Below are 72089 nucleotides of genomic sequence, written 5' to 3'. Positions count from 1 at the left end.
GCAGAGAAGAGGGAGGCATCCAACAGCATCTCCATTAAAGACAACAAGACACTAACCGCTTCATCCTCTCCATCCATGTGTTATTCCGGCGAAGATGACTAGAGGGAGTAGTCGAAGCAGTGACAACGACGATGAAGGTGGGGAGCCAATTCCTCTACCAAATCCTATTGTCTTTAGAGATATTGATTATCGTGCGGTGACACCAGCGAGTTCGGTAGGGGGCTGGAGCGTCGATGATCCTATCCTCTCTATTGACACCGGTGATTGGAGAGAAACAAGGAAATCTCTCCTTCCTCTTCATCAAGTATATCTTTTAGGACTTCTTGTAATCCTCTTTCCCTTAGCTTATCTGTAAAAGAGCTCAAAATCTTGTTAACTGAAAGGTTCCTATTTTTGCTGCAATGCCTGTGTATAACTGTGAATCTTCTCGTGAATACATGGAAATTTCAAACAAGTGTTCGGCTTTTGTTCCTTCCAAGTAGGTTAGGGAGCTTTCAAGGTTTCTTATTAGAATGTTCATCACGGTCACCTTAGGCCAGACTCCGAGTTGAAAGCATCTTAGTTCTTAGGCGCTTCGGGGGCACGATAAATTTTTCTACGATTCATAAAGACATTTTTTCCTGGTCGTTAGAAATATAGTGCGCATGATAAGTTTTGTAATCCTAGTATACGTGAAGCCCCCAATTGATTATCGTGGAAGGATTCCTAGATTGGTAGTCATAGAATTCCGAGTGCGCGTATGGGCGTAAGTGCCCAAATAGAGGCTTATCTTAGTTTTTTTAAGGCATTGTCTCAAAATAGGTAAAAAAAAATATATTGATAATATGAAACTAATATTTGCAAAATATATCATAAATACTTACACATAAAACTTGCGTAGCTGGTCGATATTACAAGAATTTTTATGGACTTGACTATCCTCCATAGCTAACCTATACAACACAAATCAGTTGGATTCGACCACCTTATAGAGACCTTCCTACTTTAGAGATAGCTTGTTACTATTTTTCTGACTTTGTACAAGTCATAGAACTAGATCTCCAGGTTTGAAAGATCTTTTGCAGATATTCTAGTCATGGTAGCACCGAAGACTTTGCTGGTACCATGCTGATCTTATCAACACTTGTGTCCTTTTTTCTTTAAGAATATTGAGGTCAACCTGTCTACTCAGGATTTCATCCTTGTCGACGTATAGTTTGACTTGGGAAGATTTGATTTTTAGTTCATAGGGTAGCATTGCTTTGGCCCATAGACTAGGAAGAAAGGTGTTTCACCCGTTACCCTGCTCGACGTCATTCAAAGTGCCTAGAGTACGTTAGGCAACTTGGAAGCCTAGGCCTTAGCGTAGGTAGATAAGCGGTTGAAGACACGGATTTTGATTCCTTAAAGTACTACATCGTTTGTCCACTCGACCTGTCCATTACTTTGTGGATGTACCACGTGGTCTGGGTTCGATCCCCACGGATGGCGCCATCTGTCAACGATTTGTGAACTGTCGATCTAAGGAACTTGTTGAAAAAATTAGGGATGCTTTGAGTAGACTAATTGTAGGAGAACACGCGGGGGTTTTTGTACCGGTTCAGGCCTCCTTGAGAATAATAACCCCACGTCATGATTATCTTGTATTGATCTAAGCTTGTTACAAGGGGGTATATGGCTAGTCTAGATAGATCTAAATCTAGTTGGTGACCTGCTTGCTCGGCTTTAGGTGTCTTCTAGTTTGTCGAAAGGTTTGAGCAACTTCTTTGACATCTATTCGCTTGTCCTCCATAGGTTCCCTAGCTCCGTGTATATATAGGGATATCGTATGTCCTCTGGAGTTCTCCTTCCTGTTCTTAGGGATATACCACCCCGGTTACGAGATGCCTTAGGTACCTATAAGTGATTTTCTTTCATCCAAGGATCTTCTTCCTGAAGATAGAGATATGTCTCGAGAATTACGGGAAACCTTACGGTGTCTAGATATGATAAATATCCTTTATTCATCGTCAAGATCATGGTTCTTGTGAGCGGTTTAAGTTTCTATTCATGGCTATTGACACATTCACTAAGTGGATCAAGGTCAAACTCGTAGGAAAGGTAACCGTAGAAGCGACTAAGAAATTCATGAGGAGCATAATTACTTGATACGACATCCCGCATCGAATAATTACAGACAACAATTGATAGTTTAGAAGTGGGACCTTTACTGTGTTCTGTGAAGAATTTAGCATCAAAACTTGTTTCGCTTTAGTAGCTCCCCCTCAGAGTAACGGTCAGGTTGAGTGCGCCAATGGTATAGTCTTGCAGGGTATCAAAACTCGGGTCTATGATAGGTTGAAAGCCTACTCGAAACACTGTGTGAAGGAACTTTCCTCAATACTATGGGCCGTTCGCACCTCGACTAGTAGAGCCACCGATGAAACTCCTTTCTATATAGCCTACCAAGCAAAGGCAGTACACCCGACTGAGCTTCAATTTGGGTTGCTGTGAGTGGAAAGTGACTTGGAAGAAGGGAAGGAGCAGTTGCGAGCAAACGATATCAACCTTCTCAAGGAATATCACGATTGAGCATTCATACGAGTGGCTAAGTATCAACAAGCGTTGCGTAAATATCACAGTCAGAAGATCAGCCCAGGAAACTCACTGCTGGGGACCTTTTTCTATGTAAGGTGCAGAAACAGGCTAGGCGCCATAAGTTATTACCTAAGTGGGAAGGGCCCTACATAGTAGTTGAAGTCACTCGACCTGGATCAGTGCGATTATCTACTACAAATGGTGAGGTACTCAAAAACTCGGTGATAAGTTTCATTCATAAATAAGGTAAATTGAAGGCAAGTCGATTACATTTAAAGACTAAATATTTTATTACAAACTTGTTGTTCTCCTATCCCACTTGCCCTCGAATGAGTCTAGAAACCTCTTCTACTCCTCCTTGCAATGGCAGCTGATCGCCCCGGGGACCGACCACTAGCCAGCGAAAGGGCCAGCGAAAGTGGCAGAGGCAAAGACCCTGCCTGTGCTTGAGCTGTTGTCCGGCAGCGGCGATGCCGAAGAATCCTCCGCGGGATGCAGAGACGACCTAGCGGTTGTCGATGGAGCTGACGACCATGCTTTCTTCACCACCGGAGGCTCGTGGGCTCCAACACCGAAGACCTCGTCGACGACTTGGTCGATGATTTCATCAAGATCATCACCACCTTCATTCCCCTTTTGCATAGCCCATGTTGCCTACTCCCACACCACTACTTTGTGGCATCGGCATCGAGGAAGAGCTGGAGGTGCTGGGTGAAGGGTTGATGACCTCTGATGGGCATTCGGTATCTTCTTCTCCTAGGTCCCTCACTCGACTCCTTCTCGTCGAAGGAGATGATAATGGTTCCTGAAGGAACCATGGCTAGAGGCTTTGGGGAAAGGGGTACTACTTCTTCATTTTCCTGGAATTGCTTGGGAGACGACAGTGGAGTGGTGATCATAGTCTCAAAATCTACGAGCCTCGATTGCGCGGTGTCCATAGGCTAGTGCGTCAGACAGAAGCCAAAATGTCGCCAAGACATTATGGCGTGTCCAATCCCTGCATCATTATGGAACATCAAATCAGGAGTTGCGATGAAAACAAGAACGAACGGGAGTGGATTTTTACTATTCACCTACCTAGCTGCTCGAATTCACTCAATGACCATGACATAATTGCAGCCATATGCTCGGGGGCTGGTGCCTTCGAGCATGTGGTCGAAAGTCATGAGTTGATGCTTATGCTCTACTCTTCACTTGATCCAGTCATCGAGTAGAGAGTTGGGAGCTACATCATATATGTTCGATGTTTATGCTTTACCTTATGTCCTGATTATCATATCAACTAGGGAGCCGGGGGCTACATCACATAATGTCACCACTTATGCTCCACTTTCTACTCAATCCAGTCATTAGGCGAAAAGTTAGGGGTGACGTCGAGTATTTCTTGATGCTATAGCTCTACTCTCTATCTTGATTATCACATCAAACAGAGAGTCAGGGGCTACTTTGCATGCTCTCGATGCTACGGCTCTACTCTCCACTATACCTAGTCATCGAGCAGAGAGTAACCATGAAAACATAGCGACATGCTCACAGGGGTTCTGCTGGAACCCCGAAGCGACCGGTGTTGCAACCATGGGGAGGAGCGACTGTAGTCATGCCTCGAGGATTTAGGCTTCGGCTGAATCTCATTAACAAGCATCGTCTGTGATTTTGCGTGTATCATCTTGATAGATCAATTCATTGCTTTCGTGAGCTAATTTCCTAACAAGCAGTCCCAGAGCCAAGGTTGGATTGGATCTAGAGACAGTGGGTGGAAGATCACGTGGAGGCACGAGGATTATGCATCTACAAGGTGTCATGCAACGCACGGACGGTGCGAGGCGGATATGGTGCAAAGTGCAGTACGGTGGCAGCTGGTGCGCATAGGCGGTGCGCATATAGCTATGGTGGGTCAATGAGAGTGTTGGCGGTGGCTAGGATTTCTAGCCGAAAGTCATCGTTGAGGACAGCCCAGATGCCATGGTGAAGGAGTCGTGGAGAAGTCGGTTGCAAGGTACGAGTGGCACAGACGTCAGGTGAGGTGGTTCAACGCAGGAGCCATGGCACGCATGCCACCGGTGTGCAGGGCAGCAACTTGGCGACAACAAGCTAGCGGGACGAGGTGAATGGTGGCGTGGCTATGGTGTCGGATCGGCAGCAGTGCGGGGATGCGTTGGCTCACGTAGCCACGTGGGCGGCGAAGGATGTGCCTACGTTAGGTGTGGATGTGGTTACACCAGAGTCTCTCGTGAACTTTGACGCCATCGATATCATGGTCTTCCTGGATCGTGGCGCGCTCATCTCAGTCCTCTTGGTGCAAAGGATCATGCGACAAGGCATCAAGGATGATGGAAGAAGAGCAGATGGGAAACCTATGGAATTGGAGAGGCACTATTAATTATGAATTTGTAATGACAGTAGAGAGTCAAAAGGAGATTTAATCTTAATTTCTCATTGATAGATGTGTGTTTATATACATGATAAAATGGTGTCCGTTCTGGAGACATCCCTCATGAATGGGCTTCTGTTGCTTAACAGACAAGAACAACCAACGAGCAGTTGCTCTCAATGAGCAACTGCCGATGGTTGCCGGCTTGGATCACTTCGATTTCTAACACTCCTCCTTGATCAATGACATTCCATGTATATATCATCTTGAGAGCTCCCCCAAAAACCCTGTGGGAAACATTTGTGAAGAGGAAAAATAATATTATGATATGTCGTTAACTTTAAAACCCAGTTGGAAAATAAGGATAAAATGATATAACATATATTGATTATTGTCTCATTGTAAACTCAATATGTCTTTGATATCTCCCTTAAAAACCCTTGTAGGGAAAATAGGAAATATGACATATATTCTTGTGTAGATATTGGCTCATTAAAACCTTTTATGAGAAACCTCATGAGTAAAACTCATATAGGTAAAAGCATACAATATGATGTATGAATAGGTTAAAATTCACGAGGAGCCTCCACCTGAACCTTACAAATCTCGAAGTCATCACATACCAATTCCTTGAGCATATTTTTTGAATGTAGAAGTTGGTAAGGACTTTGTGAATAAATCTGCGAGGTTATCACAAGATTTAATTTGCATGATGTTTATCTCCCCCACAATGTTGTAACTCATGAGGATAAAACAATTTAGGTGCAATATGCTTAGTGATATTGCTCTTTATGTATGCATCTGAGCAACACAAGTAGCATTATCTTCGTAGATAATGGTGGGTGATACAATAGAACCAATACCACATGATTGATGTATGTGGTTCATTATTCTGTGAAGCAACACGTATTCTTGTGATGCCTCATATAATGCAATTATTTTAGAATGATTGGTGGAGGTAGCCACTAGAGTCTGTATGGAAGACTTTCATGAAATGGTTGTCCCACATGTAAGAACACAAAGCCTACTTGTGATCTGGCATTGTGGGGATATGATAAGTAGCCAGCGTCAATGTATCCAATCATGTTTGAATCCTGGTTTCTCATAAATTGAAAGAATAGGCCCGAATCTTTGGTGCTTTGGAGATATCTTGGGATATTCTTGACTCCCATCCAATGGCATTTAGTTAGAGCAGCGCTGTGTCTAGCTAGTAAGTTGACTGCAAATACGATATCGGGCTTGGTGTAACTTACAAGATATATGAGCACTATAATGGCACTGAGATATGGAACCTCGGTCCCAATATCTCTTTTCCATCATCCTGTGGTCTTAATGGATCTTTCTCCATATCTAGAGATCAAACAACCATATGTGTTTTAGATGGATATGAATTGTGGTTATTAAATTTCTCTAATATTTTCTGGATATAAGTAGCTTGGTGTACTAGAATACCTGAGGGAAGGTGCTTGAGTTGTAAACCCAAAAAAAATTTGGTTTTACCCAAATCCTTCATCTCAAATTCTGTCTTTAGATGATCACGTGCTTCATTGATATCTTGTGTGTTGTCAATGATATTTAGGTCATCAACATACACTAGATAATACAAAATCATGTCAAGGATTTCTTGATGAACATGCGTGGACAATCATCATTGTTGGAGTAACCCTTCTGCAGAAGGAACTCACTAAATTGGTTGTACCACATTCGTCCCGATTGTTTTAAGCCATATAGTGACATATTGAGCTTTACACAATACATGTTGCGATTTGCATTTGGATTCCATCGGGAACCTTCTTGTATATGTCAGAATCAAGTGACCCATATAAATATGTGGTCACTACATCCATCAACTGCATAGATAGATGATTTTGAACCGCCAATGAGATAAGATATCGGAATGTGACTCCACTCATGACTAGAAAATAGGTTTCATTAAAATCAATGTTGGGTCTCTACGTGAACCCTTGTGCTACTAGCCTTATTTTGTATCTCACCACCTTGTTAATATCATTACGTTTCCAGACGAAAACCCATTTGTATCCCACAAGACATTTGGAGATATTGGTATTACTGATATGAATACCTCTCTTTTAGTGAGCGAGACTATCTCTGCTTGGATTGCATCCTTCCATTGAGCCCAGTCCGAGCGCTTTCGACACTCTACTATGGTCTTGGGATCTGGATCATTTTGTTGGTTGTTTGCAATCGTTGTGGGGAAGTATGTGTTGATAATTGTAGTCTTTCAGTCATATGATTCTCCAGAATCTAGTGGTTGGTGGAAATCTCTTGTACCCTTGGTGACTGTTCGTGATTTCCTAATACGATTAAGTCGGGGTATTCTGATGTCCTAGCATCATGAATTGAGAGTGCACTATTGAGCTGGGTTGTGGATGTTGCCCATCCATTAGGTGTATACTACCCATTGGGTGTCTGTCAACTTGAGGTTGATTTGCACTTACTATTTCAAAGGATTTCTTTCTTTGTTTTCTTTGACGCTTGTGATAAGCTGTATCCTCCTTTGTGGCCATACATCTCCACCTCTTATTTTGAACAGGGAGTTGAGTGGTTTTGTTTAGTACCTCCACTCTTTTGGGCACATTTTTTGTAGGATTATAAGATTTGGTGATGCATTTGTAGTTAGTAAATGCGTCCAGCAGGTTATTTGTAATGTGTTGTAAATTAATGATTTCCTGAACTTAGATTTCAGATTCTTGAGTATGTGGATCTGAGGCAGAAATACCTTAGACATTCCAATTGATTTTCTGGCATTCTTTCTAGTACTTGAAATCTCCCTCTAATGCCAGGAAACGGTTCTCATTGAATATATAGTCAGCATAGCGGGTCATGAATATGTCCCTTGTGAGGGGTTCGAGGTATTTCATGATCGATGGAGATTGATACCCCATGTAGATTTCTAATTTCCTATGTGGGACCATAGATGTACATTGTGCTGGTGAGATCAGTATGTATATAGCGCAACCAAATTTACGTAGATGGAAAATGCTTGGTGGATTTCCATGTACTAATTGTAGAGGGGAAGTACTATGATATGCAGTAGGTTGTAATTGAATTAAGTCAGTAGCGTGTAAAACTGCATATCCCCAACACAAGGTTGGTAAATTGCAATTCTATAATAAGGGTCGTGCAATGAGCTTAAGTCTCTTGATAAGAGACTCTACCAAACCATTTTGAGTATGAACATATGGGACAGAATACTGAACTTGAATTCCTAGGGCCATACAATAGTCATTGAAGGCACGTGAGGTGAATTCTGCAGCATTGTCCATTCGATTTGATTGAATTGATGTTCAGGATAATGTGCTCGTAATTTTGAGCTATTATTTTGGCAAATGCATGGTTTCATATGGACAAGAGACACACGTGAGACCATCGTGTAGATGCATATATTAGAACCATGAAATATCTTAATGGTCCAGATAATGATTAGATATGACCACATATATCACCTTGAATGCATTTAAGGAATTTGAGTGGTTCCGCTTGAATTTTAAGGTAAGAGGGCCTTAAAATTAGCTTTCTTGTGGTATACGCAGTGCACATAAAATCTGAAGATTATAGAAATTTAGCTTCACTTAAATCATGACCAATGAAATTGCTAATAATTTTTTGCATCATCTCTATGCCGGGATGACCAAGGTGATCATGCCAAGTTTGGAATGCATTAATATTCTGCAAAATCACCTTGTACGCAACAAGTGCTACGGGTTTGATGTATGTGTAGTATAATCCTAACGATAAAGAGGGATTTTTTTTTTCAAGTACTTGTTTGCCATATCTGTTGTTTTTCATTAAGAGGAGACATTCCTGTTTGTTGTCATCATGGGTTAGTAAAGTATGAGTATCTCTATAACTTAGTAAGGTACAAGTTGAATCGAGATACAATAGAACATCATCAATTATGACTTAACTACCCATAGGGAGAGTAATTATTGCACGATCGGAGCCAATAATTACTGCATCGCGTCCAATGATTGACAAAACATTTCCTTGTCTCTTAGTAAGAGTTTGAAAATATTTTATTTTTCTAAATATAGAATTTATGGTGCAACTGTCCACAAGGCACATTCCCTACTCCATCGGATTGACTCCTGTAGAAATATATATATGATTTAATATGGAATTCTTATCAGATATATAGAATATATACAAACTTTATTGAATTGAATATCAAATGTGCTTATACATTATTATGATATACAATATAATAAAGTGATGATAACATATAATTACAACACTTAATGAGACGTAGATAACATGGTATATAAGAATTGAGAGACTAGTTAAGGTCTCCAAATTTATCGTGCGAAGTAAATTCGACAATCACGTTTTCTGTGCTCATGGGATCTTCTAGCTGTAGAAGAGTCTGGTTATTAATTGGTTCTTGTGTAACTTGTTGTGAACAACTAGCCTCCTTGGTAGTGTCGGTTTGAATATTTAAGTGTGCTTCAAATCTTGGTCCTTAAGTAGGTCGGCTACATCTAATGGATTTTAAATACAGATCAAATAGATAACTTGGGGTGCGGGATTTCTTAGTTGTGTGTTTGTAGTATCCATACAACACTAGATTTATCAAATTTGGGTTTAGAAATACCTTTCCCCTGCTCCGATGCACGTGGCTTCTGGTTCCTATTGCGTTTGTGTTTACCTTTAAATTTCATTAGTTGATATCTAAAAGAGCCATCAAACTTGTTGTTATTCTAGATATTAGCATGTATTTCAAGTAAAGGAGCAGCGCCTATTAAGCACTGATGGTGATTCCTTAGAAGGAGTTCATCATGCTTTTTGACTTGAAATAATACATGGATTAACTCAGAATAAATTTGGTATTCTCATGCATGATATTGTTGCTGTACGATCCTATCAGCGGGAAGCATAGTAGATAAAGTTTTCTCCATCTTTTCCTCATCTGTAGATCCTTTTTTGCAAAAATGCAATTTTGAGCAGATTTATGAACAATATTATTGTATTCCCCGATGACTTAAAGTCTTGAAGTCGAATATGTGTCCATTCATGGTATGCTTTGGGCAGAATGACCACCCTCTGCTGTTCATATCTAGTTTTGAGAGATAGTCATAAAAGGCTCGGATTTTTTTCTTCCATTAGATATTCAGATTTGAGATCCAGATGGATATAATGCCTTATTATGTATAATGCTCCATATTTAACTTGATCTGTTAGCGGTGGATCTTCCTCTTAGGAAGGTTGAGTGTCACTACTATTCCACGGGGCGTAAGACTGATCTTGATGTTTATTGCACATGTTGGATAATTGTGACCGTTAAGCGCGAGTTCGTCGAACTCTTTGTCGATCATCTTGACCGATCGATGGAAAACTTCTTATGCTCCTTCTCTGGATAGCCGGACTCAAAGAGCGTGCTTGATAACGTATTAATTATGAATTTGTAATGATAGTAGAGTCGAAAGGAGATTCAATCTTAATTTCTTATTGATAGATGTGTGTTTATATATATATATATATATGATGAAATAGTGTCCGTTCATTGATATTCCTCCTGAACGGACGTCTATTGCTTAACTGACAAGAACAATGAGCAACTGCCAGACGGTTGCTGGTTTAGATCACTTTGATTTCTAACAGGCACAACATAGGATACTAGGCAGGTTCGGCATGGACTTGCTGGCTTGCGATTTCCTTGGTGGAGGTCACGTACAGGCATATCCGAGTTGGACACCGCGTGGAACGTGGCTGGCATGGAGTCGGCCAGGCTGAGCTGGTTCAATAGGGCGTTCGCCCGTGTGGGCATGCAGGCGCACGGCCTGTGGTGTTGCGCGGGAGCCTGGCAGACAATGTGGCTGAGCGCGGGGAGCTGACGAGGCCCGGTCGGTCGGTCAGGCAGGAGCACGTGGCCATGTGAGGCAGATGGCGCACGGTGCGGCAACCGAGCCAGCCTTGGTTGAGCAGGCCAGTGCGGGCGCCTGAAGGCCAAGTCAGGCGGAGGCACCTGGAGCGCCTAGGCAGCAGTTGAGGATGATGGCCTAGGAGAGCTCTGCAACGTGGAGTCCAGGAGGGGCGGCGTTGTTCGTATGTGGGCTGAGATGGTCCGTTCGGCGAGTTTTTTTTTTTATATTTTTTTTAAAATTTAAATAAATAGATTCCCGGTGAAAAGATTTGCAAAATTTGACGCCCATCACCCTCTCAGAGGGCTGCAGCCCTCTGAGAGGGCGGGTACGGGTGCTAACCGCCCCCTGAGAAGGCGGTAGGCCTTCCCGCCCGGACCCCACAGCTTACCGCCCCCTGAGGGGGCGGATAGAGGTCCTTACCACCCTCTCATGAGGCGGTAAGGGCTCCTCCCGCCCGCCACCCCGCGCCGGCCCCCTGCGCCCTGGAGTCTATAAAAACCCCACAAAATGGAGAAAAAACCATAAAATTCGGAAAAAAAGAAAAGTTGAGAAGAGAGAAGAGAAGAGAGGGGAGGAGAGGGGAGGAAGAGAGATCGGCGAAGCCCTGCTGCATTTGGACTGCGGATTTGGAAAAAAAAATTCAGGTTAATCTTTTTATCCTTTTTATTGTTGTTAATTAGTGCAGTAGTAGTATATGACATAGATTTTAGATATTTAGATCTAGGGTTTAGAAAATTGTAAAATTTAGTTAGAAAATTGCACGATAATAGTTGAATATAGAATATTATTTTTAGTATATTATTTTCAATTTGTTACCTGTAGTATATATTTTTAGTATATTATTTTCAGTATGTTGTTTGTAGTATATAGTTTATAGTATATTACTTGTACATGCGGACGTATGAGTCAACAGTAGATGATAATTTGCGAACCTAGGGTAGCATTTAAAAACTATTTTATCCGATAATCAGAAATATAGTTTGTTGTCTTAACATGTGTTATGTTTGCGGGTGTTTCGTCCACGAGGCCCCGGAGAGCTGCTGACGGTAGACGAGCGCTGGACCCACAGGTACTTAGAAAAGCTGATGGTGTTACATATCATTTCGCTGCTGTTGTTACATATTATTGTCGTAATGATTATTTCTGACACTAATCATATATGCAGCCGGCGTACATCCACCCACAAGCCAATGCATACACGATCTCGAGACATTTGGAGGCCTACCTCCTTTGTTTGCTTGGGTGGGTGATGTTCACTAGTGGCCAAGGCCACCTGGTTACGAGGACCCTTGTGCCGTACGCCCGGTCGATAGTGGACGCGCATGCAGAGGACGTACCACAGTTCAGCTGGGCATCAGCTGTTCTTGCTACGACGTATCGGGCGCTCTGCGACACATGCACGAAGAAGGAGGCGCTAGCCACTTTTGCCGGGTGTCCACTTCTTCTTCAGCTATGGTCGTACGAGCATTTCGCCATAGGTAGGCCGGTGGTGGATCGCTCCCCGTACCCAGAGGAGTGGTACGGCGAGATGGACGAGGACGCGCCGACAATGGCCTCGCTGTGGTGTCGTCGACGGGTACGTAATTTACATTAACAGTTTCGTTCGTACTATGTTACTCTCTAAATATCTGTATTGATGTTTGTTACTCAGCCACACTGGGCCCACGAGCAGCCTCGCAGCGCGTACGAGAATTTTCGTACCCAGTTTGACAGGCTACGTCCTAACGATGTGATATGGGAGCCATACAACGCTCGGTCCGTTCATACACGTGCAGGGTTGGGATTGTCACCCTTGTGCACCCGCGACGAGGAGTACTGGCTCACCAAGGCGCCCCTTGTCTTCGACATCTACGTCGAAGAGTACTCACCGCAGCGCGTCATGCGGCAGTTTGGCCGTCACCAGGCATTCCCGCTCGTCCCCATCCGTACAGTCCCCTTGCACGTCCACAGGTACATTTGATAAATTTTAGTTTGAGCAACCTTCGTTTCAGTTTGACTTACATTTACCGTGGTTTAAATGCAGGTACACGCGGAAAGGCCAGCCAGCTGGCCACCTCTGGGCGGACCGCTTGGCCCCTTACGTGGCAACATGGGCCCAAGCGCTACAAGACGTCGTTGATGAGGTGCGTCCCCATACCGAGGGAAACTTCAGAGAGTACATACGGTGGTACGTACCTCGTACGCGGACTCATGTCACCTACACTCCTGATGATGTCCGGGGCCACGTCGCATCGACAACGGAGACATACCCGGTGCATTGGGACGAGGACGCCGCTTTAGCAGTAAGTCATTTTTTGAAGTCCGTACTCCATATTGAATGAACATAACCGTATACTTTAATTGTTCACTATTGTTCGTATCCGCAGACAGATATCATTTATGATGTAAATAGGGATGCAGCTGCTGCCATGGACCGCGTCCGGCAAGGGCATCACCTAAGTGCGTCGGATGTTGCGAGCTTCATTAGACGGGTTTTCGACAAGATGACGCGCGCCCAGGGACTTGAGTAACGTCCCTGCTAAGTAGCTCCATGTAGCTACCTTGCGCCTCAACCTCCCGGAGATCATCAATCTCTACACATGAAACAATGAAGAAAACATGTTAGCATCGATAAACTGCGACATATGTAACAATTTGTTATGCATGAAGCGAGTGTCGTACCTGAGCCGGGGACACGAGAACTGGAAGGACCTAGGTCCGTGGAGGAAGGGTGCGTTGCCCCGCTGCTGTCGTAGAAGCAGTCACCGCCATTGGTGAAGAGTGGCCTAGATGTTGTGATGTTGTAGCGGGGGTCACCATCGCTAGAGAACGAAAGATGAGGCAGCATGCCACTGTACTGGTGGTGTCCAGCCCTGGTGAAGGACTACCTCGCCGTAGTAGGGGTAGAAGAGGAAGTCAGGGTCAAAGACGTCCTCGACGGCTCGGCAGTGAAGGTCGGGCGTACTGGTGATGGGATTGTAAGCCTGATCTTCTGATAGGTAGCGATAAGTCGGTAGGTGGAGAACTCGACGTTGATGATTCAAAGGCTTCGACCCGAACAGATCGTCTCCCTTGCAATCACTACACCACAACTCCGTTGGTTATCAACCGTGTCGCGCGGTTGACCTCGCCAAGAAGGCTTAATCCCTGCAAGCGTACCGAGAACACAAGCAATAACGTAGAAGATGCAATCTGAAATATTGCGAATAGAATTCAAGCACTTGAAGTTGGGGTTCCACAAACACTTGCGGCGGCCTAGTCGGTCCGGAACAAGAGCGAAAATCTCACAATCTGTGTGTAGATCAATATCTAAGCAAAACCCAACCCTAATTGGGACGGCGGCTACTGTATATAAGAGACTAGGGTTGGCCAAGAACCCCTAGATGCGTCCCTAATGGACTCCAACACGTTACACGGCCCAACAGCCCAAAAGATGGTGGTGCAGCACCCTGATAGATTCTGGACGTCCACTTGTTTCGACGATTCCTGTTGACTCAAAAAGAATTTGGACATGGGACCAGTCCCGTTGGAAAGCCTATCTCCTTAGCTTTCCAACCATGTGTAGAACGTCAAAAACAGAGTCCGTATGCGTCATGGGCGATAATTTTAGTGCAGTCTGGTCCTGGACTCTGAAACGGACTCGAACTTGATTGGACCTCCACCTTGGCTTGGGCGCCCTTGCTGGTCTTCTCCCTTGTTCCTAAGTAATAATACATCACAATTATTCAGTAGCATCCCATCCTTATCAAAATATAAAGGAACACTAAGGAACGAGCTCACCTCATGATTTAGTTGACGTGCACGAGCTCGTGTCAACGGACCTATTGTTGGAGGAATACTCGGTGTGTGTGTATCCGAAAGAGTGAAGTCCTCATCAACTGGTGGGTGCGGTGGCTCGATGAACGTGGCGAACAGGTATGCCGAAATATGAGATGACACTCGTGGTCCTGTAGTAACGTCCAAGGACAAACTGCATCTCATCGATCGAAAGACCTTCGCCACGTTCCGGATAATCCAGCCAAACGCCACTGTTGAGCCACAGCTTCAACGCACATGCCTTGGCATCAATCTGGTGCAGTATGTCCCTCTGCAAAGAAAGCTTCATTTAATTACAATTTTTTTACAATCTATTATAGTAAGTGAGAACTGGCATAATGTTATTCGTACCTCAAGAGAATGCGCTTGGTCCCTGTGCCTTGGGTACGTGTTACGCACATTCACCATGTGCCGTGGAAGCTCGGCCAATGTGTACGTGACCTGGATTTGTGTCCGAGGCATGAACCACAAGAGGTACTCCGTGTACGCCTCCTCAGAGTGTGTTCGATCCTTGTCCACGATGTGCTTGACAACTTGGTCTCATTCGTTAACCCACCGCTGCACATGCGATTCAAGTGCACTTGTGGAATGAGCCCCCCTCCACGTCAACCTGCAAAAACATATATATATATATATATATATATGTGTGTGTGTGTGTGTGTGTGTGTGTGTGTGTGTGTGTGTGTGTGTGAAAACAGGTGTAGACGTGGGTCGTATGGAAATGTAATTATAACGTTACACACTTATGTAAGCACCGAGCTAGTCACCTATAGCAGGAACACCTAGAACTTCCTAAACTGCTACATCACGTGATGCGGTGAGTACTTCTCGACGTAGCTGTCGAAGACGAGGGCGCAAGTCATGAGCCAATACTCCTGATCACGTAAGCAGAGCACCGAAAGTCCTAGCGGAGCGCATCGCTGTACCTCAGCCTTCATGTATAGCCTCTAGAGGACACAGTCCACTGTCAGGTCATCAAACTGGTGAAAAAAGTCCAGATACGCATGGTGTATCTGCATACTGGATCAACTCGGCTGTGAAACCAAACTAAATTAGAGAAACAAAAAATAAAGTGATGAACATATACGTACACAAGTAGTATAGCATTTAACCTACGTCTACACCACAAGGACCCCATGGTCATGCCATTGACGCCGTCTGTAGCAAACTGGTACGTGCTATGGTTGACAATGGGCCTGCCAATGGCAATGTGCTCGTACGACCACATCTGAAGCAGCAGGGGACACCTAGTGAGGATTGTGTTGATGTCGGTCTTCATGTAGCCATCGCACAAGCCGCGGTACGTCACAGCCACCACAGCTGAAGCCCAGCTATACTATAGGACCTCCCCTAGGTCAGCGTCCACAACCTGTCTGGTGTAGGGGATCATGCTCCTTGAAATTGTGTTTCCATGGGTCTTGGTGAACATGACCCACCCGAACAGCAACAGGAGGTACGCCTCCAGGTGGTGGGATATGTCCTCGTCGCCAGCATGTGGGTGGATGTTGTCTGCCTGTAAGAAAAGGAACAAGTACCAATATCTTCATCCGTTAGTAACGTAAAGGAGATGAGAATACAGTGCAAGACATACGTACAACAAACTGAATGAGAAAGGCATTCGTTGGGCCATGCCTCTCGGTCCCTGGAAAAGGCCTGAACGAGGCTACACCGTCCCTCCATAAAATGATAGAGAAGCGGCCACTATCTCGTTGCGCCAGCCCATGCCCACGTCTCTAGCTCTAACAGTGGTACCCGCGCAAGGCAGGCCCCCAAGAGCGAGACATCCTCGAGCGTGGGCGCCATCTTGCCACACGGGAGGTGGATCGTGTGTGTCTCAGGACACCACCTGTCGACGAGGGTCACGAGGAGGGCCCTGTCATAGCTGAACAGCATTGCCGCCTCCGAGGCCCCCGCCAACGCATCCATGTCCACCAGCCGACACAATAGAAGTAGACCAGTAGCACGCAACTTGCAAACATAATACAGTTAGAGACGAATAACGATAAAAATCGATATGAAATGTTAAATTAGAAATGGACAAACCTCGGGATCCAGCACTCTTTAATCCTCATGAGCTCATCCAACACACGAGGTCGTAGTACTGAAAGCTCCTCAGCCTGCACCACGGTGCGGTATGAATGGTGACTAACATCGAGTTCAGGGTCAAGCAGCTCTAGGTGTGTCATACCTGCATGTTCATAACTTATTTACATTTATATATGCAAAACAAACATAGAGTAAGAAGTATCAACCACTTTGGACCTGGTCTAAACTGGTCTTTATTTATGGGAACCGAACAAGTAAACGTCAAATATATAACATGACATAATAGATTGTTCAAATGGTACATAAATATATGAACAAATCACAACCTAACACATTACAACCTCGCACATAGTGATAGTCTCAATACCAAAATAGTAAAGTACAATATTGTGCACATGAATATCTATCACACCACGAATTTCAACATTAATAGATCTCAATGAGCCAACCTGGCCTACGGCTGACGACCCCAAGGATGTATCCCATTTGCACCAAACCTACAAGAACCTGTTTCAGTGAGGTTCACACTTGGGACACCAACGGTGTATTTCTTGTAAGTGTGACATGTTCTGTTGCACTTGCTGCTCAATTTCTCATGACGCCCAGCTTCTGCTTCATCCATGTCATTATGGAGCCTCGTAGTCCTATGTTGTCCCTTCTTCTACTTCATCTTGTCAGGATCAGTGATGAATACACAATCGGGCCCAGGTTCCATCGTGAAAGAACCATAAATACAAAAATCGTAGACCTCATGGTTCCAGGTTTTGAATAGAGCTTCCTTATTGAAGTACTCAAAGATGTACCTCTGAGTCCTTATACTCGTCACAGCACAAGCGACAATCACATCGGAGCATGACTTATGAAGTAGCATCGGCTTGTAGTAGGTGCAAACGCACCTGTCATCGAAGATGGTGCACTCATGGATAACTCTCTCACGCTTGCCCCCTCTCCTTCCTTTATCCCTGCATAGAATTTCATATATGTGCTGTGCAGTTTCCATGGTCTTCAGCCGGTGCATCTTTGCCTTCTTCGCCTTGTCTTTCACGTACTTAGTCATCTTCGTCCCATAAATCAAACGAGCATCATTCAACGTCGTGTGCACTATCGCATAGCGGTCCCTAAAATACGTGCAGGTCCCTTGAAATATGAACTCTACAATCCCCACCAGCGGCAACCCCCTCACACTTTTCGTCACCCAGTTGTAAACCTCTACTAAATTTGTAGTTATAATGCCATACATAGCCCTGTTTATTTCGTAGAGAAGAGCTCACTTCTGCTTCGGCTCATTCTCAATTCACTTGCTAAATAACCTGGTAGATGACCCAATCCTCCGTGTGATGTAAGCTTCATTGTCCGTTGGCAGGGACTCAAGAAGTACTAGTCCATCCTCTAGTCTGCTCATAGGCCTCCCTGCATGCTCATGTGTTTGCTTCTTCGTCAGCTCATCCAATGTCATCCAAAGAGCATAACACTTCCGTTGTTGGTTCTAACCGCACAGCCTCTTGAACATGTTCATGATGTTCTTGTTCTTGAATTGGCAGAAGAAGTTTGCACTCAAATGCCTCATGCACCACCTACTCTGCAGATCTGGCCACACAGGTCCAATTAAGCCATCATCTGTTCCATTTTACAGATCCTTAATTGCCGTGAATATCACAGCATGCCGGTCATGTATAAGGCACATGTTTGACCGAGCACCAACAATTATCATCCTCACATGGTATAGGAATCAATACCAACTGTTGATGTTCTCACTCTACACAAATGCAAAGACTAATGGTAGAACTTGGTTGTTCCCATCAACCCCAATAGCAGTCATGATCTGTCCCATGTACTTGCAGTAAGAAAAGTGTCATCGATACACAGGATATGCTGGCAATGCTTGAAAGCTTTGATACATGCTCCTAATGCGAAAGAAAGATCGCTTCAGGATGTACTTGCCAAGTTTGGACAACAATGAGTACTTATTAATGTCGTAATACGTCTCCGGTTCCTTTGAGCAATGGTTTGTAGCAAATATGCATATTGCCATATGATGCTTCGTAGGTCCGAAACCTCATCTCAATTGCCTTCCTCTTCGCCCTCCATGCCTTGTTATAGCTGATAGTGTACTTATACTCCTCCTCAATTTGCCTGATTATGGACCTTAGTTCGTAGTTCAGGCTGTTCACAATCTAGGCGTACATCACATTAGCGACAAAGGCTGGGGTGATATTCCTGTGGCTGGGCTCAAGTTCATCCATCTTGCAAAGTCGATCACAATTAACACCTCCAAATAGTCAACCCACTTCCCCTTGAAGCTGTGCACCCGCCATGGGCAATCTGCCTTCACACACTTGACATCATATTCCTTCTTGGTTGACTTCACAACAATAAAACCCCCATCAATGCGATATCACCCACTGTATCCTTCATAGCCTAACTGGTATAATACCTAGCATCCTAGGTCACCTCATTCTGCGTATACTTCTAGGCCACCTAATTCCCCTCATTTCACCACAAGATTGTTGAAGTTGGGATTTTTCCAGTCCGTGGGAACAGGAGCATCGTACTCATCATCTGAGATGTTATACTCAGGGGATTCGTCAGCCTAAAGATCATCCCGCTCCATCTGTTCAATTATAGAAGGGATTCATTCCCCTTCGTCTGCCTCACCAGTCGGTTCAGTTAGGTACTCCGATGAATGTGCACCATCCAGATCGACATCATCTTCATACTCTTCCTCATCACCCTCCTCCTCCGCGTACCCCTACCCTGCATCTCCCCCACTGTCTCCTTATTTTTCCATTGCACAAGCAACATAGGAGGTCAACTTCCATGGACAACATCCTGTAGGTACCTCTTCCACACTGAATCTTCCCAGAGCGGGTACACCTCCCAGTACACACCATCTCTCACTTAGTTTCCCACAATGCTAATGGTCATCTCTTGAACCTCGGGGTCTATTTTGAAATCCTACATCAACCAGGCAGAAGAAGTGACATTATTACGACAGAACAGAAATAATTATGTAAAACTACATCTACAATGAAAAATCGATTACAAACATAGCCCAACAAGTAATCTATACTGCAAGAAAATATCCCCAGGTCGCTATATCAAACACCTTTAAATCCTACATCTACTACCTCAGTTATGCCTACATTATATCTAAATCCTATATCTAATACCTAACGTATGTCTAAATACTATATCTAATTGCTAAAAAATGCGTATAAAAAGGATCTAATCGCTAAACTATATCTAACCCTAATTCTAAAACTAGATCCACAATCTAATCTACATCTATTGGCTATCCTGCCAGGTTTGTACAAAAATTCTAGATCTAGCATCTAACCTATGTTAGTACATACCACTAGTGGCTATTCTACCGGGTTTATAAATAAATTAGAGAAAAAATAGCATACATTTTTCCTCCGGTAGGGCTTTACTGCATAATTTCCCCCTTTCCCCTCCCCTCCCTTCCCCTCCTCTCCTCTCCTTTCCTCTCCTCTCGACTGTGTGGGAATGAAATGAGTGGCTGACGTCAGCAGGGCTGGCGCGACCGGATTAAATACCCAAAGATCTTGCCCATTCAATGAACGAGACCTTTTGGGTGGGTCCGCCCAGTGCTGCGGCCACATAGGTCTCGCCCATTCAGCGGGCAAGACCAAGTTCTCGCCACTGAACGGGCGAGAACTTCCTCTCTCTGGTTATTTAATACACTGAGCACTGGGGCCCATAAGTTCTCGCTTGTTCAACGGGCGATGGTAGCCTACACATGCAATTTTTTCAAACGGGCATGTATTCTTCAAAATATTAAACAAAAAAATATATAAAAAAATTCGGCAATTGAAGCCAATCGCGAGATGAGCTGGTTTGCTCATGAGAATGAGCCATAGATTACTTGGTAGCGTCGCCTGTGGCACGCTGCCTGCCCTGGTTCGATCCTTAGATGTACGCTTGGGTGTCTCACTGGGGCAGGCTCTCAAAATAAAATTCCACTGCCTCTCGCGTATGGTGCCACAATAGGAGTGTGACATGCTCGTCATTTGCAAAGCCTTGTTTGATTTCGTTGATCTTATTAGGGATGCGACCTTCTAGCTGCGTGTAGTTGTAGGTCTGGGTGTGTGCGTGGGGTGTGAGTTGTTGTTTGCATGTGTAGGGTTGAGGTGTGCATACGCGCATGAACAAATGCTACACTTGTACCCAGTTGAGAGGCATCAAACAAAAAAAGCTGGTTTGCTTGTGATGGTGTTGAACGAGGTGGGTTGCGTGAGCACTCGCGCGAGATGTGCGGGCGTAGGAGCTGTGGCAGGGCTATCCACACAGCATGGCTACAGGGCGCGGCATGACATCGCAGACGCTGATGAAAATTGCAGTAGGCATAGGAGGGAGGCAACAATTAGCTGGCTAGACCTCGGTCCAGTGTTGCAGTGCTCGGCGACGAGCAAAGGCTGCCGATGGTGTTTGGTCGTGGTTCACATCGCGAATCATGACTGACTAGAGGTCGATAGCGATGTTTTCAAGAGTGTGTTGAGTAGGTCGGCATGGTCGAGGAGCAGAGCAACCTACTAGCGATCCATCTTATGCAGACGGACCATGGCCAGACAGTTCATGGGCACAAAGTGGACAGTCCAGGAAGGTCGGCAAATAGATTACTTGGAGGGTGAATATACTGTGGTGCAAGGCTGACAGGTTAGTCATACCGTGGGTGGCAGAGATGATGACGAGATCGACGTCAATGACATAGGAGCATGATGGTTGGTGGTGTTCATCCTTTGTGGTGTGGTAGCATGTGGTGTGAGCTCAGAATGCATTTTTTGCATTGGAGATGGTGTGCGCCCGTCCAAATTGGCAATGGCATGGATTGATTCAAGTTGTGCGCACGAGTTGTGAAGTGTGGATCGAAGGGTGTGGAGACACATCAATGGCTGAATTGGAACCTTAAGTAGAGACTATGGACATATATACTTGCAATTGGAGTAATTCGGTTGGTCTGAGGTTGCAAGAGACTACGTGTAAGACGTCGAATAATCGTAACCTAACAGCCAAGTGGAAGAGTAATGCTAATATGATAATTTCTATGTGTGACTTGAAAAACAATAATGAAATTCTCAGTATCAAGAATGCAGTCAATCAGGAGCGTGGATGTTGGATTTAGTTGGCTCTTGCCATGTGACACCAAATAGGGAATGATTCTCTTCATGTAGTTTGATGATTCTGGTTATATCAACTTGGTTGATGACACAGGCTACCATGTGTGTTGGAGTAGGTACCATCAAAATCACGATCTATAATAGAGTTGCGTGCTTCACGGAGTCAAGCATGTGTCAAGACTAAAAAGGAATTTTATTTCACTTATGAGATGTTGTAATGATAGGAAAGAAAGATGCACAATTGTAGGTGTTGACAATTAATATAGAATTATCATATACAAATATCATATCCATATATGCATCCCCTAGGGTTTTGATTCTCGATGCATATGATTGTATCCGGAAAATAAGTCTTTGGACGTATGGAAACTGCCCGTATGTTCCAGAATATCCCTTAAATATAGAAGTCTATCATTAAGTTTAAGGATGACATAATTTTACTCGGGAAGGAGTCCAGAAGCCACGTGACAACTCCCATATATAGAGCCAGGGAACCCTGCGATGACAGGTGGATAGAAGTCCACCGAGATCCATTAAATCCATTGAAGCTATTAAGCCTACATGAGCCTCAATAGATCAATCCATCACTTCCGTAGGCTAAATTTCTAACACTTCGCCTCGTAATAATTTTAATATTGCTTAGAGCTGAAAAGAGCATGATCTTGGGCTCCTTTCAGATGAATGAGAAGCCAAGTTTGCTCTATATATCATTTTTCTATGCAAATTCAAAACTGAAAGCATCCATTGTTTTTCCCTCTCTTTTTTTCCCTCTATATACGAGCTGATTACCTTTGTGTGTGTCCAATGTATGGTTTTACTGAGGATTGATTTTGGCTTCATTTGGATAGGCTTTTTTATGAATTTTTTTTGAAAAATGTCAGAAGCTATCTAAAAGATTAGCCTTTTGTCCTGGTTTTTGATAGTTTTTGATTGACTGAGGAAATAATTGTGGTTGAAATGAATTAGAAACTGAGGAACGGGCTTAAAAGAAACTTTTTCTGATTTTTGATGGGCTGAGAAACTAAAAATTTATTGTAAAAATCAACAATCAAAATTTAACAGCCACAATTATTTTCTTAACCAGTCAGAAACTCTAAAACCGCACCTATCCAAACGGAGTCTTTTTCAATTTAGCTAGCAGGGCAAGGGAGTAGTAAGCATTGTTGATGCTTCAATATTGACGATGTGTCGCAACAGCCAGTTCGCCCGAAGGAAGGACTTGATTTCTCGTTGGTACTTGGATGAAGATTCGCATTGCATCACTGTATGATGGGGACTAACAAACTCAATGTCAGTTTCCGCCGTTTCTCGACTTACGGAATGTTGGTGTATCTTCCGTGTTCAGAATGTGTAGGTGTATCAGAGTCAAAAGCAAGAATGCAGAGAAGTACATTGTTTCAGGGACAGCTGTTAGTTCTTGTGTTGTTTCTTTAGCTGTCGAACTTTTGCAAATTGTTTGAAAATATGTTTAACGATCAAAATGGCCCGTCAACTTCTTCGTTTGATTTTAATGAGCAAAATGAAAGATTTGGTGATTTTTTTAACATTTTCTGAATTTTCTGAGCTTCAAAAAAGACTCCTTTTTTCTGAATTCTTGGAATACATAAGGGTTTAATATCGGAAACTTTTAGAATTCAAGGGTACTTTATTGAGGATGAAAATGGTTTATTCGATCCATTCAGTTGATTTTCTATTTCTGAAATTTTTATTTGCCTGGTATTTCCCTATCACACAAATCAGTTTATCCGATTTGGGTCGTTTCCTCCCCCTCCAGGCCTCTTCCACCCAGCCTTGGTCACACCTAGGCAAGTGTAATTTTCGTGAGAATTTTTCAAACCTCCGGATATGATTTTGAAGGGCTTTCATGATTCCACCATAGAGGTGGTTTTCACACTTCACACTGAATATTTTCTTCTTACAATTCTCATGTTCACACCTAGGTTAGTGTTCATGTTTACCATGAGAGAAGATCTCAGAGATTTTGTTTCCTGCGCTCAGCTCAGATAGGAAGTTGTCAGAACTTACAAGGTTGAAGATTCATTTGAATCGTTTTTGTAACATCTTGCGAAGATAATATTTGTACAATTTTGTTTTCCTTTGACCACAAATACATGGGCTCATCCGTGACGTACCCACCGAAGAAGAAAAAGGGGAAGTCGGCTCCTTTTTCCAGCAATAAATGGCGTCGAGGCCGCGGGCCTTCTCGAAGGTCTTCCTCCCCGTGCTCCCGTCGCCGCCCCTCCCTCCCCTCCTCCTCCTCCCGCGGTAGGTAAGTCGCCCTCCCCCCGCGACCCCCTCCTGCGGATCTGCTTGCTTGATAACCTGTTCCGTACATCCGCCGTTGCAGCCGGCGCGGAGCAGCTGCACAGGGAGCGGGCGGGGTCGCGGGCGCGGCGGTGATGGCGGCGGCGCCGGCGCCGAGGAAGTGGGAGGGGGTGGTGGACGAGGCGCTCGAGAGAGAGGTGCTGGGGGCATGCCTGGACCAGGCCCCCGAGCGCCGCCGCGTCCGCGAGGCCTTCAAGGACGTCCAGCTCAGCATCGACCACTGCCTCTTCAAGAAGGTACCCCCCCCCCCCCCAAAAAAAAAAGATATTATTTTTTTGTTCATCTTTTAGAACCATGATAAAGATATTCTTTTTTTGTTCCTTTTTTTCTGATGTGTCGACACCCTATTCATTAGACAAGATAATAGAAGTGCTGGTTTCTCGTGTCATGTTTACTTGTTCTATCAATAGTGTTTTTTTTTTTGACGAAAAAGCAGAAGAGCTGCGTTTTCATTCATTAGAAGGAAAAAAAGGCCAGGTACAACGACTAATGGAAAACAAGAAACAAAACAAAAGGCAACTATCTATCTATCTAACTATACAAGATATACAAGGTGGGCCACCCAACTAAAAGAGCCGAGTGCCAACCAAGGCCCAGAGATTGAACTCCTCCTTGATGAGAAAGCTGTTGTTCTATCAATAGTGTGAAGAAACAAAATAAAAGGGCAACTAGTTCTGTCAATAGTGTGAAGGCTGCGGTAGAAATGTCTCTCAAATCAGAAGGTGTGTTTTATGAAATAATGCATCTGGAACCAAAAACTTCCGCCCTTTCAGCTAAACATTTCTATCGAAAAATCTCTTGGGAACTCACTTTGCTCAGTTGGTGTGGATGTACACTCTCACTATTTCTGCTAATGTATTTAGTATTTTCTTAGAATCTGGGCTTCCTCTTCAAGTTCCCCACTGCCCACCCACTTCAGCTTTGCCTATCTTTAAAGAACTGTGATAAGCTGTTATTTTTCTTTGTTTTTTTTTTCTGATGTCTCTGCATAAGATTGGTTAGGCAGTATAACAGAAGTTTGTGTTTCTTGCATTTACTTGTTCTGTCAATAGGGTGAATGAGTCTCTAGGTTATTTATACTTCAATATATTCTGTAGGAGCTTGTCTTTTCCATTAAAAAGGTGTTCTTTCTATGAAATATTGCAAATGGATTGATTGGATCCATGGGCTTCCACCCTTTCAACTAAAAGATGTCTGCTCAAAGCGTCTCTTACTAACTCGTCCTGCCTTGGTTGGTGTGACATGGGGGTGTACACTCCCACTAATTCCACTAATACATTTACATTTTTCTTCACTCTTTGCTGTAATAGCTTTATTTTGGTTTCAATGTTACTCGAATCGATGACATAGGACCTGGCAAAAAACATGCTTTAGTGTTTTATCATGCCATGAATGATCTCTCTTATTGCATTTGTTGTATGATGCAGGGACAATATAGTGGGGTCGGAACAAAGGAGGTACTTTTTCTTAATATAGCCAACATTTTATACATTTTCTTGAAAATGAGTAGATCCCTGAACTTAACTGCTGCAATACATACATTTCTATTATGCTTTTGTATATTTTGAGGCATATAGAGTTAATCCCTCCTATTGTGAGCATGCAATCTCAGTAAGAGAAAGATTGAAGTGATTCCCTTGTATGTAATCTAGCAGGTGGGGTAATGTATTTTATTTTGTTGATTTAAGAAGATGATCAGCATGCGGAAATATCAATGCAAGGATAATTCCAATATTTTGTTTGTAAAAAGAAAATACTAGATGGCACTTCGGTTGTGAAGTGCGTTGGCCATATAAGAATATACGAATATCCATAGTTCCTCTTCCACATTTGCTTTGATAGAAGATGTTTTGTCATGAGAGATGAGCTTCAGATGCTGACAATTATATCTGTTAGTTCATTCTTTGCTTGTTTATTCTAACTCCTAAGCCATGATGACCTTTCTGTTATACCGCTATATGAAAAATGTTAGTTTACTCAAGGGTACTCCTAACTCCTAAGCCATGATGACACACCAGCTTATCCTTTGCCCTTCAGAAGTTTAAGCCAGCTTATTGATTATGTTCTCATCATCGCAATGTGGCATTTTTCTCTTCGGCAGTCATATGAGCGGAACTCCAGGGGTGTGGAGATTTTCTCAAAATGTTGGTTTCCAGAGAATCACAGCATGAAAGCCATTGTTTGTTTCTGCCATGGTTATGGAGATACCTGCACCTTTTTCCTGGATGGTAACTTTTGCCCTGTGATGCTATTAATGCTGAGTTTGATCTGATGCTTTGCTTTTGTTACATTTTGCAATGATTGTTTTTTTCTTTTTAGGTGTTGCTAGGAAGATCGCGTCTGCTGGATATGGAGTATTTGCATTGGACTACCCTGGTTTTGGCCTTTCGGAAGGACTTCATGGATATATTCCAAGTTTTGATACTCTTGTCGATGATGTAGCTGAACATTTTGCTAAGATCAAAGGTACACTGTTGTTACATTGTTGATGGTTTTTTCATATTGTCTCTTCTCTATACATGGTTCTGGGAAACAGTTGGGTAGTATTCTATATTTTGTCCTAACTCAAATAGTCGTCGTCTTCTTTTTAAATGAAATTCATATGTCAAATTTACATGGATTATGTTCAAGTTGAGTTACTGACAGTCTGACACAATCTTCTGCTTGAGTAAACGCTGATATTTTTGCTAGTTACCTTACATAGCACCATAATGCATCTGCAAATTTTGTTAGAGCTAATGCAATCTATGTTTTACTTTTAGTGAGAGTTTGGTTTAGAAATTAATGAAATTGCATACTGTGTCATCGTTAGTTTTTGGTATTGGAAATAGTTACTTTCTGTAGAGTTTAGTGTCGCAAAAGAGTTGCTTTATCTCGTATTATTCTCTTTCTGTTTATGGAAGAAAATATGTATGACTCTGAAAAATATGCTCATATAACAAACTCTTGTACTGCATGCATACAACGAGATAATCTCAACCTTCGACAACAGCCAATGCTCAATCCTACCCATGACCTACACTAACTACACTTCATCTACACCCTCAAAACATATGTAGTAAGCATGTAGTAGGTACAAGTTTTTATATGTAACATTGTCAATCAGTCTAATGTATTTAGTATTATTCTTGTATGCACATCTCGTTATCATCACAACCAATTATCAGGGGCTCTTTGTGGATAAAGTTCCAAAAAAAAAAAAATGAAATGACCAGTATTTCCAAACCAAAAATAATTTGCTTAAATACATCTATTTGGTACTGGATGGGTACCTGTTATGGGCGGCAGATAAGCCACAGACTTCAATTCGGTTTGTTTAGATAGAGCCCAAATCAATTGTTTAGATGGAGTCCAGTTCGGTTTAGATAAGTCCAAATCAATTTTATCTGTTAGTTAGGGTTGTTTGAGTCGATTTGATCTGTTAGTTGGAATTGGTATAGGAGTATATCAGCTGGCCGGCTATATATAGTTGGCCATAGCCTGTATTAGGAATTAATGAAATAAGAAGTCCTTCCTCTATTGTTCTGCTCCCTCTCCCTCACGTCTGCCCTCTTCCATGCTGTGCTGTGCTCTCTCTCTCTCTCTCTCTCTCTCTCTCTCTCTCTCTCTCTATCTCTGCTGTAGCTCTGTTCCTCCTGCTAACCTTTGCTCATCCTCCCTACCTCCTGTCTAGCTCCTGCCATGATTACCAGGATGGTAATCACGACACCTACCAGCAAGAGATTCAAGCCTAGAATCTACAGGGGCTAGGCCTTACCAGTACCATTCTGTTGGGAACCTTTTCTAAAGTTAGTTTTTTCTATTATTTTGGTTAATTTAATAAATTTTATGCAACTATTAAGTCAATGCATACAATGTAATTGATTTTGTTGATGCCAAATAGGGAAAATTTGGATGAGTTAAGTTTGGTGCTAAATGGTTTCCATTTTGAAAAGCTATATGCATGCCATACAATCTCCACATTGCCGAGCTGCAGATAGGTTGACAAACTGAGAAAAATGGACCTTTCAGATACATATTAAATGACCTTATTTTTTTCTTTTTGACAACTTCTCTCTTTTTTTCAGCAAAACTACAGACCTAATCTGAATACTGCTCATTTGACTGTATAATTATAATTTATATTTCTTGTAGGAAATCCTGAACATAGAGGTCTACCGAGCTTTCTGTTTGGTCAATCTATGGGGGGAGCAGTTGCGTTGAAGGTTCACTTCAAGCAACCAAATGAATGGAATAGTGCAATACTAGTTGCACCCATGTGTAAGGTAGTTTAATCCGCAGATTCCTATCTATATAAGTTATGTCTGATCACTTATTTCACAAACTCATTTTTTATAGATAGCAGATGATGTTGTTCCACCTTGGCCCGTTCAGCAAGTTCTAATATTTTTGGCCAGACTTCTTCCAAGAGAAAAGCTTGTTCCTCAAAAAGATTTAGCTGAGTTAGCATTTAAAGAGAAGAAAAAAAGAGAGCAGGTCAGTATCTGTCATACTAGATTATCTGGAACTAATGCTTGAATTCTCACATTTAATTACAACATTTTCTTATTTTCTTCCATTTTGATTGCCTTGCACATTCTTTGACACAATTATCCAGGACATATTCACGGGAAAAACAAAATAGATCCATTTAATATTGCTTCATGTCCTCACGTCAAAAGAGTAGGCATTCTCATCTGTTTTCAGTCATCAGTGAAACAAAGAACTTATAGCACACAGGCGATCTTATGGTTTTTCTATTGCTTCCAGTTTTGGCTACTTTAATCCTAAACTATGTACAAAGATGTATCTTGCAAGCAGGTGCTGTTAGGTGTTTTCACTTGTTGTCTTGCGGAAAAAACTTTTGGTTGAAAGAGAAATCAGTTTACCTCTTTTGAATATTTTTTTCTCAATTATAGCTAGTCTTAGCTTATGCCTTGTGAAAAGAATGCAATTATTAATTCGCTGCCCAATGCAGACTTCCTACAATGTGATCGCCTACAAGGATAAACCACGTCTCCGAACAGCTTTGGAGATGCTGAAAACGACACAAGAGATAGAAAGACATCTGGAAGAAGTATGTGGCTTATGTTTTAACTTCACTCCATTTAAATGCTATACATGCTGTATAGTCCCTCTGTCACTTTAGATGGTTTTTGACTTTCAGAGTGTTACTTCGCGTGGTCGTTTCATGTACTTTTTTATACTAACGGTCAAAGTGTTAAATGCTTTACACCTTTACTGCGCAGATCCAATGGGGACCTATATTCTGTGATGAAGGGATTAGCTTGCTTCTAATTCATGCTGATTTAGCATTATGCTTTGTTGGTGAAAATTCATGCTTTTTGCATAAAATTATGAAAGCGGATGGGTTTAATCTGATAGACACGTGCCTTTATAAGATTTTAATTTAAAGAACTGTGCTGTTTGGAAGACAATTTTCAACAAGTTGTATGAGAATATAGAATTGTGGTTGGTCTATTTTTCTTTTCTGTTGCTGTTTCAGTGCGTTGATGGTTGAAGCCTGCTTCATCTTTCACAGGTTTCTCTCCCCATGATCATTTTACACGGTGAGGCTGATTTGGTTACTGATCCAGCCGTGAGTAAAGCTCTGTATGAAAAAGCAAAGAGCTCAGACAAGAAGCTGTGCCTTTACAAAGACGCATACCATGCTATCTTGGAAGGTGAACCGGATGAGACAATTTTCCAAGTTCTTGATGATATAATCTCTTGGCTGGATCAACATTCCACAAAGGAAGTTCCGTTGTCGTAAACTGCACAGGGCTATTCACCAGCACTAGGTAAATTTCTTTGGCGGGATCCTAGACAAATGGTCGATACTAGACAAATGGTAGATAGTTCGATTTTGGCACCAGCCCTTTAAAATTCTATTCTTTCTTCAGTCTGATTGCAAATGTATCCATCACTCATCTGGAGTCTGAACGATGTACATTACTGATCCATGTGTATTTACTTGTCACAAATTATTTAAGGAAAAATTTGGTGATAAATGACCTTTTTTTGTTCCATTGCATTCCTTTTGATACGTTGCTGTTTCTGTTTACATTATATGTTCAAGACAGGCCTTTTGTTAAATTTGATGAAGGATAACAGCAAGGAATGGCAACAAAAAGAATTGCAATTTGGGTTCCTACGGCAAATTGTAGTTGGATTTAGCTTCATGTCACCGCCCTGGCAATAGAAATAGTTGTGATTTGAGTGAAATTCTCGTTGATTATTGTTACATCCGGTTTTATAAATAGACAAAATCAGATGCAAACCACATGTATATCAGGTCAAATTTCATACATACAGCGACTACATCAGTATATCACACAGTGTTACAACATTTAACTTAAACATAATAGATAGACCTCAAAGTCTTTAATTAAAGCATATAAACTAAACATAGCGAAGCTCCTATCTTACACAGGTAATTGACCAAGGGATCCACCAGCTTAGTAATTTTCATCTTCATCGATGTAGAAGTCCGGCTCTCTTTCAATATCTCCATTGTTTGAGCAACAGTTTGATGCACATTTGGATGAAAATAGCAAGTGTGAGTACATATCGTACTCCGCAAGTGTGAGAAATATATGACATGCAGGCTGATTAAAGGAATAGACTATAACAGGTAAATTTGTATAAATGCCAACTATGCTATCATAAAAAGAGTTATAATAGCAACCTATTTATCTATGTGAATCATCACTAAACTCCAAACTCTTAGGAATATCTCATGTTTTTCAACTACTTAAATTCCACATCAGGTTTCCAAACTAACCAACTTGATACCCATCACAAGTAACCAGAACTATCCACTGACTTTTACCCTTTACAGGTAACCAACCAAAACAACTAAACCAAACCAACTAATCATGTGAGGATCCAAATCTCTCATGATTGTGAGCACGGCTGATATATATAACAAACGCCAGTGGTGTGTCGCCTGGAGATCACTACAAAGCTGTTACAAAGCATCCTCCCAACAAGAATAAGCCCGCTAAAGTTTCGTTGCCGTCAAAGTGGAGTCACACCACCTAGAAGCCCCCTCATGCGCCTTGTAGCTCCGGAAAGAATCACTCTTCTCTTCCACTACACCACTAGTGGCTCATTCTATACTGAGGATCCGCTAATTACTAAGTCAAGTCGTACCCATATAAGCCTCGTGGATGGACGATAATTCTTGGGTTGTCACTCCACGAACCGGTCCTTAGGACACTGAGCAAATACTACCACCCACCAAAGTGTTTCACACACTTATGCCTCACGCACCATCATCAACCAACCTTTTGCTCGACATCCTTAAGTTCTATGTTGCCACACAAGTTACTATAATTCCCAACTAATAGTTGCATAATTAATTAATCATGTTTAATTGATAACCCATCCATACCCTTGTGCAAAGCTAAGCATAAACTACCCATAAACTACTACTGACAGCTAGGCCATAAGGATATATGGAACATTGTACCATAAGTAAATGGGATTCACAATTAATAACATGCATATTTGAAATAAAGAACATATTCGAAAACTGTGATCAAAATGTTCAAGGACATTGCCTCTTCCAACTTGCTGTTCAGACTCTTCAAAGGCTTGATCCTAGAGATTCTCGAACTGCTTTTCGTTTACTCTCGGAACACACCAAAAAAGCACATCTAAAACTAGCTAAGAACAGTACACCAAACAATAGCTAATATCTATGAAAAGGGTACTAAAATATAGTACACGCTACTATGAACGCGAGAGTGCAAAAATTGCCTAAAACGAAGCTAAAACTAGAAAGTTACGCTAAAAACAAATTTAAAGTTAAATCTGAAAAAGAAAAGGATCTATTTTGAATTAAACAGAAAGTTTAGGGGCCTTTTTTAAAATAGAGGGACCTATTTGTAATTATGGGAAATTTTGGGGGCTAAGATGTAAAAAGATAGGGGCTTTTTGGTAAATTTAGAAAAGTCCAGGGGCTTATTTGCAAAATTGGCTACTTTCCTGAATTAAAACAAATATAAGCTGACTGTATAAAGGCTTTGCTGTTGTGGCATGACACATGGGCAGATATTGCTGATGTGGCCAGCTGATGAGGGCAATGACGTGGCTCTGGCGGTTGACTAGATTAAAGTGGCCATGTGTCATCATGCGGTTGGCTCGGCGAAGGGGTATGCAAGATCTAATCGTGGCCTTCCATCTCGAATCTAATTCCTTAGAGATGGGGGAGATTAATCGGCCGACGGCAGGGAGAAGGTGGCGGCGGGAGGGGAACTGCGGCGACGGACTTACCCGGACTTGCCAGAGAGAGGCGGAGACCTCGTCGTCGTGCACGGATGACGTCGGCGAGCGGTGCAAAAGACTCAGGAGAGTGAGGGGTTTCCATTTGGTGGCTTACCTCAGGCGGCGTGGTCTGGGAAGGTACTCGGTGGCGAGAGGGGTGGTTGCAGCGCACGGTTCTCAACGGGGAAGATGCTTCGGTGGACGGAACATGAAGACGAGCACACCAACACCCTCAGCGGTCATCGACAAAGCTCGCAGGTGGATTGGGAGGGGCAAAGGGCGGCGGGAACGGCCGGCGGCGAGCTTGACCAAAGCAGCAACAATGGCGGCGGTGTGGCGGGAGCTAGGCTTGGTGAAACAAATGAAAAGGAGAAGGGGGGGGGGTGCGGACCTTTATATAGGCGGGAGATCACGCGGGGAATCAGATAAGGGCGGGGATTCGGTTGGGATACAGGCTCGGGAGAGGCGGCGCTCGTATCCATCTCGGGCTTGGCCGACGTGTCAGCACGAGGAAGAAGGTAGGCATGGGGAGGACCACGACGGATCACGGGCGCCAGCAGCGGAGGAAGACGACTTCAGCCTGGGGCATCTTTGGCCAGCGTGGACAGAGCGAAGCTGGGCCGAGGCGTGCGCGGCCCAGGCGGATGGTGGGGAAGGGAGAGGAAACAGGCTCGACCCGAAGAGATAAAAGGGAGGTGAGCCGCCGGAAAATGAAGAAAAGAAGAAAAGAAAAGGGAAAGGGAGAGATTTCGGCCTAAAGGAGAAAATTTTGATTTTTCTTTTATGAAACCTTTTCAATTTTTTTTCAAAAATCAAACGGCGTGCCTTAGGGTTAACAAAAAAAAAAATCACACCATAAAACCGTAATGCACCTATACTTAGCATGAATGCAACACAAAAATATAACCTAGGGAAAAATTCAATTAATTTTTTAAAAAATAGGTTTTCACCTATTCTGTTGATTTAAACCCTAATTAAATTCTAGCAAAATTTTAGGGAATTAGAAAATTAAAAACCAGGCTGTTACAATTATGTAAACACCCTGGTGGCATGTGCAATTTGTCCTAGATTTTAGAACATATTTGTACAGATTTGCAATGTGCTTGATCGCTATATGCATAAGATGAGACAACCTCTAAGGATGAACCAATCTAAAGTCAGACCGCGGAAATTTCTAAGATGGCTCCAATTGAGCTCAACTGAGGGTATGTCTGGTTTTCTTGCCCATCTTTGCCTAGCAAGGTTAGAGGACAAGCAAACATGTTTTGTTCGTTTGTTTGGTTTGAATTTTTAGCATGGTGGATTATGATTTCCTTATTTTTGAGGGAGAGATAAATTGGCTCTCCTTCGCTAGTAAGGTTTGTCTTGCCAAACCTTGTCAAACAAGGCTAGTGGGCGAGGAAATCAAATATGCTTTGAGCTACGGAAATGCTCAACTGCATCATGCATTGACAGAAACTTCAAACATGACACAAGTATCTCTAATATCAGTTAGGGGGTCTTCGACTCTAATGTGTTATATCATTTGTTTTTGTTTTTTGGATTTTTGTTTATTTATTTGCTGGATATTAAATCAGCACATGCATAAACGGGCGGCCCAACAATGCTCAGTCTTGGTTTTTATCATTCAGGTGAAATATGATACATCTCAAATTTTTTAGTAGGTCTATCTTCGAAATACAAGTTGTTGTATTTGAACTCACACAAAGACTCACCACGCACACACTCACCCACACACCTCCCTATGCAAGCTAAGACCTACAACCTATATTCTACACGCACGTGCCTACCTAGAACAGATGTCTTTATTGTAGTACCCAGCGCGTGAGGTCTAACTCGGGCTCTACTAGTGAGAGCAGGGAAAACCCCCGGTGAGGCACACGAGTCTATTAGGGATTGAACTCGGGTGGCTCCCTGAATGACGTCAGGACTAGCCAACCGAGCCCACCTCGTCCTCTAATACATCTCGTTGGGTGAAATTGCCGAGCCTAGGGTGATTTGGACAACTATAGCACTCGCTGCGAACCGTCCAATTCAGATCGAACAGCCCGAGAGATCCTATAGCAAGGGAACTAATCGCCAATCGCTCAGGCCTCCACGTGTCCATGAACCATTGCCTCTTCTTTGTCTTCGCGCTCCTCTCCTCCACTCCACCTACTAGTAGGGATCAAAACGGATCGGATAAATCTTGTTCCGTTCTGATCTGTTTTTTATATTTTTTCCGATTGTTTTTAGATTTTTGAGACTTACACAGAAATGAGACGAAAATAGTTTTGTTGTTTTCCAGACCATTTTTGGATTTTCTGTTTTTAATTGGGAATTTCTTGTTTTTCCGATTGAGATCAAACTTCACAAATCACAATGTAGCCTACAGGTCAAAGCACAATCGGCCAACCCAAACATCACCCCTATCTTAAACATCACCTAGACCCTAGTGGTCCAGTCTTAGTCGGCTGCCAACCTACTGATGTTGTTCAAGCTCCCGCGTCTATACTATCTCTAACTTTAGTCTTTGTGCGATTGTGTGTTATGTCGACTACTTGAGTTATGATGTGATGGTTGTTTTTCAGTTGTTGTCATACGTGGTCTATCTATGTAAGGTATGAATTATTTTTGCTGGTGTGAATTAATTATGTGTCGCGGCGATGTTTGAAGTCATGGTTCTACGGATTGTTGTTCTCAGCTTGAATTATCGGTTCCCGATAGATACCGGCATGTTTCCACTCGGATTGGTTCATTTTTGATATCTCAACATTCCTGAGTTCGTACCCATTTCTGGCTTTTTCGTTTTCAATTCCGTTTTTGAGAGAATGTGACAACGAAAACGGTAGGGGATTTACCTGACCGTTTTCATCCGTTTTCTTCCCTACCTGCCGGTTCCCCTTCAATAGCTCGGGCGCGCCTCGCTCCTCCCTAGATGCCTTCAGATGTAGGGATGAAAACAAATAGGAACGGGAATATCGGGGTATAAAAAATCGAAAATGAGTACAAACTCAAAAATGTCAGGATATAAAAAACGAACCAATCTGAACATAAACACGCCGGTATCGGTCAGGAAGCGATAATTCAAACCGAGAACACCAACCTGTAAAACTATGACTTTGAGTATTAACGCGACACATAATTAATTCACACCAACAAAAGTAATTCATACCATACATAGATAGACCACGTAATGATATAAATCTCAACTAAAAAACAACAACCATGTCATAACTCGAGTACTTGGCATAACATACAATCACACAGAGACTAGAGTTGGAGGCGGCGCAGGCATAGAAGCTTGAACAACATCGGTAGGTCGGCAGCCGACTGAGACATGACCATTGGGGTCTAGGTGAAGTTTGGGATCGAGGTGATGTTTGGGCTGGCCGGCTGGGCTTGGCCTGCGGGCTACATTGTGATTTCTGAAGTTTGATCTCAACTAGAAAAACAGAAAATTCCCGATTAAAAATGGGAAATCTGAAAACGGTTGGGAAAACAACGAAACCGTTTTCTTCCCGTTTCCGCGTAAGTCCCAAAAATACGAAAAATGGCCAGAAAAAATATGGAAAACAGATCAGAAACAGGATGGGATTTATATATAGAAAACACTATTGGAAAACAGTCAACAATGACCTTCTTCTCCATTTCATTTCATGCCCTTCGACTGTTTGATGAAATGTGAAGGTAGCACAAACCACATTTTGTAGTCAGTCTGATATGTAATTGGCTAACATAACTTTGTTCTTAATGCTAAAGTAACTGATAATTGACAAATAGAACCATCTAACTATCGTGTGTAAGTTGTTAGTTATTGTTCCATTTGTTCAATTTTCATCCGCTTGTTGAGTTTCTGTTTATTTTTAAGGCATTTGGTGATGGACTGCTCCTGCATCATCTCACTGCATCCCCCTGCATGGTTGATGTAATGTTCAACCATATTTCATTGGTTTTGCAGTAGTACATAAGAAACACTATTGGATTTTCTAGAACAGATCGTTTCCATAAGTTAGTGAACGTAGGCTTGGTATATGTAACATTTTCATTTATTTTTTCCTTAACTCTTTTATCCTTTTTAAAATTTTCCATTACTATGATTCATGATAAATACAAATATTGATCGATTACAGGGACACATGTTTGAGTGCACAGTGACAAGTCCAAGACTATCTCCAAACCAAACTTGGTACAACCCAGCATGTAGAGCCTTTCACTCAAGGCCCGTTTAATCGGTTCAGTATATAAATGTATGAGAGAAACCTGAGTTTGCACTCAAATGGAGTACATGTACATATATTTTTGTGCTTCCATTATTTAAAATTCTTCAATATATAATAATGTATTTTAGTTAACATAGCTAAATTCTTCATTGATACAAACTGTGCTTAATGATAGCGATGAAACTTATGATTTTCAGATCTTCTGCATGTCTATTTCAGCTTGCACGCTGAACGTTTCACTGACATGCTTATATACTTATGAAATCCGTTTTAACATGGTCAATATTACATTGCAACTATATATAATTTTAAACTTGGAACTGCATAGAACCCCTTAATTGTTGACTGTTTATACTCTCCCTCTTGCCTGTTCCCTCACACTGATTGATTCCTAGCTTCCTATCTTAGGATTTTGTTTACGAAACTGAAACTTAGAGTTCTATTTTTCCTTGGCATACTTATGTGGTTTTTTACTAGGTAGAGGTATGATCATTCTACAAGCTTGCACCAATTGCTAGCTAAACAATGCACTAGATTGTGTAACGAGGTCCTTTACAGCTAGCTTTCCTAACAAACATATTGTGTTTCACTATGCCCTTTTCAGTATTTGTAATTGGCTTCAGAAAAAGATAATTGGCGGAGGGTGCTTGAGACAGTACTACTGATTAACTTGCCAAAGATCATAGCAGGCCACTGTATTGCTGTGACTATGAATATTTATAAACATGGTTTTGGTAATACTGTTACTTCTTATTCAATTCAATTTCTTCCAATTGAATTTATTCATATTTAACTCATGTGTTCTTTTGCATCACACTCTTTCGGAATTTAAGTACATGTTACACAGCACCAGGAACGTCATATCCGAGAAGAAAAATTGAGTAATGATAATGGACCAAATCATTGACAGTGGAAGGGAGAGGTCAACACAGAGCAGCTTTGCCAATGGTAGAGAGCAGGGAGGAAGATGAAAGTTATAACTATACTTGTGCTCATATCATGCCTCAATTGTAAGTAGCGTGATTCCTATTATTTTACAACTGAATCAGAAGAACTAGAATGATTAAGGTATAGACTTAGAAGGCAATGAATTAAGATTGAACAATGGACAACAATCATTGTTAAACAAGATCTTGCGAGATGATTCAAAGTGCTATGATCAATAATTTTGCTTATGTTCCCTGTAGAATCTTGCAAGTTCTTATGTAGTCTATCCCGGACTGTTCTATGTTGTCATACCTAAAAGTGCAAGTAAATAGAGCTTTGATCATATTTGAAAACAAAAGACCATATGCAATTACTGCAACTAATATACAGGTACTCTTCAGTGTTCACGCTTCATTAGACCTGATATTATACTGCACAATAGCTAATTTCCCGTGCACGCTTCAGCAAGGAGTATACTGTTCAATGATACTAAGACTAAATATAAGTTCCAATAATGTTTTTTCTTCCTTCCATAATTACTAAGGAAAAAAATTAACTGTATGTTTGTCCTTGCAGGACAATCGCCCTGATCCTGTGACCATGAAGAAGCAAGGCTACTGAAGACTGGAAGCAGCAACTGTGTGCTATGTGCTCACAATGTTGAAGAAACCCATTTGTTCTTCAGCATACTAATTATGATGATTAATATAATGTGATATCACACAAAAAAAATGCATTATGCATCCCCCTTCATAGTGTGTTCTGAGCATACTATGTTCTGCTTATCCTGCTACATATCTGTTATATGCTGGATGTGGTACTACATTGTCTTCAAAACTATATAACTTTTGCAAAAGAAGCAGATGGCTCCAAACGCTTATTTATATGCATGTGCATTTTGTTCAAATTCGTTTTCTCTTGTATAGTCATTTGATATCTCAGAATCATATGTCATATTATGAGATTTACAAGTGATTGTGCTGATGATCTTTGTTTTCTTACCCTATGCGCTTGATTTATGCTGGATATAGCTGCACTCAGGGGTGGTTCTGTACAACTTGTAGTCGAAAACTAGCTTCCCTGGTAGTTGTAGACACAAGTATACACTATATATTTATTTCTAGGTTCATTTTGCACATGCATCCGTTTTTTTTTTCATTTTTATTTTACTAAAGCTTTTGTTATGCCATCTAAGAAGTAGCAAAAACAAGAGAAGCGCCGTTCTTTCTAGTTCTCTCTATTCATTTTCTTTATGTTTTTTTAAGGAAAACAGTAGAGGGATTGCTTTCTTGATGTTATTCTGCATTCTTTTTGTTGCCTCATTTTCTTTTGTTTTATCAGCAGGAAGGCGGACAAGGATGCCTGAAGCTGTAAGTTTCCTATAGCCTTGCAAAATTTTACATTGTTCCATCGTGGAATCAGATGAGGTAGGTATAAAGTGAGAGATCCATGTGGAGTTTTTCAGTCCAATGTCCATACTCTCATAGTTTGTGTTGTTTCTACTATGCGTTTACTGTCAAGGGCGTCCGTGCTCAAGGTAGCAGGCCCTCGACTTCTCAATTCGTAGCTTGGTTTGATAATGGCGCCAGGAGGTTTCCCTGGTCGCCCTATGGTGAGAGGGGGTGAGATTTAGAGGAAGCAAAGGTAGATTAGGAGATAACTTGTTTCTTGATTTCCATCATAAGCTGATTACAGAGTATATAGAGCAGCCGCAGTCCTTAGGCGCCCATCTCTGGTCTCCTCGTTTCTTTCCCTATTAAACCTTCTCTCATTACTCTAATCCCTTCCCCATAATACTTAATTACTACTGATTACTGCTGGAACCTCCTTGGATGCCGCTCTGGCCCTTCTGTTCACATCTCGAGCCCTGGGACGCCTTTCATATTGGCGCCCCCACATCACATCTCTCCCTCCCTCGACGAGCAGCTCGTCCTCGAGCTGGAAGCTTGGATAGCGTTCGATGAAGCTGTCGAGGTCTTCCCAGGTGGCCGAGGCTGCGGGCTCTCCTTGCCAATGTACCAGTACCTGCCGCACGCCCCTGGCCAGGCGAGTGCGTGTGGCGCGCTCGGGAATTGGCTGTGTCGCGCCGTGGTGGGTGGGGGGCAGCGCTGGCGGTGTTGCTGGTGGCATCCCTACGAACTTCTTTAGCAGCCCGACGTGGAACACATCGTGCAGCCGGGCGCGAGGAGGAAGCTCGAGGCGATAGGCGACGTCGTTGATGATGGCTGTGACGCGGTACGGTCCGTAGAAGCGGGGTCGAAGCTTCCCCTTGGTGACCACGTGCAGAGACGCTGGGGCGCGATGGCGGAGGCGAAGCCAGACCCAGTCTCCAACTGCGTAGCGGACGTTGCGGTGGTGTTTGTCGTAGAAGCGCTTGTAGACCGCCTGAGCCTGCTCCAGGCGAGTGCGGGCGTCCGCGAGGAGCTCGTCGCGTTCGGCCATGCTTTTGGCCACCGCAGCCACCCGTGTCTCGCCTGGTTCATAGGAGCGGATGGAGGGAGGCTCACGGCCGTAGACCACCCGGAACGGCGTATCCTTGAGTGCGGACTGGAATGCCGTGTTGTATATGTATTCAGCCCACGGCAGCCAACGCAGCCATTGGCGAGGACGATCCCCAGTGAGGCAGCGGAGGTACATGACGATGACTTTGTTGGCGGCTTCCGTCTGGCCGTCAGACTGGGGATGAAAAGCTGTCGTCATGTGCAGCTTGGTCCCAGTGAGCCGCATCAACTCCTTCCAAAAGATGGAAGTGAACACCGGATCTCTGTCCGAGACAATGTGGACTGAGGGACCCCATGGAGGCGGACGATGTCGGAGAAGAAGACATGTGCCACGGATTCCGCCGAGTAGGGGTGAGCCAGCGGAATGAAGTGACAGTACTTACTGAAACGATCAACGACCGTGAGGATGACTGATTTACCGCCAACGCGGGGCAGCGCCTCGATGAAATCCATTCCGATGTCGCCCCAGACCGTGGTCGGGATGGGCAGCGGAAGAAGTAGGCCTGCTGGGTGCAGGTGTTCAGACTTGTAACGCTGGCAGGTCGTGCAAACCTTGATGAAGTCCTGAACCACCTTGCGAAGGTTGGGGGAGTGAAAGTCGCGACGCAACCGGTGAAGGGTCCGCTGGACCCCTTCATGGCCATCATCATGGACGGCGGCCAGGAGCTCTGAGAGGAGTGTAGAGGCTGTTGGGATGTAGAGACGTCCCTGGAATGCCACCAGCCCGTCAATGAGCGACCACGGTTCTGAGCGCTGGCCGGTCGTGAGCTCATCCTTGAGGGTGATCAGCGCTGGATCAGTGTCGTGAGCTTGGCGTAGATGGTCGATGAAGTCAAAGTGCGGCCCGGATATAGCCAGGACCGCGAGCTCCTCGGTGTCGCGGCGGGACAGAGCGTCAGCCACTGTATTGGTGCTGCCTGCCTTGTACTCAACAGAGAAATCGAAGCCGAGAAGCTTGCCCACCCAATGGTGCTGGGGAATGGTGGCCAAGCGCTGATCTAATAAGAATTTAAGACTGTAATGGTCAGTTCGTACCAGAAAACGTCGCCCCCACAAGTATGGCCTCCAATGGCGGATGGCGAGGACGAGGCCGATGAGTTCTCGTTCATATGCTGCCAAGGATTGGTGTCGTGGCGCCACTGGACGGCTGAAGAATGCCACCGGGTGCTGGCCCTGAAGGAGGACAGCGCCAAACCCATAGGTGGAGGCGTCGCACTCCACGATGAAGGACTGCTCGAAGTCAGGCAACGCGAGCACGGGCGCCGTGGTGACCGCTGTTTTGAGGGCAGTGAGGGCCGCGCTGGCTGCCTCAGTCCAGGCAAACCCCTCCTTTTTGAGCAGAGCGGTCAGGGGTGCAGCGATCGTGCCGAACTCCTTGACGAACTTGCGGTAGTATCCGGCTAAGCCTAGGAACCCGCGGACTGCGCGCGCCGAACGTGGTGTAGGCCAGTCTGCAACCGCCTGGACCTTGTCAGGGTCCATGGCCACACCGGCGGCTGAAATGATGTGCCCCAGGTAGGAGATGGAGTCGACGCCAAACGCGCACTTAGAGCGCTTGACGAAGAGGTGATGTTGGTGGAGCACGGCGAGGACAGCGCGAACATGGCGCAGGTGCTCCGCCAGCGAGCTGCTGTAGATTAAGATGTCGTCGAAAAAGACGAGGACGAAGCGGCGCAAGAAGGGGCGCAGCACATCGTTCATCAGTGCCTGAAATGTGGCCGGGGCGTTGCACAGCCCGAATGGCATCACGAGGAACTCATAGAGGCCATCGTGAGTCCGGAACGCCGTCTTCTCCACATCAACGGGGTTCATGCGGACTTGATGGTAACCGGAGCGCAGGTCAAGCTTGGTGAAGTAGCGAGCACCGTGCAACTCATCCAGGAGTTCATCCACCACTGGAATTGGGTAAGCATCTTTGACGGTGATGGCATTGAGGGCTCTGTAGTCGACGCAGAACCGCCACGTACCGTCCGCCTTCTTAACCAGCAACACAGGTGACGAGAACGCTGAGTTGCTGCGCTGGATCAGCCCCTGTGCCAGCATGGTGGAGCACTGGCGCTCCAGTTCATCCTTGTGGGAGGCGGGGTAGCGGTAGGGTCGGACGGCCACCGGCGAGGACCCTGGGGCGAGGTTGATGCCGTGGTCCCGAGATCTTGGTGGCGGCATGCCGGTGGGTTCGGCGAAGATGGGGCTGAACTCATCCAACAAGGCCGAAAGAAGGTCGGCGTCGCTGCAAGCTCGCAGAGCGGGGCTGGCTGGCCCGGCGACGCCCTGCCAGCAAACGCGATGGTCCCGGTGCCAGAACGACATGGTGAGCGCGCTGAAATCCCAAAGGATTGGCCCGAGGGATGCCAGCCAGTGGGTGCCGAGGACGACATCATAGCCGGCCAGCGGCAGGGCGAAGAAGTCGGTGGAGAAGGTCTCGCCGTCGATGGAGAAGGCCGCTGCGCGGTACATGCCAGGGCACGGCACGCGCTCCCCGTTGGCCACCGTCACCTTCATGTTGCCGCGGGGAAGGAGCTGAAGGGAAGTGCGAGCTGCGGCTTCTTCGGAGACGAAATTGTGTGTCGAGCCGGAATCGATGAGCGCGAGGAGGGAGGCACCGCCCAGCTGGATGCGCACTTGCATTGTTTCGCTGGTGCTGACGCCGGCGATGGCGTGCAGTGAGATATGCGGATTGACCGCCTCAGCTGCTGCCACGTCCTCATTGGCCTGGACAGCGTCAGCTTCATCGTCTTCGGCCAGGTCGAGGAGAAAAATGCGCTGGCAGACCCGGTTGTGACCCCGGCCAAATTTTTCATTGCAATTGAAGCAGAGGCCGAGGCGACGACGTTCCTCCATCTCGGTCTGCGAAAGACGCTTGACCTGGCGGCCTTCGACAGAGACCGTGGATGATCCAGCCCTGGCCGGGGGAGCAGGGAGCGCCAGCTGAGGAGGCGGCCCTGGAAGGAGGCCGCGCGCCGGCGCCCTTGGTGGAGTAGGCCGTGGTGCAGCCGTCCCAACGTACTGCTCGCGTTGCTCCAGTTTGCGGGCAAGGCTCATGGCGACGATGAGTGATTGGGGATTGTGGAGTTCGACGTCGAGGCTGAGTGGTGGCTGGAGTCCGGCTGTGAAGGCCTGGACGTGCTGAGCTTCCGTCAACGTGCCTACGCGGGGCAGGAGAGCCTCGAACCAGTCCTGATACTTTGAGACAGAGCCGGTTCGCTTGCACGCCATCAGTTCGCCCAGCGGGTTGGATCGGATCGGCGGGCCGAAGCGGAGGTTCAGCAGTTCAGAGAAACGCCGCCAGGACGGAGTGCCCTCATCTTGCTGCACCTGGAGGTACCACATCTGGGCGCCCGCTTCCAGGTTGTATGACGCCATCCACACTTGTTCCTCCGCCGCAATGCGCTGTTGATGGAAGTAGGACTCACAGCGGTTTAGGAATGCCAGCGGATCGGACTTGCCGTCAAACTTGGGAAAATCCATCTTCTGGAACCTGGGTGGACGATCACCCTGGTGGTCACCGTGGCCCGAACTCCTGGAGCCAGAGAAGGAGGGCGCTGTGGTGCGTTCCTGCTGCAGCGCGGCTACCTGCCCTTGCAGGTTGTTGATGGAGGCAGAGAGGGTTTCGATCAGCCTGGCCAAATCGGCCGTGGTTGGCTCGGCCATGGGCGATGAGATGGAGGCAGCAGAGGCAGATGGTGAGGCTGGGGCGATGGCTGGTGGTGGCGCAGGGACAGATGAGGCTTGCCTGGAACCTGATACCAGGTTGTCAAGGGCGTCCGTGCTCAAGGTAGCAGGCCCTCGACTTCTCAATTCGTAGCTTGGTTTGATAATGGCGCCAGGAGGTTTCCCTGGTCGCCCTATGGTGAGAGGGGGTGAGATTTAGAGGAAGCAAAGGTAGATTAGGAGATAACTTGTTTCTTGATTTCCATCATAAGCTGATTACAGAGTATATAGAGCAGCCGCAGTCCTTAGGCGCCCATCTCTGGTCTCCTCGTTTCTTTCCCTATTAAACCTTCTCTCATTACTCTAATCCCTTCCCCATAATACTTAATTACTACTGATTACTGCTGGAACCTCCTTGGATGCCGCTCTGGCCCTTCTGTTCACATCTCGAGCCCTGGGACGCCTTTCATATTGGCGCCCCCACATCACATTTACCTTTTTGGTTCATTAGTGATTTTTTTATTGTGTCATTTTTTTTATAAAGGAAGCTTTATTAACTCTTAACATCACATCAAGATGATACAACCGTCAAAAAGCGTGCCCTGGTCTCTACATAACTAAGATGCACACAACCAAAAAGGAAATAAAACAAGACAAAACAGCTGACTCTGAAAAGTAAAACACAATAGAGCGGATCTAAAAAAGTCAATCTACTATGCGTAGTATAGATAGCCACCCAAGGCGTCTGTTAGACACCTAAGTTCATCTTAAATCATGATTAGCCCTAAAGACAGACACGTCTAATTGCGGAACCGTGAGAACTAACCGTTGTTCGGTGACGCCATCAGTCGAGGATGAGGAGTGTGATCGCGTTAGTGTAGTCGATTGCCGGCTTGATGATGAGGTTGACGTAGCGGACGCCGGTGTGGTGAAGGAACTCGGTGGAGCGTCGAAGATCGCCGATCGTCATCCTGCAAGGGAGGCGTCGGCCTTCCTATGGCCTCCAACACTAGGTCAATTTGAGCTAGTAGGGTTTGTTGAGGTTAAACCTATCTCAGCCAATCGTTGGATGGCATGAGACGACTGGCTTCCCCCTTGTATATTGTGCTGGGCCACAGGGGATCAAAACCACGAGTTGGTTTTGGCGCCCCTGATCAGGGCGCATGGTGGAGTTGGATTCCCTTAGAAAATGGGTATTGGTTAGCTCAAGATCAACACCAACATTCTCCCGCTTGATCGTAAGGCTAACACCATAAGCCCACTCTCGATGAAACAATACACCAAGGCAAAGCATTGCAGTGGTTAATTAAATACCACTGAAACCCAAAAACCTATAGTATATCACTCCATCTCGAAATGGAAGTTCGTTATGCTTAATGAGAGTTGGTTTGTTTTATGGTTCTCTTAATCCAAAATTATAGGCTTTCCAATAACCCCATGCTAGCAACATGATCACGAAAGATATGGGGTGGTAAGCCTTTAGAAAGCGGATCCGCAAGCATTGACTTAGTACCTATATGCTTGACACTTATTGTTTGATCTTGGATTCTATTTTTCACAACATGATACTTAATGTCGATGTGTTTGGCAGCACCACTCGACTTGTTGTTACTCGTATAGAAAACTGCGGGTTGATTGTCGTAGTATAAAGTAAGTGGTTCTGAAATGCTGTCGACCACTCTTAATCTCGGGATAAAATTCTTTAGCCATATAGCATGTCCGGTAGCCTCGTAACATGCCACAAACTCGACGATGTCGTAAGTGTTTGTTTGGAGCTTTTTCACGAGATAGCTCCTCCAACGAGGGTGAAGATATAACCTGACGTAGATTTCTTAGTATCCATATACCCCGCAAAATCTGTATCCGAATAACCAACAATTTCAAGGTTATCAGATTTCCTAAATATGAGCATGTAGTTCTTAGTGCCTTACAAATAGTGAAGGACTTTCTTAACGGCTTTCCAGTGGTCCGGTCCTGTATTTGATTGATATCTGCCAAGAATCAAGGTCACAAAAGCTAAGTTAGGGCGCGTACATACCTGATCATACATAATGCTTTCGACAGCTGAAGCATAAGGAACCGACTTCATTCGATCAATTTTATATTGGTTCCTCGGACATTGAAATGTCCCAAACTTATTGCCCTTAACAATAGAAGAAGGCGTAGCAGAGCATTCATGCATATTGTATTTCTTCAGTATTATGTCAATATATGCCTTTTGAGACAAACCTAACACTCCTTTGGACCGATCTCGATAAATTTCAATACCAAGAACGTAAGAGACTTCACCGAGATCCTTCATATCGAAATTAGAGAAAAGAAATCTCTTGGTCTCAAACAGCATATCCTTATCGCTGCTGGCCAATAAGATATCATCCACATAAAGAATTAAGATGGTGAATTTTCTCCCTTTGAACTTTACATAAATGTAGTTATCAACTTCATTTTCTTTAAAACCGAAATTTTTTAATAACTTTATCAAACTTGAGATACCACTGTCTGGATGCTTTATCAAATTTGAGATACCAGTGCCTGGATGCTTGCTTTAGACCATAAATTGATTTCTTAAGGTGACATCCCAAATGTTCCTTGCCTTCGATAATAAAACTTTCTGGTTGAGCCATGTAAACATTATCTTCTAAGTCACCATTAAGGAATGCCATCGTTACGTCCATCTGATGTAGCTCAAATCATAATGCTCCACAAGTGCTGTAATAATTCTAAAGGAATCTTTACTTCATACAAGAGAGGGAGTTTCATTATAATTGATCCCTTCTCTTTGCGAAAAGCCTTTAGCTATGAGCCTCGTTTTGAACCTTTCGATGTTCCCCTTAGAGTCATGCTTTGTTTGTAGACCCATTTACAGCCTACTGTTTTGGCTCCGTCAGGGATTTCTACTAGGTCCCATACATCATTATCGCTCATAGACTTTAATTCGTCCTTTATCACATTAAGCTACTCAAGCGAATGATCACTCATCATGGCCTCTTATATGAGTTGGGATCTTCTGCCTTCCCTATGTCATTAACATCTTCATTCATGTAGACAACGTAATCGTTCGAGATGGCAGGTCTTCTGTCATGCTATGATCTTCTGATCAGTTCATTAAGCACTACAGTACCAGGACTGGGTACTGCAGGGGACTACTGACGCTCATCATTAGGTGCATCGTTAGGAATCTCAGAGACCTCAATAGGGGTTACACTGACATTAGTTTCTACTAAAGGTGCAACCACCTGGGGCACAGGGATGTAGGGCTCGTGGATCAGCGGTGTAGGAACATAAACTCGTTTTTCCTCGAGATCAACTTCCTTGGGTTCCAGATCTCTGTTCTCAAGAAATATAGCGAGTCTTGTTTCAACAAACTTAATGATCCATTCTGGACAGTAAAATTGATACCCCTTTGATTTCTTGGGATACCGATAAAATGACAACTAACTGTCTTAGGATCTAATTTCCCAATATGTGGATTAAAAACTTTAGCATCAGTTGCACAGCCCCACACACATAGATACTTCAAAGAGGGCTTTCTCCCAGTCCATAATTTGTAAGGTGTTTTTAGAACTAATTTACTGGGAACCTGATTAAGAATATGTGCGGCTGTCTTAAGTACCTCCATCCACAGTCTAACTGGTAAACTAGAATAGCTAAGCATACTTCGCACCATGTCCATAAGCGTGCGATTGCGTTGCTCGGCTACCCCGTTTTGCTGAGGTTCACCAGGTGTAGAATATTGGGCTACTATGCCATTTTCTTGAAGGAATCTGGCAAATGGACCAAGGGTTTGCTCATATGGGGCATGTCTTCCATAATACTCTCCCCGTGATCTGATCTCACTACTTTAATCTTTAGGTTGTGCTGATTTTCTACTTCAGTTTTAAATATCTTGAATTTGTCGAGAGTCATATAGATCTTTAATGGGGTAGATATAACCGTAACAGGAGAAATCATTAGTGAAGGTAATGAATGAATCAAAACCATCAACCGATGTCACAGAAAAAGGACCGCATATGCTCGTATGAATTAATTCTAATAATCCTGTGCTCCGAGTGGCTCCCTTCTTTGTTTACTTAACGTATTTTCTTTCAATGCAATCTATGCAGTGGCCAGAGTCGGAGAAGTCTATGGGATGGAGAATCTCTTCCTTAATGAGACGCTCTATTCTCCCCCTTGAAATGTGGCCTAAACGACAATGCCACAATTTCGAAGAAGTCTTATTAATTGTACTTCTCTTTCTCCTATAGCTTACATCACAAACATTCATAGACACAGAGGATTCATTAAAAGGAAGCATATAAAGTTTGTCTTGTCGGATGACAAGACCAATAACATCTGAATTAAACTTAAGAATGCACTTATTATCTTCAAAATTACAATGAAAATCATCATTATCTAACATCGAAACTGAAATGAGATTCCTCCTCATGGAAGGGATATAAACTACATTATTCAGTCTAAGAGTAAAGCCACTATCAAGAACTAATAGAAGAGATCCGACAGCTTCAACTTCAGCTTCCTTCCCATTGGCCACTTTAAGACTTCGCTCCTCTTTTTCTAATGTTCTCGCGGTAAGGAATCCCTGTAAGGAGTTGGTAATATGCACAGTGGCACCTGAGTTAATCCACCATGAATTAAGGGGAAAATCAGCATAAAGAGATTCATTAATGAATGTTATTAAATCATTATCCTTCTTTGCGAGCCACTTCAGGAAACCAACACAATTCTTTTGGTAGTGGTCCTTCTTGTGGCAGAAGTGGCATCCGTCATCCTTAGATTCTTGAGAGGTAGGAGAAGAAGGAGCAGGTGCCTTGGGCACCTTCTATGATGCCTTGTCATGCTTAGCGACAAAATGCAACTTCTTCTTAGACTTGAAATTCCCTTAGAATTTGCTTTTATTACTGGGGCTGCTAACTTGATTCACAAAGTCTTTCTTCTCAGTCCTTACCCTCTCTTCCTCTTGGACGCACATCACGATCAAGTCGCTCATGCTCCACTTCTCCTTCTGAGTGTTGTAATTTATCTTAAAAGGAGTAAATTCAGGAGGGAGAGAGGTCATAATGAAGTGGACAGGAAAACCCTTAGAGATTTCCATGTCCATACCCTTGAGTCTGGCAGCTATGTTTGTCATCATCATGATGTGTTCTTTTATGCCGTCGGACTTATAATTGTACTTAGTGTTGAGGAGCATCTGAATCAGTGTACTGGCATAAACCTTGGAGGTGCCTTTGAATTGCTCCTCTATAGATACCAAGTATATCTTAGCCTTTTCTGAGTTTGGAATTGCTTTCCTTATAGCATCTGATATCGAGTTCCTCATTATCATAAGTGACATGAGGTTGGACCCCTCTCACTTCTCACAAAATGCATCATAAGTTTTCTTTAATTCATCATAATTCTCCACGCCAATGGTGGGAGCAGTGAGAGTGTCAACCCTGAGTGCATAGTTAAGGTCCAAAACGTCAAGGACAACAATCACCTTAGCTTTCCAAGCGGGAAAGTTATTCCTAGTAAATTGTTCTATGTCGTCAATTGTAGCGGCAAAAAAGGAAGCATTAAGAGTTGGAGAAAAAAATTAGGCTAGATTAGAAATCTATCATAAAGAAATAATTTGCACGAAAATAACCCTACGTTGGTCTGATTAAAATCATGCAGAAATTAAAACTCTAATCCGCATCACCGTTGGGCAGAAAACAGAAAAGAATTTGAATGAACACATAAAGTAGCACATAATTATAGTCAACTTTGGTCAGAAAGTAATTATGAACCTATATAAATTGATTGTAAAATTCTCCGGAAAAATCTTTCCGTTGGTTCCAATTCAACCAGACAATTACATAATTTTGGTGCATAAAATATCATTATTTTGGGCTATTTTCAATATAAATTCCAGTGCATAAAAATTAAGACGTCAATAAATCACTGGAAAATCCGGAAAAAGAAGAAGCCCAAAACTTGGCCTTGCGGCCCAAAAATAAGCGTGTGGCCTGTTTCCTTGCGCGCCCGTCGACCGGGCCGAGGGCACAGCCCAGCCACGCACCCGGCCCATTTTTTACGAGCGGCCCAGCTCACCCTAGAGCATCAGTGCTGTCCATCGCGATCGAACATCCCGTCGATGATTTTGCCTGGAACAAAACCGTCGGCCTCCCCGAAAACCCTAACCTTATCCTTCACTCCTCTCCGTCTCCTCTGAGAAATCCGCACAGCCGAGAAAGGAAAGGCGGCTGTGGGTCCAACAGCACCGGCGGGGCTCGTTGCTGGAGAGAGAGAGAGAGAGAGAGAGAGAGAGAGAGAGAGAGTGAAAAGAGGGTGGCACTACGGGCCTACCCGCCGGAGCGCGCGTGCGACCGAGGTCGCGTGCACTTCCGTTGGTTGGTTTTGTGGTGTTGCTCGTGTTGATGGTGCGCGCGGTGAGAAGGGGTTCCAGGCGGTGAAGCTCCGGCAAGCACACACACAAGACAGAGACACAAGCTTCTGAGGAAGATCCGAACGCACTTGAGAAGGAGGAGGTGAATCCGTCGAAGGAGGAGGCAATCTGATGACGGCATAAGCTGGCAAACACGTAAGACCCCTTCTCTTTTTGGTTAGGGATTTGATTTGGCATTTAGGGTTCGGATTGGGGATTGGGGATTTGCGGATTTAAGGTTTAGGGATTGGGGAAAAGGGCTCGGATTTGGGAATTTGGGGAATTTCCTAGGTTTTTCATTAGGGTTCTTTCGGATTCCCCAAAATCCCCTTCTTCTAGCTGCTGTCTGAGAGCAAAAAGAACTCCGGCTGAGCCCAAAAAAAAAAATCCCGAGTCCAAAAAATAACACACAAGCACACATGCATACATGAAAAACACATAATCCGAACATAATTCATGAACATGTGTGCGTGACATTGCAATAATCCGAGGCATAAAAGGCTAGAACATCATTACTTTGAGGCTAATTCACATTAATCCGAAACTAAAACACTCAAAACGAGAACAATTAGAGCAATTTCCACTAATTAACATGATTAAGCCTAATTATTAACAAATTTGCACCATCCGAACATGACTAAGCTTTAATTAAGCCTAATTAGGTTTGATTAGGGACTAATTTGGCTCTGATGCCATTGTTAGACACTTAAGTTCATCTTAAATCATGATTAGTCCTAAAGACAGACACGTCTAATTGCGGAAGCGTGAGAACTAACCGTTGTTCGGTGACGCCATCAGTCGAGGATGAGGAGCGTGATCGCGTTAGTGTAGTCGATCGCCGGCTTGATGATGAGGTTGACGTAACGGACGCCGGTGTGGTGAAGGAGCTCGTTGAAGTCACGGTGGAGCGTCGGAGATCGCCGGTCGTCGTCCTGCAAGGTAGGCGTTGGCCTTCCTGTGGCCTCCAGCACTAGGGTCGATCGGAGCTAGTAGGGTTTGTTGAGGCTAAACCTATCTCAACCAATCGTTAGATGGCATGAGACGGCTGGCTTCCCCCTTTTATATTGCGATGGGCCATAGGGGACCAAAACCACGAGTTAGTTTTGGCGCCCCCGATCAGGGCGTGTGGTGGAGTTAGACTCCCTTAGTTAACGGGCGTTGGTTAGCCCGAGATCAACACAAACAGCGTCCACCTGCAGACATGCAGTTTTATATTTGATAGCCACACCTTTTGATTGTAGGGTGCCAGAAGAACCAGATGTTGGAGACATAAACAGGTAACTGTTACTGTTTTGGCTGATTGACTTTGAACTATGTTATATTGTTCCCTACAAATTTGGCTGTGGTAGAACACAATTGGATCTTTTTAAGTTTTAAATTTGCACTTGATATTTAATATGGTTCCGATATATCGCAACCTATAGATTTCCAGTAGGCTACAAAGAAACTATATTGCCAAGTGAGCGTTCATATCTTGTGCTGGTAGTTTGGGGCGGATCCTGACTTGGTTTGAACAATACATTGCTTTATTTGATACAAATGTCATATATGGTATGACACGGGGAGCCTGGCATTTATTTTGCTGGTAGTCATCCTCACAAAAAGTGTTTTTCATTGGTACAGGAATTATTATTTACCTTACTTGCAAGATTTGGTCCACATTATTTGCTTATTTTGCGGCTGATCCGATCAGGGATTTTAATTTTGTTTTACAATTTTTTTCATTCACCGGTGAAAAGACCAAATCCACGAAATTTCGTCAAAATTTTGGTTATTTTTGTCCACCGCTCTACGAGTCTTACATGTCAGTGAAAGAAAATTCCGGAATTAGATATCTCGTTCTCCTCCAAAATTCCTGAAATTCGCAAAATTTTGCTGAAATTTTGGTAAAATTTTAATCCTTGGATCCAATGCCTCCGAATTGAATCCTCTGCAGTGGAGAGCGAGGAGAACGAAGGAGAAGAAGACAAGGTCAGACTGGCTTCGGGCGATGGTGGTGACAGCTGGGAGCGGAGGCGAACATTGTGGCGATAGGGTCCTGGAGCACTGGGAGGAGAGAGAGAGGTCTGCACTGCGTGGTCCTCCGCTGATGCCGTGTCATTTCCTCACCACACTGCTCTCTGGGCTCCTCATGCCAAGAATATTACCTGCTGCTTCAATTTGGTAATATATGTCGATGTTATTATTCCGGTCCCAAAGTACAAGCACATTTATATTTCTCGATTTTGTACTTCTATTATGCAAGTTGCTTCTGATACAAAAATGGAAAGGCAATGTTCAACTGTACCTATCAGTTGATTAACCAGTTCATTAATCCGCTCCTTGCAGTTTATATTTGGAAAAATTATTTCTTCTGCCTAAATTTTAGTTAAACTATATCCTGATTGTGTTCTAATTAGACTCGAATTTGATAGTTTAGCATTCAAAAAGTGCATCTGATGCAGTTTACCATTTGCATACCAATCAAGTGAGATGTCTTCCTATTTCTACAGAATAGAACACCTGATGCAGTTTATGGTGTAACTGAAAGGACATGAGTTCTCTCCAATTTTTATTTTACTAGATGATCAAAGGGCTCATGTTTCGTAGTTACCGAGTGACGTTTGTAAATCATTTTTTCCTAGGGATCACATTTTTTTGTGGTGCCCTTATGTACATGCATTCTTTGGCTGAATGCTGTCCATGGGGCAGTGAATGAGGCAAAAAAGTGGAGGTAAGATTTGAAGATTGTTGTTCATTCTGAGACTTTCCCTATTTTGCTGATTTGTTAACCCGAGGGATGACATGACAGTGTAAGCGTCAAGTTTAACATAATGTTTGAATTCACATATATACATGAATTTGTACACAAGCAGTTCTCAGTGTAAGCGCATGCCAATTTACTTCTCAACTTTTGCTATGTATTCATGGCCACTCTTATGTTCTCTAGGTGTTATCTGATTCCCACATGCTCAGACTCAAAAGGAGACTGCCATTTTGCACAAACGACAGCTGATTTCTCTCGACACTAAACAAACATGTAGGGAGTAATTATGTTTTACTTTCAAAGGGAATTAGATTGTTTGATTCCAGAATAAAACTGTTTGGACCTGCCAATTGACAAATATACAAACTGACTGCCACCAACTTGGGAACTATTTTGGATGGACAGTTTGCTATTTCTTGAGTCAATGCAATAACTGAGAAATCTCAAAGGTTGATACACTGCCCATACTTTGATCAATCTGAAAGTTTACTCCATCCCTCCAAAAAATTGTATATTCATGCTCACTGGGAGAGTGGGAGTTGATATCTTCAGTTGAGTCCAAGTTACTTCATCTTTCTTATTGCAGATCTAAATTTAGAACATGGTATCCTAACTAATTTGAGTTGTGCATCTTCTGCATAATGAGATTATGAATTAGGTTATACTGATCAGATGGTTGCAGCTGACGTCATTATTGCTGCTATCTGTTTGTAGTATTAATTCTTTTCTAATATACTGCTCAGATCAACCAGGGGAGGAGTTGACCTTATGAACTGGAAAGTCCAAATACCAATAACCCAGTATTGTCAACATGCTCTTTCTGCCTAGGTTCTTGGGACAAGCTGCAGACTGCAGGTACTACTCTTCACACATGCTTACATGTTACAGTAGTGCCTCTGTGGTTACTCCATGGTTTCCTTAAAGTCGAAACCATCTGTCACATAGTGGAATCTTTCATATAAATAACTACAATCGAGCAAATGTTATTCTCTCTGCATGTATACATCGATTATTAGCTAGACTTTGTGAAGCTGTGCATTTACTGAAAAGGAAAAGGAAATAAAGTGAAACCGACCGTGAATAAGGGACTTAAATCATCAAATAGAAAGAGATCGTTATGTCATCATCTATATATTGATATTAATTTCTAGTTTAACGCATATCAGAGATTGGATTGTTTCTTAGTCTGGTCTCGATAGTCGGTGGCAACGGCACCACCTCGCTCGGTGCCATGTCAGTGACCCAGAATATTTACAAAATGCCCCTGGTTCGTTCGCGATCCAAATATTTGCAATACTCCCCCCTAATTTGGACCGTAATTAATAATCTCAATTCAAATATTTTCAAATATACCCCTAATTTGGATCGTGATTTATAATTGCAATTGAAATATTTGCAAAAATCAACCTGGTTTCGATGGCCGGCTCCTTTGGCGCTCTCTCTCCCATTGGCTCCTCTCGCCTGTCCACCGTTGCTGTCCTCCCCGTCGGAATCGAGAAGCCTCATTCCACCAATACCCCGCTCTCAAGCCCTTGCACCACCCCATAAATCTAACTCCCGCATGCGCAGCAAGAATCGGAGGGCAGGGCAGGCGCGGGCAATTCGGCACACTTGAGCTGAATGAGTGAGCAGGTCGCCGGTTGGGCTTGCATTACGTGAAAAAAAGCTCAGAAGAGTAATAATTGATATGGGTGAAGGGTCTTATACCCGTTATCCTGAATGTGTTATTGATAACTCGTTATAAGTGACGGGTAAGGATTCATCACTAATAAAATCATTAGTGAGAGATAAAAATTTAGTCCGTCACTAATAAATATAATAAGTGATAGGTTGTAACTGTGATCCGTTATTTATTACAAATCATATGTGACGAGTTAAAACTATGATCCATTATTTATGATTTATAAAAGGTTTTTGCGTTTTTTGATACGAAAAAAGTCAAAAAAAATATTTTTTCCCTTGAGCTAACCGAAAATCAAAGCCATGCCACTCGTCACCGTCCCTTGTTATTTTTCAAGTTGTTTTTATAGTGTAAGTTTCGTGAGAATTGAACTCATAACATACCCTTACGTGTGTAGCAGTATTACCATCTCATCCTCACGTGTGTTTTGAAGGGAGTAAGATATTTTATCATTTTAACCTTTTTGCTGAAGGCCATAAGTGACAGGTTATAACTGTGATAGGTGATAACTGTGACCCGTCACTAATGTTTATTGTGAAATAGATATATAAAATAGTTGACTAGGAGTGACTTCGGTTAAACGGGCAAAATTTTTGCATACGCACTCTGATTTTGATGTTGTTTGACTCTACGGACATCAATAGAAAAAGTTATATCCATTTCTCCTTGACTTCGTCAGGTTCGTCGAATTTTTTGAGGCCAAAAGCAGCTTGGAAGATTGAGTTTTTGTCCTAAAAGTTTCTGCGCTTTTGAATGTACGTTTATATCTATAAAAGGCTTTTGTTACATCAAATTTGAACATAAATATACAATGATTCTTATACTAGTGTTGCTAAGGTGAGAAAAAATAAAACAAAAAATAAAATAAAAATACACTACTATAAATTAAATTGCTTTAGAAATGATATTTGTTTTTACCATTTACTACACATTCTATGGTTTACAAATAAATGCAAATTTTACTTAGATAAAAAAATATATATTGTTCGACAACTATTATATAGTTATTATTTTTAATTAATTTAGTAGCTAGATTTATAATTGATACACTTTTGAAGGATATATCAATACTATATATTAAACCTCCAAGAATTAGAGCAATTATAGGGGTTCAAGCACTGTAGCTATTGTTCATGTGGGTCCTACATACGTATACATATGTATATATACGGATACGTATACGTATATGTATATGTATATAGATAAGTATATGTAGATGTGTACATATATGTGTATGTATGTATATACGTATCCATATATTTACATGTATAATTTTTTTTTTTTTTGAAAATTCAAAAAAATAACGAAAGGTATAATAGTTATATTGATAAATTGGTTGAAATAATCTAAAATGCACAAAAAAATATCTAAAACTCAAAAAATATGAAACAAATTTTATTAGGTTCGTATTACTGTCGTCTACATATTAAAATTATGTGCATGCATAAAAATAATACTATTTTTTATAATTAAATGGATGTGTTAAATATTAATAATTTTATAAATAAATATTGAGATGTATAAAATTGGTGAACCTAATTTTTTCGTCCTTTTTTTCATGTTCTGTGAAAAAAAAAATAGGCGTGATGTAGGCGTTCCAATCCACCTAGTATCAATACTATATATTAAACCTCCAAGAATTGGAGCAATTATAGGGGTTCAAGCACTGTAGCTATTGTTTATGTAGGCCCTACGTATGTATATATACGGATACATATATGTATATGTGTATATATATAGATACGTATATGTATATGTATATATGTGTATATATGTGTGTATGTATGTATATATGTATCCATATATTTATATGTATAATATAATTTTTTGGAAAATTCCAGAAAAATAACGAAAGGTATAATAGTTATATTGATATATCGGCTGAAATAATCTAAAATGCACAGAAAAATATCTAAAACTCAAAAAAATATGAAATAAATTTTATTAGGTTCATATTACTGTCGTCTACATATTAAAATTATGTGCATGCATAAAAATAATACTGTTTTTCTTATAATTAAATAAATGTGTTAAATATTAATAAATTTATAAATAAATATTGAGATGTATAAAATTGGTGAACCTAATTTTTTAGTCTTTTTTTTCATATTCTGTGAAAAAAAAACGATGTCACAACTACGTAAAAAAAATTGAAGAGTTGATGGGTTCTAATGTTTCATTAAACTGATTGACTAATTAAGATTGCTTCATCTGTATTGTTTCATCAAACTATTTATTAGTGATGGATTATAACTTGATCCGTCATTTATGAATGATCTAAGTAACTTGTCACTGATGACGAGTTATAAGTGATGGGTTATAACTTGATCTATCACTTATGACTGACCTAAGATGATACGACACTTATCACTGATGACGAGTCGGGTTACAACTAAGTAACAGATCGTATTATGACTCATCATTAATTTTATATCTACTTTATCTATTTTTCACGTAGTGATGACAGCTTGATCAGAAACCATACCAACAGAACGCATGCGACCAATGTTGCTGCTGCCAAACACCTGCAAGCAATTCAAGATCGTTATGGTTAGGTGAATGTCAATCACAGTTTGTCTTTCGAAAAAAAAATGCCATACACATTTTTCTGTTATTGTTCAATTAAACACCTGCCAGTGCGTGGAGAGTTTTAACAAGAGATTTTCCTTCTGTCAGTGTTTCATGTTCCTTCCTGGCCCTTGATCGTGGTCAGTGCAAGCGGGCCGTCAAGGAGGCCATCCTCGTCCAGGAGGGAGGAAAGCAACGTCCGGGACGACGCAGCGCTCCGTCGAGCTACGGCGTGCAACATGAGGCGTTTTTGCGATGCCACGGGTGGTGACCCTACCGACTAGAGGGTGGTCGGTATTGCATGGATCTATCGCATTGCACTTCTCCTTCGTCAGGCTCGCGAAGAGCACGACGCAGCACAGAGCTCGATGGTTGGCGAGTGCGCGCGCCACGACGTCTCTCGAGGTAGCCTATGTGCACGCGCTACCGTCATGGAGACGAGCATGGCACAGACGAACGAGAACATTGTTAGGATTGATAATCATGTTCTTTGTTTGCTGAAAATAAGTCGGCACAACACCCGGTTTTCCAGCTGGGAGTAGTGCTTGGTCAGTAGATTCAGTTAGCCTGGTCTTTTGCTTATTTTCAGTCAGAGTCAGTTAGTTAGTTTGTAGTGGCCGCAATGCTTGGAGTTGGGATGGCATCTCCGATCGTGCAGCTGAAGAGTCGGACAAACAACCCATGTAATCGTTGTGTACTTCGTCTATTTAATCAAGCATAGAAATCGCTGGGTTCAGTTGAAGAGCCAGCACCAAAAACAGACCGTTCTTCAGTCTTGCCGTATTTTACTGTAGCACATCCGAAATCAATCAGATTTTTCGTCTGTCAGAGCCGAGAGCGAGTGACTGAGAGCTAAATCCATCCATTTGCAACTACAAACATGCATGTCCCGACGCGACACGTATGGCATCGCGGCGCACGTAGACAGGCAGGCAAGAGTGACGGGGTGCAAGCGGGTTGCGCCAGGCCTCTGGGAGGAAGGGGAGGGGACTGAGCAACGTCTTGAGCACGGTGGCGCTCTGGCGAGCCACGAAGTGTAGCGGAGGCAGCGGCCTTGCGATGATCAGGGTGGATGGTATTTCAAGCACCAACCGGGGTCGATGGTATTTCAAATGCCGTCCACCCCTTGGTCCCGGGCAGCCGTGCGGCCTAGATTCGACGTGGGTTGCACTTCGGGAGTCCGTCGTCCTCGTTAGGCAGGCTCGAAAGCTCGACAGCACGCATGGCAGTGGCCGGAGGACTCGATCGAGTCGACTGCCGGATCATGGTGCAGCACAGCAACGGAGCATGGTCTCGGTGGAGATCGCACCGCAACGACGAGGGAAACCTCGCCGCCAGCTAGCCGCTTCCTTCAAGTACAACTCGTTGTGGTGTGGGCGGGGAGATGTCGGGTTGGCCAGCTTCCGGAGATGCGTGGTGTCTCCTGTCTCCTGGTGGGTTAGAGAGTGCGGTGGCGGCAACGTCCAACAGCAGTGTATCTTGCAAGTTCAGACTTCAGACTTGTCATGCTCATTCATGAAGCATTGAAGCATCAGCTAGTGAGCCAGACGCTCCTTTTTTAATAGAAATAAAACCATACTTATTGCTGCGGTTTGCATAGAGATCGATGAAGATCAATGTGTTATTCTACATTGAGAAATTCATAGCACATAATGGTGCGCGCGCGCTAGATTTCAACAACATTGAGGTTTATGATACAAGTTGCATGTAAAAGGCAATGTGAAATATTGAATCTAAAGTTGGTCCTGTCTCAAAGAATCTTAGTAAGTTGTATCAATATGTAACACCCCGAGGACCACCACAAACTCGGAGCGCTACCAAACTAACCTACAGGTCCACCAAACAAAAAAATTTTGGCACCATCCCCTCTACAACTAGAGGTATAACTGGCAACACACACATAGATAGATCGGCACACTAGCAACATATAAATCCTAACAAATGGGGAACTTGATTCGAACATACTTCCAAGCCATCGCCTCAAAATGTACCTGAAAAGCAAGGGTAAGATTCAGAATCTCAACATGTTAATTTGCTTTAACAAGCTATTTAGCTACAATTAATTAGACAATCATCTTTAATAGAAACTAGAAATAGAACAGACTAACAACATCTGGAGAATTATAGCTAAACAAGACCAACAACAATATCAACAATCTTAACATCCTCTATCTTGATCCTTCACAACTACATCATATATAAGCAAAATTAAAGACTTCCTTGAAAAGTAAGGCATTGATGCGTTCAAATTATCATATAAATGCATATGTATGCACATGACATGCTCTTCCTAACCCTTACCCCTTCTCGGGTAACGTAAGTGTGTGCATAGTACCCCTTCTTGGATAACATACGACGTCGTACTGGTACGGTCACAGCCATAAGGTGGCAACAAACTTCCAATGTATGAAATGCACATTTATGTCATGCCTCATGCATTGCCCATAACATAACCTCCAAGACAACATACTTTCATACAAAGAAGCGTATCGCTTCAAGAATTGCATAGAATGCGTGTCATGCATAACGAAGACATAACTTTCGATGTATATAAATAATTCAAGCATTGCATATGAGCAATAAGAACAATTGCAAGTAAAAGGACATATCCCACCTTGTTTACCTCATACTCCTTAAATTGAACAAATCTTCAGAAGGTAGAAAGTAAGTGATATGCTCATATTTAATTAAATAGATTAATAGAAAGTGCGGCATTAAGATAGAGGCAACCAAATAACTTGTTAAAGAGTAACCATCAGCTACATTCACTTGCCTTCACCGGTGATAAAGACGGGCACTAGCTGCGCCTCGAGGCGGCACCACCTGGACAAGCGCACACTTAGCACAACCACCACACACAAAAACATACTTCCTGCGCTCAAGACCCCACGAACACAACATCTGAAGTTTATGAGAGATTAACTATCTCTATAATTAAAATGACGCCGAATGAGAACTCCTACTAAAACAAAGACCAAAGGGTAAAGGCATCGCACGGCTAACCCCTGGTGGATGACAACATTGTTTCATTGGTTACTCCTAATTTGCTCAACTGAAAAGAACAAGATTGTAATGTTATGTTATCATCAAATGCCCTCATTCAGTGTGTAGATCTACAATGCGCTAAAACATCCGGTGTATACAACCACGCCAAAACTAGCTGTTGCAATTACTTTGTGTAAGGAACATCCAGTGTGTTGATCTTCAATCTTCAACGGTAGCAACCTCTTTTAGAAAATGTTCCAGCGTGTACCAATGCCTCTGTGCCAGACCATCTGGCGTGTGGAACACTTGAACTTCATCTTTTGAAATGCTCTGACGTGCATAACTTCTTCAATCACTGGATTATCTAGCGTGTACAAATAGTCATAGACAAAAAGCTCTGGCGTGTACAATTCCTCCATCGCCGGATCATCCGACATGTACATTTTTCCTTGGACTTGTCCAATTCAATCCAATCTTTGTCTTGGCTTTGGTGGATTCATATGTTGCATCCATGAGGCCTACTAAAGCATGTACTCCCTCCGGTTGCAAATGTAGGTCGTTTTAGACTTGTGCACAAGGATTAAAAAAGCAGATCAAATGACCTTGTTGCCCTTCATTTATTCTGCATTGGAAAAGATAACTTATTCATTTGTGAGAGTGATAGCATTTATTAAATAAGGGCAAGACGGGAACAAAAGAGAAAAAATACATAGAAATTCGAGAATGACTTATATTTAGAGAATAGTTGAGGAGGCTAAAACGACCTACATTTGCAACCAGAGGGAGTACTTGATAAACATGTTAGTTTCATTAGCTATTTTGTCATTAATCACCAAAATCACATACATACCCTAAAAGGACCATGTTCGCTACAATCTCACTCTTTTTGGTGATTGATGACAACATATCTAAAGCAAGTGGTAAATAATAAATGATATCAATTATAAAGTGCACAAATAATGAATAACAACAATTGTAAAGTGCACAGTGTCTTACCACTTCGCTTGGATGCATGATAAGAACAACTAATGATACCAATTGTAAGGAAAAGATCTCATCTTTGTCATATCTTGTTCTTACACAGAGTATAATACCAATTGTAAGGATAAGAACAATTAATGGTATTATAAGGGTAAGAACAACAAAAGATGGGAGATTTACGTATATGATGATCAAAGTATTCATCAATGCGTCCAATCTTGTAAATTTGGTTTCTTTGCTTGAATCTTCACTTCATCTTGTGTGCGAAGTCTCCAAATCCCCCGAGCCGACCTATGGACTTCAAGTTTTCTTTGAAACCCAAACCAATTGAGGCCCCTTCATATTGGTGATGACTTACTTAGGCACTCAAATGAGTTTGTTCCACATGTGGTCCTTTTCCTTAACCATGTGTGTAACCACTTTGTCATTATCATTTTTCTTGAGCTTGTAGTGTTTGCAATTGGTCTTGTGATTGATTTTGTAGTTGAGCTTGGTGTATATATTAGACGTCTTCTTTGAGAGATTCATTGTCTTCTTCTCCTTGATCTCCTTCTTGACTTGCTTGCATTAGAAGGACTTATGACCTTCTTGATGACATTAGAAGTATACCACGATGGATCCCTTCGCATGCCTTTTCACCATGTTGTCACAGCTATCTTGAGAAGGTCGGACATGATTCTTTCCATTTAATCTTACTAAGTCCTTCTTTAGTTTCTCCACTTATGCCCTAAGCTCATCATTCTCTTATGCAATGAGATCATTACATAATTCTACAACAACATTATCAACATATGTCTCATTGCAAATGGGTGAGATAGATTGATCAATCAAATCATCACACGAAGTAGAAGCATCTACCTTAGAATTGAAATTAAAGAGAGAGGTAGATTGCTTTAATGAGACCTTAGTTTGAGGTTCAATGCCTTCAAGTTTTGTCTTAAGCTCTTCATGCAACTTGTTTATAAATTCAATTTTTCTCAATAATTATTTATAATTAGAAATAAAGGTTGCATGAATGCCATTAAGGGCATTAGATTTCTTAAGTTATTTAGCTTGTTTCTTTAAAGCCCTTTTTTGCTCATTGACCAATTCAGGAAGTTCTTCTTGAGAGGGTGAATCCTCATCAGATTTATCATCACTTACTTGCTTTCCATACTTTTGACCATAAGTCACTTGTATGATGATGACTTACATGATGATGACCTTAAGGAAGAGCTTCTCTTTGAGGGGTGGATGGTGAAGCTCTCATCACTTGAGCTTAAATCTTTATCTTCACTCACCTATCTTTTTATGCTTACAAATGCTTTGGATCTTCCTCTTTGTTCCCCTCTTGTTCTTGATCCTTTTCTCTTTCTTTATATGATTAATTTTATTGACCAAGTCTTTAATGGAGATTAGATGATTAATCTTGGTATTGATCCTTTTGATGCTATTCTCTAATCTTGAGATGAGCTTGGTAATCTTGGGGTCTATTTCTTCATCACTTGAGGTGATTTGCTTATCTTCTTCATCTCTCTCTTTATCTTTATCTTCATCACCATCATCTTTGCTTGAGCTTGACTCTTGCTCACCTTCTCCTGCATATGTGGGCAAGGAGCTTACTTCCTTGTAAGGGCAAGGTTCCTCGTGCTAGATGAGGAGGAAACTTCAACCCCTATATTCATGATCATCTTATGGGCTGTGATATTACCGAGTACTTGGCTTGGAGTCATCTTGCTAATATCGTTGTTGGCTTGGAGTCATCTTGCTAATATCGTTGTTATCATAGATGATGAACACAATTAACTTGTACTTTAGAATGAGAGCTTGAAGTATTTTTCTCACCACTTGTTTGTCTCCAATTGGTGTCAAACTTAGCTTATTGATCTCATTGATAAGAATATTCAAACGTGAGTACATATCATTACCACTTTCATAGGCAAATTGTTTAATGCTATTGAGCTCAAGGACTAGCACATTCTATTTCTCATTGCGCACATCCTTTGTACCTTCATGTATTTCATTGTGGTTAGTCCAAATATCATATGCATTGGTGAGAGAATATACTTGATTGAATGCATCAATACTTAGAGATGATAAAAAGGATACTTTTCGCTAAAGCATCGAATTGCCTCTCCTTGTTTGTGAGACATTCCTTCATCCCCTCCTCGGTGACTCTCCAAACATCTAAACCTTTGCTTTATAGAAAACCAGTCATTAGAATCTTCCAATTAGGAAATTGAGTGCCGTCAAAATATGGAGTACTGTCGATATCCATCCCTACTCGGACGTCACAACTCACTAGGTGGTGAAGCCACCGATCCAGAGATGTGATTAACAGATCAAAAACCTAGCCGTGGTCTCAAATGCCATTTGGATTGACGTATCCTTATGAAAGGTACAAGCCCTGACTCTGATACCAATTGTAGGGATAAGTGATGTTCTGGGGGGGGGGAGGGGGTGAATTAGGACATTTAAAATTTATCGACTCTAAAAACTTCAGAAGATAAACCTATATCAATTTATATCTAAATGTACTCTAGATTTATCTAGTGTGTCCACTCTACCCCTCAAAAGGATTTGCAACCTATAGTCAATCCTAGCAAACTACTCTAGGAAGGTAAAAAGTAAAGGTGGATTGCATGTAGTAAATGCAGAAACATAAAGAATGTAGACAGAGCAAAGTCAGCACAAAGAATTTTTATCCCGTGGTATCAATGGCATAAATACCACCCTAGTCCATGTTGGAACAGCCACTTAGGCTATTGCTCCCGGTTGGCACCCGGTTACGACTCTTGAGCCACCTATGCCTCAAGTAGGTTAAGCCACCAAGCCACAAAAGTAAGGCTCACCATAAGCATCTCGAACGCCGTCTTCACTTCGGAGGTTGAGCCACCAAGACAAGTGTCTTCGCATCCACGTATAAGCTTTTTGTCGCCGCTCCATACCAAGTTGGAGGGTTGACAAGTTTGAGCCACCAAGGCTTATGGTGTCGGCGAGTCACCAAGACTCTAAGGCGCTGACGTACCACTTGGTATAAGGTGGGACCACTCATTGATCTCATCTCTAGGTAGCAATACCTAACAACAACTCTCTCTAGGCCTAATAGCACCTAATCACTCTCTAATATTGTACTAATTACCTTAGATGATCACTTTTAGCACTTTGGTAGCTTGAATGTCTCCTCAGATGTATGTGAGCTTCTCTAAACTCTAGCACCTTTAAATGACCGAGTAAGGGGTATATATAGCATCAACCCTATGAACTAGCGTTTGCTCCAATGGCTCAAAAAGACTGTGAACACTAGATGATCTAACGTTAACAGTAGTACATGCACCAGAACATCCGGCGTGTATAGAAGTAGCAATTAGCCGTTGGACCCCACTCAATCTCATTGTGAATACTGGATGCTCCAGTGTTACCTTGAACTCCATCACCAGACTATCCGATGTATTAACTTGAGCCAACTGAGCCACTTCGCTTCATCGTGCATTTTTCCAGCGTGTAGATCTTCAATGCGCTGGAACATCAGACATATACAACCACACCAAAACTAGCCGTTGTAATCACTCTGTGTAAGTATCCGGTGTGAACACTGGAACATCCAGTGTGTTGATCTTTAATCTTCAACAGATGCAACCTCTTTTGGAAAATGCTCTGGCATATACCAATACCTCTGCGATGGACCATCCGGCTTGTGGAACACTTAAACTTCAACTTCTGAAATGCTTAGTGTGTACAACTTTTCAATCACCAGATTATCTGGTGTGTATAAATACTCGGAGATAAAAAGCTTCAGCATGTATATTTTTTTTGACTTGTCCAATTCAATCCTATCTTTGTCCTGGCTTCAGTGGGTTCTTCATATGTTGTATCTATAAGACATACTAAAACATATATTTGACAAACATATTAGTCTTATTGACTATATTATCATTAATCACTAAAATCACATATATTATAAAAGAACCATGTTCGCTACACTGATTCTGATATGGGTATGGTGCCAGGCTCGAAACAAAATAAAGCTGGAGATAGGATGAGATCAACTGATGAGATATGTAGTTCTGTCATTTATCAGTGCAATAACTTTCAGAAGCTGGCTACTAAGAACAAGAATGCAACACCAAGACAGAGCGTGAGATAGCACAAATCGGGGGAGCCTTTTCCCAAGATCAATTGTGATGGAGCATTCGAACCTTCTACGAGCATGGGAGGGTGGGGCTTTGTTAATTGTTCGAGATTCTGATGGAAGGTTCTTTTGGCTAGTGCTGTAGGGTTTCCGAATGATACTGAAGCCTAACTTTTGTTTCTTGTCAGGTTACACGGACAATCTGGAAACACCTCCTGTTAGATTTCACTTAGGTGGGAAATTTGATTTCGAAAGAAATTCACTACATTATGTCTGCCGTCGTACTGCAATGCAGGGATTTCAATTTAGTTTTATAATTTTTTTCTTTCACCGGCAAAACACCGAAATTCGTAAAATTTTGCTGAAATTCCGGTCATTTTATGTCCTCTACTCTGTTGGAAGAAAATTTCAAATTAGATATTTCATTCTCTACTGAAATTACTGAAATTCACGAAATTTTGATGAAATTTTAATCCGTGCTGTAATGTCATATACCTAGAGACGGAGCAAACTCAAACTAGCCAGCATAGTTTTGGGATAAGGTGGTTGGAGTTAACTTCTTCTCAGTTCATTCTCCACGCTACATAATCATGTTATTTTTCATTGAGTCTTCTGCATTTAGATTGGGCACATACTCTTCTGACTGGCAAGAAGAGTGAAGTGATTTTCCTACTATTTCAAACGGATATGGTATACTGCCCACGCGAACAACAATTTGAGAATCTTCTTGACAAAAATTCAGATGAAGCAGCCAATAGCCATGAGTAATACAATCTCCAAACCACAGTCAAACGGTACGAGATGCATGCCTTCACACTACAACATTTTACTCGTACAACGATGGAGCCCTTTATTTATCTTTTTTGCTTCCCTTTGCACGTATAAAGATAAAATAGTAAAAGGAAACAAGTTCTAACACAACAAGACACACCACAGATTGGGCTCCATATTTTGGGTAATGAAAATTTTAGTGGTATCCATCCCCGTACCCAGATCCAGCACCATTGCCGCCGCCACTCCCACCATTCTCACCGGTGCCTTTGCCACCCCCAACACCATTGGCATTAGTGTTTGCATAACCCGATCCATTTTGGTAATTAGTGGCTTCACTAGAACCAGAACCAGTGCCACTACCATCACCATGGCCGCTAGACCCATAATTACCTCCGGCTTGTCCTCCCCCGCCACCACCGCCATTACCACCAGCGCTAGAATAACCACCATAACCATCAGATGGTCCTTCAGCATATCGGCTGGAGCTCGAGCCAGAGCCAGACCCATCACCATATCCAGCCCCACCATAAGAGCCACTGCCTCCACCTCCACCGCCACCTCCAGCACTTGCATGGGCGCTATTTCCACCACTCCAACCAGACCCAGTGCCACTCCCTGACCCTGATCCTCCGCCACTCACATATGCGCCACCGCCACCCCCTCCTGTACCGGATCCTTCCGAACTAGAGTACCTAGCCACCCTTGCAGCATTGGCTAGTCCCATGCTCAAGAGGACAATGAAACCAAGGGCTACTAGCTTAGTTCCTGCCATTGTGTGAGCTCACTAGTGTAAGATGAGATGAGTGATGAGCAAAAGCTTGCATGTGTATTTATAGTATACTGGAGACCATATGCACTTGTTCGTTATCTTAATAGCAGGTTGGTGGTGTGGAGTTGACAACTTTTCGCGAAATCAAGTGGAGGCTAAGCAATAGAAGAAGATATATCACTGTTGATCTGACTGAACCATCTAAGTAATCAATGGATCTCCAAATGTATTTCATTTAACTTTGCCTGTCGGTGCCCCTCCAAGCGAGAAACTCAAGCCAAGAAGTACTACTAATCTCCAATTTTCATACAAGAAAATGCAATGAAAGGGTACGTACTACTTCTTTGCATTTTCTCTCGATCATGTAGCCCTCTAGTTTATTAGCCCTTTATATATGAGCTTGGCCATGCTGTTGTAATGTTTGAGATCTATGTGCACAAGCTTGTAACGATTGATATATGGTTCAAATCCACATAATGTACATAATACGTATTGGTATTTGGATCAACATCTACCGAGTCATCAGTCCTGATTTAAAATTTTTGATCACGCATGATTTTGTAGGATCAGTAGGATCATAATCAACATCTACCGAGTCATCAGTCCTGATTTAAAATTTTTGATCACGCATGATTTTGTAGGATCAGTAGGATCATACGTACTCATGATCAATTTGATAATGTCATAGCAACAACAATGTCAGAGTATAAAATTTAACATTCACTACTGCAGAATACCTCATCAGTGTCGGTTCAAAATCGCTATCAGTGGTGAGTTTTGAACCGACACTGATTACTCGGCACTGATAATTAATGACTATCAGTGTTGGGTACGAAACCGACACTGAAAATCACTATCAGTGCCGGTTCCATCAACGAACCTATTATCAGTGTAGTTTCATTGGACTTCCGTAAATAACAAAACTATTACTATCACACTGAAACTTAAGGTTTGACTGGTACTTTTCTTCTTCTCGGACCTTCTTGTATTGAGGACCAAGTAATGTGTACCCCACTGTTGGGCAAAAGGCGTAAGATTGAAGTCAAATTATGAGGACCAAGTAATGTGTACCCCACTGCTGGGCAAAAGGCGTAAGATTGAAGTCAAATTATGAACCATCAGCATCCGAGTTTTCCAGTAAAAATCCTATAGACAAAAAACAACAATATAGAGAAGAAAATTTAATATTATTGAAATAATCCTAACTACAAACTACAGATTTATGACACTAACCGTTTCACCTGAATGTAATCGCAAGAGCCTAGGAGTCATTGCAAGCACATCCTCATTCTGTTCAAGCGCTTTCAATTTGAAATAGCTGTAGTCCGGAAACATGTATTCAAGTTGCAGGTTAACCGATTGTAGAAGCACAAGAATAGTAGATCTTTCAGCTATAAGTCTTTGGTCTATTTTGGAGCTTGATCCTGTTAAAGTGATATATCCTTCATTAGGAAAAGCAATGCTAAAAGAGATAATGATCTTCATTTTATTGTTATCAGCCTATATGGTCATCAGCACAGGTGGTGTGCCACCAAGGTCCGCTATAATGTCATGTAGCAATTGTAGATGAGGAAACATCTACATCAATTGGCATATTAGTTTCTAAATTTGTTAACTGCAAACTACAATATTAACTGACCTTCTTATAATTTATAGTAAAGGGATTTTATCTCTGAGCATGCAGATGTACCTAAGACAAGTCACATGTACGTCTACATGCTCAGAGAAAAAAACGCCAATGCCATATCAATCGGCACATATGGATAATCTGGCAATTATGTCAAGTCATCAATTGCAGAATAAGAAAGTAACAAACTAGTTACTCATTGAGAAGTGATGGTAACATCTAAAACACTGATATAGCGATACAAATCTAATATCATGACATAGACATCTAATAATAAGCCAACATATTTTGAACTAAAATACATATAATTTCAGGATCTAAGTTGGCTAACTAAAATTGCTAACTACAATTTGCTAACTTGAATTTGAGAACTAACCCAGGTGTTTCATCATTCTTCCGGGTAGGAAGGGGATATGCCGTTGAGGATCTAGAGGCTGGGAGTACGAGGTCAAAGGGATTTTCATCTCTGATCATACAGATGTACCTATGATAAGTCACATGTACGTCTACATGGAAAAAAAAATACCAATGCCATATCAATCGGCACATGTGAATAATCTCGTAATTATGTCAAGTCATCAATTGCAGAACAAGGAAGTAACAAACTAGTTACTCATTGGGAAGTGATGTTAACATCTAAAATACCGATATAACGATACACATCTAATATCATGACATCCACATCAAATAATAAGTTAACATATTTTGAACTAAAATACATATCTAATTTCAGGACCTAAATTGGCTAATTAAAATTGTTAACTACAATTTTCTAACTTGAATTTGAGAACTAATCTACGCGTTTCGTGACCCTTCCATGTAGGAAGGGGATACACCGTTGAGGATCTGGAGGTCGGGAGTACGAGGGTGGTCACTCGGACCCCGGCGACTGGATAGGCTGGAGTGGCTGCCTCCACGCTGCCTAGACCTACACCCTCACCCTCCACTGCCGCTCCTGCTCGCCACGGGCACGTCAAGGAGGCGACGAGGAGGTGGCAGTGGGCTGAAGCACGATGAGGATGAGGAGGCGGTGATCGGTGTGTGACGAGGAGGAGGAGGTGGCGGTCGGCGCATGACGAGGACGAGGATGAGGATGAGGAGGCAACGAGCCGACGCGTGATGAGGAGGCTACGGACTGGGAGGAGGCAGCGATCGGGGAGGATGAGTGGCATCAGGCTGAATGGAGGAAACGAGAAGAGCAGCTAAGTGCTGGATATAAATATAACATATGCATGAGTGCCGGTTCTAATTTCAACTAGCACTGATAGTGACTATCAGTGCGGGTTCTAGTTCCAGCCAGCATTGATAGTGACTATCAATGTTGGTTCTTAAACATCCACGCATGAACAATAATTTAGGAGCCAAGAATCGACAATGATAGACACTATCAGTGCCGGTTCATGACTGGAACCAGCACTAAAGTATCAGCTCCGGTTCTAGCCAAGAACCAACACAGTGCTAGTTCTTGGCGCCTTAATCATAGTTCGCGTCCGGGAGTTTAAGAACCGGCATTGATATGTCAATAGTACCGGTTACGCTCGAACCGATACTGATGATTCGCTACTTATGACCTGTTCTGTACTAGTAATTACCTATCATGTTAATTTAGGGTTACTCACTACTATAGAGTATACCATAAGTAGTACCCTATCAGTGCCGGTTGTGCAAAAATTGCGACTGAAGAAGTATCAGTGCCGGTTGTTAAACTCCCGCGCAGAAACAATGACTGAGGCGTTAAGAACTGACACTAAAAAGGACTATCAGTGTCGGTTCATGGCTAGAACCGGCACTGAAAAAATACTATCAGTGTCAATTCATGACTAGAACCGGTATTGATGTATCAGTGCTGGTTCCATCTACAACCGGCACTGATACTGTCCGGACCCGAATTTATAATCCAATCGGATTTTGACTCGATCTCTCTCCCGTCTAGCTCTCTCTCTCCCCCGTCCGGCTCTCTCACTCGCTTATCTCTTCGCTTCACACATGCCACCTAGATCTGGCTCCCCCCCCTTATCTTTTCGTTTCACACACGTCACCCAAATCCGGCTCCCGTCATCTCATCCGATGTTGCCCTCCCATGCCGATGCCATTCTCCTCCTCAGCCCCACTCTATACCAACCCCTCTGCCTCTACCTTCCATGCTGCCGCCCACATCGAACGTGCCCTAGATGCGGCTCAGCGTCTGTGGCCAGTGGCGTCGATGACCAACAGGTCGGCCGTTGGGCTGGGACTCAGCGGCAGCGTGCTCGGGACATTGGCCGCGAGATGGTGCTAGCGCTGGAGGAGTGGGGGGCACGAAGAGGCGCAGAGGAGGGCGGTGAGGAAGAAGGGGAGTGGCGGCGGGAGCCAACTCGATTCCGAGCCAAGATCAAGTCGGCTCAGATGCCGCTCCCGTCCGCTATTTTTTTTTATTATCTAGAAATAGTAATAGTGTCGAGTTGGTAACCGGCATTGATAATATACTATTATCAATGTCGAGTAAAAAGTACTGGTAAAAAATTCGGCAGTGAAGCTATTTTTCAACTGACACTGATGAAGCTTTTTGTAGTAGTGACTCATTTAAGTTACTTTATTTTTCTATCTTTACATGTTGTTCTATATTAAATAATATTACTGTAATCATTTGGAATTTTATGTGACTAATCAATTCAAAAATTGAATTTAATATATTTCGAACAGGATCAACCGAATGTAATTTTTGGAACGCGATTTATTGAATTTGAAACAATACTTGAGAGTTCAAATTATTGTTTTAATTACGTGTTGAAGAACATGTTTCAAACTGTGTATAAATACATGTAGTTTTTCCAAAAATGTATGCTTTCGAGAGATCGATCGATGAATGGAGATCCAAGCTTTCTCGTCTTGGTTTGATTGAGCTGATATTGCTGTTGACAAAATTTATCGGGCGCTGGAGAAAAGTGGACGCAACTCAACAAGATCCTTGTGTAGGTTTATAACTTCTAGAGGGATTGTCAAATAGATGATACAGTGGATATCTTTCTTTTGCTTGTGTTGAAGGACAAGCTCTAACACAAAACGTAGCGCATCACTTCGTCTCACTCAAGAGATCAGACAGACTTATTTGTCTGGACCAAAACAAATGACACCAAGATCATCTGTAGTTAATGTAGTGAGCAATGGCCAGACGATAGAGATGGACCCGGGCTAACTCTTAATTACATGCTTAGAAATCATCAACTCATTCATCCACTGGTAACTAGGAGCAACAATTGAATCTGATCACGCAGCGGTGACCTCGAAGTTTTCGTTCTTGACTTTGACATTGTGCATGCGTAGGCGTGGGAAGTAGCAACACAAACACGGAGAGTTGAAGAGCGGCCGATGCATGCGGAGATTGGGATTAGTGAGACAGCAAACGGTATCAAGCTAGTACACTGAAAGTATCTTCTGCAGGTCAAGAACCGCAGGCCTAAGCATGCAACTTGCAGCACATTAACGCTGGCCAGCAGTCTTCATACTTGAGGACGTACTACTGACTGATCTGTCTCCGGTACGCGTGTACGCAAGCTGTTAATTTCTCATTTGTAAGTGCCTCGTTGGCCAAGTTGTTGATTAGTTATTTAGTTAGTCGATGACGAGCGGCATAGATGGCCTACACACAGTAATGACAAAAACAAAATACTGCTACCTATACTTTTTTACTTATCATTTTGATGAGGCAAGTTCAACTTTTACCGTCACTTTCTCGAATCTTCTGTAAGAGGAAAATTATTAAACGTATAATTACAGGGAAGTACTTTTCATTAAAAAAAATCTCCTATTATTTTCTGGTG

At 42.7% G+C, this 72089-nt stretch overlaps 2 protein-coding genes and 1 long non-coding RNA gene across 5 annotated transcripts; 2 read left to right on the top strand and 1 right to left on the bottom strand.

The window, feature by feature from the left end:
* Positions 1 to 12221: 12221 nt before the first annotated feature.
* On the top strand, positions 12222 to 12915 carry LOC133906947 (uncharacterized). Its single transcript, XR_009907881.1, has 3 exons — positions 12222 to 12385; positions 12585 to 12759; positions 12833 to 12915. It is a non-coding gene; the product is annotated as an uncharacterized LOC133906947 (long non-coding RNA).
* Positions 12916 to 23680: 10765 nt separating this feature from the next.
* On the top strand, positions 23681 to 30389 carry LOC133907568 (caffeoylshikimate esterase). 3 transcript variants are annotated; one of them, XM_062349632.1, is made up of 10 exons: positions 23681 to 24057; positions 24136 to 24349; positions 25541 to 25570; positions 26215 to 26341; positions 26433 to 26579; positions 28248 to 28378; positions 28452 to 28589; positions 29071 to 29169; positions 29635 to 29893; positions 30176 to 30389. In XM_062349632.1, the coding sequence occupies exons 1-9, from the start codon at positions 23900 to 23902 to the stop codon at positions 29863 to 29865; spliced, it is 1275 nt and encodes a 424-aa protein (XP_062205616.1). In that variant the 5' UTR covers positions 23681 to 23899; the 3' UTR covers positions 29866 to 29893; positions 30176 to 30389. The 3 variants fall into 3 exon arrangements, with proteins under 3 accessions (XP_062205616.1, XP_062205615.1, XP_062205617.1); XM_062349631.1 differs by lacking the exon at positions 30176 to 30389 and having other exon boundaries at positions 23684 to 24057; positions 29635 to 30103; XM_062349633.1 differs by lacking the exon at positions 30176 to 30389 and having other exon boundaries at positions 23910 to 24053; positions 29635 to 30103.
* A 35444-nt stretch (positions 30390 to 65833) lies between these two features.
* Positions 65834 to 66682, bottom strand: LOC133907695 (putative glycine-rich cell wall structural protein 1). The gene has a single exon (XM_062349765.1). The coding sequence runs from the start codon at positions 66663 to 66665 to the stop codon at positions 66087 to 66089; it is 579 nt and encodes a 192-aa protein (XP_062205749.1). The 5' UTR covers positions 66666 to 66682; the 3' UTR covers positions 65834 to 66086.
* Between the last annotated feature and the right edge of the window lie 5407 nt (positions 66683 to 72089).

This window comes from Phragmites australis, chromosome 24 (assembly GCF_958298935.1).
Source record: "Phragmites australis chromosome 24, lpPhrAust1.1, whole genome shotgun sequence".
NCBI lineage: Eukaryota > Viridiplantae > Streptophyta > Magnoliopsida > Poales > Poaceae > Phragmites > Phragmites australis.
The sequence above is the reverse complement of the archived record's forward strand: the minus strand, read 5'-3'. Positions and strand labels throughout refer to the sequence as shown.

Coding starts and splice junctions, on each gene's coding strand:
- LOC133907568 (XM_062349632.1), top strand. CDS start 23,900: ATGGGCTCATCCGTGACGTACCCACCGAAGAAGAAAAAGGGGAAGTCG. Junction 24,058..24,135: donor TCCTCCTCCTCCCGCGGTAG/GTAAGTCGCCCT, acceptor CCGCCGTTGCAG/CCGGCGCGGAGCAGCTGCAC. Junction 29,170..29,634: donor TAGAAAGACATCTGGAAGAA/GTATGTGGCTTA, acceptor CATCTTTCACAG/GTTTCTCTCCCCATGATCAT.
- LOC133907695 (XM_062349765.1), bottom strand. CDS start 66,665: ATGGCAGGAACTAAGCTAGTAGCCCTTGGTTTCATTGTCCTCTTGAGC.